This window comes from Pleuronectes platessa, chromosome 12 (genome assembly GCF_947347685.1).
Source record: "Pleuronectes platessa chromosome 12, fPlePla1.1, whole genome shotgun sequence".
Taxonomy (NCBI): domain Eukaryota; kingdom Metazoa; phylum Chordata; class Actinopteri; order Pleuronectiformes; family Pleuronectidae; genus Pleuronectes; species Pleuronectes platessa.
Window position 1 is genome coordinate 19,157,089 of NC_070637.1, and position 60,948 is coordinate 19,218,036.

The window sequence follows — 60,948 nt, forward strand, 5'->3', positions numbered from 1 at the left end:
TTGACAGTTTGACTCCATCCTTCCGCCTGACCAAACCTTTTCTCTTTAATCGTGCTCATATTGGACTTCCAATCAGGCCAATTTTGCCTCTAGCAATAGCTCAATCTGGCTAATTGGTTTGGGTATTTTTTTAAATTGTACTATATTGATTACGCGAGGTCATCTCTGTTTCACAAATAAGAGAGTCTGCGTTGCTTTTGTCTGGGAACTTGTATAGCTCGCACCCTTTCAGACTTGAGAGAGGGAGACGGTAGATCTGCTCATTAGGCCACGGAGCAGCTGGGTTGTGATTTGCAGCCACATGAGCAATGCTGACTTACACACACACACACACACACACACACACACACACACACACACACACACACACACACACACTCACACAAACCCACACACAAGATACTATCCCTAATGCTGTATGTGCTTATAGCAATCGTTTTTTTAATTAAACAGTCCAGTACAATGTACAACCTGGACGGGAAGAGCTGCACTTTTAACTTCCATTTATTTCAGGTCTGCGGATGTTATAGGGAGACCAACAGCAAATAAAGGGAGAATCAATGGGGCTTCATTAAAAGCAGCAGGCAGTCTTTTGCCTGGACACAGCTTAATTACAGTTTCACTGGCGTTTGCTTTAATTGGGGGAAAAGGGAGTGAAGTGGAGTGAATGGAGGGCATTAGCATATCTATCACTGGGAGAGGCCAGGAGGTCCTGTCGAACCTGCGGCTATGCATCTCACCCCTAACCCTTCAGATCCACACACACACACACACAGCCGCACAATATTTTGTCAGGTGGTGACTGTTTTTGTCTCTTTATCTGATATCTTACAGTAAATACACTCAGATGCAAAGTCATATTTACCTTTTTACTGGTGTCTGGTGCACAAATTAATGGAAAATGGTAGTGTTTCAGGAAACGGGGACACAAACACTGCATTTGAAAGGTATTTACAGGCAGCTGGTACAGTAGATCAGGGAAATAGAAGTATATGTTATCATACTTTTTAGCTGGACAGGGGTACAAATAGAAAAGAAAGGACAGGAACACATTTAGGGCTGGTAACACATGACAGTTACATTGAAAAGGTGCTGAATATCAACTGAACTGGCATCTTTTTCAATATTCTAAACTGTCTGGTTTTGATCAATTGCTTTACTGTAAAAACGTACAATCTCCTGCTGTCACACTATATTGTTGCCTGTTGTGTCGTAGTTAACCCATATCAGATTAGCATGTTATATCAGGTCCCCTGGGAGTTCAAAACCCACCGATACATACATTAAACTTAAACAGCATAACACCTTTTCCACTGCAGGGGGGCAGCCTCAGGGGTCAGACCAGCCAAGTCATTGTTAATTACCAGAACGCAAAGATTTAACAATTACATGTAAGAGAAATAAGAGGAAGATGATGAACGTGCAGATTATGCAACAAATTTGAGAGGTTACTGGTCAAGAAGGCTTTTTCAACAAGATACGATTAAGAAGTTTTCAAATGCCCCAAACATTGGGTCTGGACATTTTCCAGATTTAGCTTTTCACATATAAGGATTTGAAAACTATGAGAACATGTAGAGAAACAAGCAAAGATCCATGTTCTTGTTTACAGGTTTAGTTAACATGAACATGTCTTGGCTTTTGCAAAATGCCAAGTATCCATCTTTATATTATAGTTGTACACAAAATAGAATAACTGATCTCTTTTATACAGAAACATAGTAAGTTTTGTTGTGGACAAGCCACACTGTCCAAACAAGTCATAACATCACCTACCAGTATTTTGATAATGAGTGTTTTTTGTTGAGTGAAATACTTTTGCACAAACAAGGTTCAGTAAAACGGCTCCATCATGATTTTGTGGCTAGTGTGTGCCATAGCTGTGTCTTTGACAGTGACAGATAGCGAAGCGAGATCAGAGCGTCCTCAGCGGCGCTCTGGTGACAGGTGAGCGGAGACAGTTTGAGTCCCATTCTCTCCCGCAGCAGTTAATAACAATTTGAAAAAGGGTTCAGGGTTAATAACACAATCATTACCTGGATGAGGCCGGGAGACAGCTGTAAGCATGTATGCAGATGGACGGCCGTCATTAATCCTTGTCAAACAAGCTGAATGGGCGTGATCTGAGAGAAGAGGGCACTTCACGGTTTATTCATGAATGAATAACAGCTGAGAGAGGTCCTGCGTTTAGCCTGTTTTGGGATCAGTTGGATGACACCACGGACGACAATATTTTTGTTCCTATCTGCACAAAGTCAAAGCAGGATCTCTTTTTCATAATTACAAATTCGGGGGGTTATAATGCGTCAGTACAAACTGTATATGTTGTGTTGCCTCATGTAACAATGGACGTGACCGACTGAGCACACTGTGAGGTCCTTCATTATTGAACAGATTGATTTGTAATTTGTAATGTTCCCATCTGTCCTAGTTACACAAAATTATGGCTAAACCAGTTAGTAAACACTTTGCCCCATTGTCTGTTGTTTTGATAATCACCCATAATAGCATCCAGCATCAGTATGGTCTTTAAACCTGATTTAGGAGTTAATGGAATAAGAGGGAGAGGCAGTCAGTATATGCACTGGGCCTAATGTCATTAGAAATGTTTGCGGAGGCTAAATTAAATCAGTCGTAAATTGTGCTCTCAAGTAAGCCAGAAAAACCCTTCTCCGTCGAGGAGAGGAGGGGGCGGCGGGGATTCATATTTTAACCTTGCGTAGAAAATGCACTTAAACAGATTAAAATAAAATAGGGACTGTGTGGATGGATGGGAATGGTAATTGCTGGTGCTTTAATGGTTTCCTGTTAGCCAAGTCGGGCTGAAGGCAGAGCTATTTTAAAGTTGGAAACGGTGATTGAGGTCATAACTTTGCAAATCTGGTGATCAAGCCAAAGGGTGCGTGTCACCAAACAGTACATTACACATCTAATGGGGACTTCAGCTGAAAACAGATGTTTGTGTGAAGGGTTTTCGGTGCGTTTCATGCTTTGAGGAGCAGGTGTGTGTGAGTGTCTGTGAGTGTGTGTGTGTGTGTGTGAGTGTATGTGAGTGTGTGTGTATGTGTGTGTGAGTTAGTGTCTGTGTGTAGTTGAATTTGTTTGCGAGTTCATGTAAAGCCCACCCATGCGTGTGTCTCATTCAGTTTGCTTAATGCTGTCAGTGCAGGCATACTGTTTGTCTGGTTGCATCAGGTAGCTCATCACACAAAGCAGCCCAGACGGTAATGATAGCCGTAAACACTCTGGGAATTCCCAAAACAGGATTAAATTAAGACGGTGTCTTTCCCAAAATCTGACAAAAGGCTGGAAGGAGACTCAGGGTCCATATCATGCAGGATAATGTGGTTATATATCACACAGGATGACATTATAATGATAAAGTTCAGTGGATAACTGATGCACATTTCTGGTCACTGCGATGTGACGTCTCTGCCTTTTCTGTAACATTACCTGATAATTTATCTCGTGCTGCACCGATTGTGCACTTTGATGTCGCACAACACAACTGAGAAATTATAATGGCACAGGGTTAACACACATGCACACATGAACACGTTTCCTTCCTTGAACTCGCAGACCCTCGTGGTGTGGCTTTACCCTTCTATCCTGGGTTCACTTGTAACTCAGCACTGTTGGCTCCGGGTAAAACTGCGGCCCCATGCATGCTCATGTTCAGCTATTGTGTAAATTAACAAGGAAAGTCTGTGCGGATTGAATGGCAAACATGCAGGTGATGACACATCCCCGGCACATACAAAGTATGTGTCATTACTCAATGCCAGTTAAGTTGTCAGTTGAGCAACTGTCTGTGATATTGCTCTCTCAATCTGTGCGTTTCTTTCTTTCTTTCTTTCTTTGATTCACCCATACTTTTGAATGTGACACCCTCATTACACGCTTATAGGAAAAGAGCTATTAAAAGACACTGAAGCCATTAACGATGAATTTGTTAGGGTGTGGTGGATGAAAAAATGTGAATGTGAAGAGATTACTACACCTGTAACTCTAAGCACACGGGTTCAGTTACAGGTCCTGACCTCTAATCACCACATCTCTAGAGACCATTGTTTTGTCCATTGGTACAATTGAAACTAAATTCAGAGAAGAAGAAAGTGACACCGCCCTTTGAAAATCCCCTTGAATTGTAGAACATCTCTCTGTCATACGAAGGCCTTCACTTTGCACGGCCGCAACAGCGACAGTTTGTGACGTAAATACAAAGTCTGTGGAAGAGTGACTCTTTAAAGAACTGCTCTTGCATGCTCTCTGTCGCTGTGTAAATTGAAACCTGGACTGGGTTGTCAGAGAGCCAAAGGTTGATGTCACAAGTGTTGAAAAAGCAGGGCAGGAGCATGTGTAGAATCACCTGTGTTGTTCCCTTTGTGTTGCATGCTGCAGGGCACATAGCTCAGCGGGTCAAAAAGTGTGTCCGATGTCTGCGCCCTGAGGTTCCCGATCTCCTGGCAGGGAAAGAAATCCCGATATACTATTTTCTTATTTAACCTCTTTATTGCCTGTGGCTTGGTTTTAACACAGTGGACTAATCTCTGCAACACGTAATTGCTGAGATAAATATTTAAGGATGATTTTGGCAATACAATTTTTTTTCTCATGGTGAAACACCAACTCTCATATGCATCCAAGTAGTTGACACGTTAAACACCATCCTGCTGCTGCACATAATCACAAGTACCAAATCTGCAGATAATAAACACAGTATTTTCTCCCGTTTAATCAATAGAACACATACCTCCATTAAGGCTCTACAGTCCCTTTAAATCAAGCTGCACCAAATTTCGCACACTCATAGATATCAATTCCCTAAATGGGATTTTCTTCATCAAGCATAATGAACGATTCCCTGGGAAAACAGACAGAGGTGAAAACATACCCTCCTTGGTGGAGGTAATGATACTAACCCAGCTATTTAAGGGATTTTCTTTTTAATATGAATGTTTTAGGGTTTGGTTGACAATAACAAATATATAGATTATCACCATTCTTATCTTTTAAGTAGTAGTTTTACACAGTAGTTTAAAACAAGAAACTATGTCATCAAAAAATCCAACACATGACTGAACCAGGCACAACTCATTGGTGGGAAATGCGTTACAACAAGAACGATGGATGTTCCCTAAAGGCTGTGCCACTGAATAACCAAATTTAAAAGAAGGCTGTCTGCGCAAACTGTCTTAACGGATCCAACTGAAGAAATCTGACTTTGGAGTGTGCAAACATCTGTCCACATCTAGACCAATGCTTAGTGATAAAGAAGCAGATGTTTCTCTCTGAAGAATGCCTGTGTCATTAGTTAACTATCGCTACCGAAAGATTTTCTGCTTTCACCTTTTAACACATTGTTACACTTGATGTTTACGAGTCAAAAAAGAAACTCTCTCAGGTGAGTCATGCCTCACAAACACCTTGTTCAGTAACAACAAGCCTAGGTGTGATTGAAGGCATGGGGAAATCCACAGGTAAGAGAAGTCGGCCATGTAGTTCATGTCCCCTGGAAGCGACCCAGACAATGTTTAGGCCCACAGTCAACAACTCCTGTCCTTGCTTATCTTAAGAATGTAAACCTCTATAAGCAAGCGCTTCATCTGTAATTCTATTGTGAGTTGGCCGGTTGTCTCAAAGTGTCTGAATAATCTAATGTAATGCAAAACCAGCTTTGTCTGTGACACCGAATACTTGCGTTAACGCAGGCGTCTCGACTGTTGGCCTGCACTGTGCGGAATGCGCTGGCAGACAGGATGGCTAGACCACACCAGAACCTGCCAGTTACATTCTTTGCGTGATTCAGACGTATCTCTTTCCCCCATCGGGACCGACTTGAGAGGGTTTGATCAAAAGACCCGTCATGCTGAGGAGCTGAGATTTGGATGCGAGGCTGCGGAGAGGAGGGACAACGAACTGTTGGTTGTTGTGTTGTTGTGTGTTATTATTTCCATTTGTTGGGAAAAAGAGAGATGAATGGAGGGATAAATGGATGATGGGTGGGTGGGTGGTGGGGAGGAGGAGGAAATTCCCTCGTCTGGATGGAATTGGATGGCGAGCTCGGGGATGGGTGGAGGGAGGGACGGGGGGCACCTGATGTAGAGGGTGCTGTCAGGCCCGAGACAGCGGGGTCTTTGTCTTCTCAATAATCACTTGCTGTACCTCTTTTTTTTCATTCTTCCTCTCCACCGGTGCCATTCTACCTTTACTTTTCCAATTCTCACTGCAACTTTGGCACATTGGTCAATTGTCTACAGTCCACAAAAATAAAATAAAAGGTATCCCAAAAAGTCATCTTAACTTTGATCATACTGGTTTGGATCACTAAATGTTATAAAGTTGTAGTAATAACAATAAAACCCCAGTTGTAGATGCAACCAATGCTGTGGTTTGAGCTGAATGCTAATTATCATTCACAGGGACAATGCTAGGATGCTAATAATAAGCCGGTTTAATGTGTACTATATTTATCAACTTGGTTTAGCATGTTAGCATGCAAACTTTTGTTGATTAGCATTGAACACTAAGTACAGCTGAGGCTGGGAGGAAAGTAGGACTTGTACAACTTAGAGGGAGACTACTGCAGTTTGACCTGGCCTTGTTTGCTACCAACCGTCCAACAATCAACTAAGAAGCCGTCAGTATAGGATTCATCATCTGGGAATCATGAACATATGTGTAAGATTTCATCCACTAGTTGTTTCCGCATTTTAGTTTCAACCCAAAGTGGTGGATTGACATTACTGCTCGTTGCGTCATTCCAATAGCATAGCTGAACTCCTCCAACTCTGAATCATAGGTTGTTACTTTAGCATTTTGAAGGCAAAGAAATGCATCCTGTGTCAGGTCACTTTATCCAGGTGAGCTCATAGGGACCTGGAAGATGTTACCTTATACTTTCCATCCCAGGCACACTCTGTACCTCCAGACACAATATGACTGTATCTGTTCATTCACACATGCCACAGACATTACCAACGGATCTTTTTTTATTAAATAAAGAAACTACTAAAGTTATATGTTATGTTAATTAATGAATGAATGTATGTTTGTGGTTTTATAGAATTTGAACACCTTGTTCTCGTTCCTGCCAGAGAATAAATGGTTTTAAGCACCATTGAATATTCTGTGTCATGTAATATCACACTGGTTTTCAAGCTATTCAGAGAAGTTGTGGCACATCTGCAGACATTTCTGGAATGTGAGTTTATTCTTCCCAGGTGAGGTGGTCGGTGGACTGATGTAGTTAAAATAATCACACTGCCATTATCGCACAACCCACAGGAGCCCAGACATAATTCATAACCCACAAGAGCCAGGGACATGACAGGTGCTTCACTGTCATGAATGGGCAGACTTGTGTTTGATTGAAGAATTCGTTTGGGGTTTTGTTTCTGAGATTTTCCCCTCTTTAATGATAGGTGTGGTTAGAGGTTCTTGTAAAAGCATTGATATTAATGTTAAGTTGGTGTTTTTGATGTAATCTTGACTGTTGAGGATATATCTGTGATATTTACATGCATTTTTATTTAGTTCTTTGTTACTTTGACAATTTCCTCATATTTGCATGTAATGTATTCAAAGTTTAATCTATTATGCTATGTGTATTTCTAGTTCTTTCAAAAAGGAACTTCTGAGCTGCTTCCATACCACGACCAGTTCCTCTTTCTTAAATTCACCTGACTCAATCAATTCACCTCAAGCTTTTCCGAGCCAATCGTAAATCATGAAAAAAAAATGACTGAAAAAGTGACAACAGTGACGGTAAATAAATGTTTGTTGTTCCTTTCCTTTCCGTGTTTCCCACCCTCTTTCTTTCTCGACTCTCTGTAATGGATGGGTTATTGTTGGTGCTGCCCTCTGGGCAGGGAGAGTTGTTTACTTGGGTGTAAAGTCCCCCATCCACCAAGGGTCTCTGTAGGGGATGTTCCTGTAGCAGCCTCAGTCCTAACCTCCCTTTAGCTCCAAAAGTTAATAACATGGAGGAGACGTGATTTATATCAGCCTTGACACCACCACCAACGAGCCGACTTCTTTGTGCTTGTGGCCTGCTCAACCAGCTCCATTCATCAATAAAGATCACATTTAGAATTCACTCCAAACTCAGTAGATGGTGATTTAATTTCTGGAGAGTTTTTCTAAATAAAAAGTCGCCCACATTCCGGTAAGTGACCTTAGGCAATATGAGTGGATTTCTGCTGTTATAACCAGTGGAAAACTTTTGCAAGAGATGACGCCACTGGATGTAAAATATGAAAATGTCAAGATTAAATTAAAGTTTGTGTTCGGTATTTTGTGAAATCATACAATTCAGCCAAAACCGAGATTGAGAGGGATTAAACAGACTGTTACCATTCGTTTTACAGTTAAGCATTTCAACTGCCCATTCACACTGAAGGTCATCGTCATATGGACTCTCAGACGATGACATTCATGTTGAACTAAAGCCTGTTTGGTTGTGGAACTCGCCGTTAGAAAGCCTCTTAATTCAAAGCTTTGTGATCACGTCTAGACTTTACTCTTTCAGTTCCATTCAGACTTTATTGACCAGAATCAGACTCATGTTTATTGCCAAGTATGTTCACATGCAAGGAATATTTTTTTTGGGGGGGGGGGCGATATCAGGGAGGGGTCTCTGACCTTGTTGATAAGGAGAAGAAAAGAAACTGCAGCTGGCTTTATAATGTGTTACCTTTTTATATAGGTATCGGTAAGAAATATTCATACCAGTCATGCCGCATTCTCTAAGATGATGCACATCACTTTTATTCAGCATTGGATTTTCTCTCCATTGTCTTAAAGCCATTCATTTGAAGTAGTCATGTGAAAAATTACAAATTTTTCTCTTTAATTTCTCATGTAAACGGTACCTGAATAAACAAATTAGCACATCAGAGGCAATGTGATGAAGGACGTGTTCGTTCGCGTTGTTTGGATGTGCACTGTATTATGACCGTGTTGCACTTGTTCTAACAGGCCTTTTAACTGGATACCTGGAGTCCAGATTACACAGTGTCTCGTTCAGGAATGAAAAATGAGTTCATGCTTCTTGGCAGTAATAGTTTTGATATTAGGTTTTTTAGAAAAGAAAAGATCTCAGCCCTGACACTAATCCCTGTTGTGTCAGTCTGTGGTTGCCAAATGATAGTATATCGTGTGTGTGTGTGTGTGTGTGTGTGTGTGTGTGTGTGTGTGTGTGTGTGTGTGTGTGTGTGTGTGTGTGTGTGTGTGTGTGTGTGTGTGTGTGTGTGTGTGTGTGTGTGTGTGTGTGTGTGTGTGTGTGTGTGTGTGTGTGTGTGCGCGCTTTTGTGTGTGCGCATTCTTTTCATTTTGGAGTACATTTTGTCACTGTAACATAAGCTTTACAATAGAGACACATGGCAGGGCTGCTAGATTCAATTTAGCCACAACTGTTTACAGCTGTCAATATAGGGACCAACACCACAATAAATGCATTAAATTGCATCTGGCCTCGTGTCACAGTAAATAAGGTGAGTGGACAGGGTGTGTAGGTGAGGCCGGCTCTCACTATTATCACACGGCTGTGTCTTAAGGGTTGTCTGGGCTGCTGTCCATTGGATTTAATCAGCCTCTATTACCTGCTACCCTTTTCACAGTTAAAATAATCACCCACAATTACTGACATAAAGGGGAGAGCTGACATGAGAGTCCGAGGCAGAGAAATCACAGACAAAGTAATCTCTCTCCACCTTGGTTGCTTACACAGCTTTTGATGTTTTAGGGCTGTGTAATAGAAGGATTGAGGGGTATCTGGCGTGACCCCCCCCCCCCCCCTCCCCCCACACACACACACACAGCCCCCTCTCCTACAGTGCTAACGGTCGATATGGAAATGCCCTTTCAAACACACACACACACGCACAGAAAGAGTTAAATGAACAAGATAGACAGAATATGCATAGTGTCACAAATACAGCACATATTCTTGCATAAAAAAAAACATATTTACAGTTTACATATTTCAAGACACATTAAATCACGTGCACATGCACAGACACGCGTATGAATGCTCCCACACACGCATGCAGTGCACACACGTGCACATGAACACCCACTGCCACCATTAACTAAGAGGCACGTACATGTTGCAGATGAAAGAAGAAGTGGAAATAATTTAATAATTGACCACCTCTAAAATGAAGAAAACAGAACCATGAGAAAAGGGGGCATTGTGATCTACTTTAATCCCTTGCACGCTGCTGAAAAATAAGAGACACTATTAAATGTACCTTTGAAATAAATGGGCCCCAATTACCGAGATGGCGGCGACGCTCTAATGAAGCTTTTGTCAAGGCAGACAAACATGGTGGGGGGGGGGCACACTCAAAAGGCGGGTGAGGAGCAGGAGGCAGATATACAGGCAGAATCATTCAGAAATGATCTTTTTCATGAAAGTTAAATTCACATAAATGTTGATGGAGGTGATGGTGGTGCAGGTGGCGGTGTTGTGATGCAGAGTCCAGACAAAGCAGGAAAATTGAAATGTGCCTATTTTGAAACATAAATATCGAGTGATGACAGTCAGAGTGGTGAGCAGAGAGTGAAAAATGACCCTCACAATTAAAAAAAATATGCTGCACGTAGACAATATGAACATTAGCAGCAATCATTACCGGGAGGGTTGCTCAGTTACATTAGCTGTTATGTGTTTGGGAAATAAGTCATGTTAAATGGGTTTAGGAGAGTTGTTTTGATAATGGCATTTTGTTGAATCTCTCCTTTTTAATTACCGGGTCAGAAGGTAGCAGCTCAAACTCCTTCTCTTTCATCCCTCTTCACAACAGTGAGTGCTGCTGACCCTGCTCACAGCAATACAGAACGCTGTGCGCTGTAAAACATAGCCTCAATTACTTTTGTTGAAGCTCTTTTCCTGAGAGCAATTTGCAACAAAGAAATGCAGGGATAGCATGAAAAGCAGATGAAGCAGGTTTTACTAGCTGGGATTGTTTTTGGTGTAATCAAATCTCAAAATAAGAAAATAAGGTTGTGTCGGACTATGACTCGTGTTAGCTGATGATACCGATCTTACTTTGCAAAAGTTTGCTCCTCGTGTTTTATCGATCCAGGAGAGCACCAGACCTTGCACACGGAGCTCATGGAGGGTTTTGGACACAACAGCTTGTCAAAGGGTAAAGGTTAAGGCCATGATTGTCTGCCGTGGCCCAGACAGAGGTCAGCAGGTCTCAGTCAGGGTTAGGACCCCAGGTGACCCCAAGTCTGTGCTCACAGTTGCGTGTTGAATTCATGTTTTTGTAGACTTGGCACCGCTGTCACTGCTGCTTCCCTGCTTTGTCGCAGCAAGAGGACACAGTGAGTGAGACAGAGACATTTTAAGGTTTTGATTCATATTCTGTTTGGCCTGGGGATCTTCTAAAGCTAAAATATCCATATTTAACATTGTTGGATCACCTTGATGACATTGATAGTTTTATAAGTATCGCTCTAAAACATGATTTTGAAGGGATGATTTGATCAGTTTTACACATTACTACTCTGCACAAATCTCAGATAAGTCTATTTGGCCTTCTTTTATTGGAGTCTTTCAATCATTTGTTTATCAAGACTAATTATAGAGAGTTGCGTTCCCACTCAAAACATAAAACACGATTTTTATGTCTTAAAGAAATATTAAATATTTCCAGAATTTTCCCTCATCAGAAGTGGTGAGGGAATTTTCCCTCATCAGAAGTGGAAAATTCTGATGAGGGAAAGAGTACATACATATAGACAAAACTGAGAATGTAAAGTCAGTTTGAAAAAAACATGCAGATTAGTATAATCACATAAAATCCCAGAATTATCTTGACAACTCACTTGGAGCATATCTAACAGGTTAACAAGTGAAATGTAACCTGAACACATCATCTGCAAAGCAGCCATTTCAGTCTCAGCTGGTGCGTTAAACATAACAGAGTATAATGTGTACTGCCACCCTACTGTACTATTCATTCCTTCATTACTATTTTATATACGCGTATGATTAACACTCATTGCGTGGCTCAGCTCCCAGCCTCTCTGTCGGAGGCCTCCACTAAAGACAGCTCAAGCTTGAGAGACTTTTTTTTCTCAGTCATTTAAATTTTTACACTTCCATTTACCCGCCTTTTAATTTAGCGTATAATGATGCCATTAGAACAAAATCCATCTGGAAGTTCTGTTGGGAGCGGTTAATGTTCCATGGCTTTTTGCTGCTAATGCCATTGCGCCTGCATTGGCAACAGATGCTCTGAAAGCAACAGATACATTCTCGCCCAGCATCATTACAATCATGCCCACGTCCAGGATAAATGTTGCTGCCTGTTCAGGACTATCATACCTGCAATGGGACTGTAAAACACAAAGGATATACAGCAGACTGTAGCGCTGCCAGTGAATTGCAGTTTTTCAAGCCGTTTATTCACGAGCTCGGGTGTAAAAACGTGTCTCTTGTTCCAGACAACTGTGAAGGGCCGTAACTCTTGAAGAAGTAAAGCCGAGGGAAACGAATGGGAAAAGTTCAAGCTTTAACACCGAGCGTACTGTACAGTGTTTTGTATCAGTAAAAATCTGAACTTACATCGCTTCTCCGTGCTATTTCAGGAAAAATGTCCCACCCATCAACAAACACCCTCGGGCAGTTAATCTTCCGTGATCTAAAAGCTGGAGTGAAAAATTGTTTGCAGTTGTTTTTTAAGGTGATTAAGTACAACGGCTAATTAAGTGGAATAACAAACAATTTCCTCCGTGGAGTATTGCTGATTAGCGTTGCTCCCCAACGATGCCATGGCCTTTTTATCCTCTCTGCCTCAATTATGTTAATGCTAACTTTCTCTCCCAGAAATTATTGTGATTAATTTTCTCTTGTTTTGAATTACAATCGCGCTGGCTGCTAGCGCTTTAAAGCATTCATTAATTCCCAATTAGATTGGTGGGCTCATTTGCTCCAGTGCTGCTTGGTTCTGTAGCACTTTGTGTTTAATGTGCTTATTGGGCGAGATTAAAAACAACTAACCTCTTATGAGAAGAGAAAAGTTATTCAACGGTGACATTAACATAATTTATCCCAGGCTGCTTAATTAGACTTTCCCACAATAATCATGACAACTGGCTAACAACTGTTATCAACAGTTGGATACTAAAGCTGAAGTAAGTTCAGGATTTTAGTCGTAATGGATGCAGCACATGTTGGTTCTCTTCAGTTTTGAGCAGCTTGTTAATGTGTTGTCTGTGCTTATCTCCATCATCCAACATGTCTAAGACAGTGCGGTGTTTCTTCGATTTCTGTACTTGATGTCCCTCTTGTGCTTTGTTACAGCCACTCGAACAGCATTAACAGCTCACTACTCCATTTACCCGAGACTTGGACTGTCTCTAACTCATTTACCACCATCAGAGGATCGGCGCTTCAGGCAAACATGAGTAGGGTTGGATGTAAGGAAAAAAAGAATGCTTTCATGTCCCGATGTGATCTCCTCAAATGGGACCTGGAACCTGGGAGTGAAATATTGTTTAGCTGTGTGATATCGCACAAGCTTTTTCATCATAAGATGAGAGATGTGTGTAAGGCTGAGAACTGGTCCTGAGAGGTTTGGTAAAGAGCTGGGATTGTCCACATCAAAGAAATACAAACCTTGATCATTGCATCTACCAGAGCTCGGTGTGGGCTTCTGTGGTCGAAACTTTTTTCAGATTACAGAGTCCTTTTATCGATAACTCAGTTTGGGATTGGGGAAAATATCCTCATCCATATTTTAAGGTTTTTAGTTAAGTGCTCATTTAGTAGCAGTGCTTGCCACCTTGTGTTCTCCGGCTTCACGCTGCACAACATGTTCCGATAATGCGAGAAATCTGTACGTAATGTCAATAGTTGATAGATTCATCAACATATCGGATGTTATCGATCACGACTATGACACTGATTCTCCAGTTCAGGGTTCTGGGTACTGACTCGAGCTTCACCGAGCTTTGATTAAACAGGTGAACAGCTTTATGCAGCAGCGTGGGCGTGGAATCAGAATAAAATTCTCTAAAATAACTGAAATAACTTGTTAAGGATTAGGGAAAGAGCATAGGTTGAATTATAATTTTGAATGATACAGTTGACATTGAATCACGTAGGAACGAGATCAGGGTGGAGAGATGTCAATGAAAAGATTGGACTTCAATACATTAGACCTCTGTGCATTTGCTGTTTCTGACATGACATTGACCACATGTTTATTATTGTAACCATGATGACAACTTAACATAGGACTTGTTTTTAACCTGGACTACAATCTTCCACTAAAACAAGTATGGTTGTTTTTTTGCCAAAACATAATCAAATGTTTTAAATGAGAAGAACGATTTCATTATCAACAGGGACCTTGAAGTCTATCTGTGTCTTATGTACTGCTCCGATAGGTCACTCAGAGCATATAGAGACAAGCTACCTTTAAGGGTCGAGGACTTTGTTTCTTCTTGGCGTAAAATCTAGTTTCTAATTTCTGTTAATCAGGAGTGTGTAGTGGCTGCATATGAATCATGTCAGGTGTCCTTGTAACATTGCAACATTAGATGACTCAAAAGGAAGTGGAACATGGGCCCTACTGTGGGTTAGTACAATGACATCTGGCGTGAATAAAAACCATCATCTCAGTTCGCATATTGCTTTAACCTCTTGTATGTCTCAAGTGCTCGGACACTGGCAAAATTTATTACCAGCCTTTTAGAATTACAATGCAGTGAATATCATCCTATCTAGTGTTTTGTTCAGGTAATTTCGTGGAGCATTTCCAACAGTACTGAAGCATCAAGATGAACACCATTGTGTCTTCTGTACAAATGGACACTTACTTATTTCATTGCACACTTTTCATCTATATGGAAATGAATGATGTGCTCTCGAGCCTTGTTTGCTTGTTTGTGTCCAGCGCGGATAATGAAAGGAAAAATAAGAATTGCCTGTGTGCTGAGAACTTCTGTAGAGGCAGCTATTTCAGGGCAAGAGGATATGAGGACCGGATAAAAGAGATGTCCAGATGTCACAGGCAGTCTAAATTTCTCATTTTGGTGAAGATCACACGCTTTTTGGAGGGTATGATTGCAGTGTTTGTGCTCATATGTGCATGCTGCTGTAAAGATGCAATAATTTGGCTGTAGCGTTTTAATCAAACAGATGATTCACACTAGTGAGGCTCTGGGAGATTGAGGGATCAAACGTGTCACATGGATTCACGACGAACATAAACAGTGGCGTATTACGTGTGTTATTGTATTACAGGTGCACGTTGTAGACAGAGGAAGAGAAGCATCTTCAGACCGTCCAGCTCCATCTCCTCCATTTCCTGCCTCGAACAGGGGGACAAAGGGACCCTTGTCTGCTGGTCATGCCCAGTGCCACTGGGAAGTTAAGGCGGGGAGAATTAGGAAGGGGCAGGAACCGAGCTCCCAACTACAAGGTAACAAGGGAAAACCAATCCCTCCTGGAATTATCCTGATACTGGAGACACAGGGCTCAGCAGACAGCGGATCAATGTGTCTCTCCGGGGAGGAGAAGGAAGGAGGAGGGGACCAGAGCAGGATATTGCACCGAAGAAAGTGTGCCACACTGTGTCCAAATTACCCCCAAAGTTGTAGAGGATCCTGTTACCTGTTCAGATGTTTTAGTTTGAATGTTCACTTGCCTGCTTTGGCTGTGTGCCCATGCCACACCTAACAAGAACCGGCTTTGGAACCGGTACTACAGATTACAATGGCACGGAATTGTCCAATGGGCTTTGTTCTCTTGAGGTCTACCACAGAACATAAAGCACAAGTCAAGCTGAGGTAAATGAAAAGAAAATTCTCTTAAACATTAAAACATATTGGCAGGAATCTTGCTGTAGTTTAACTGCTTGTACTTTGGTTCAAATAAGAAGTATTTTACCTAACTGCAGTGTCTTTAATAGATGGCGACACTTCAAATACCAAACCGCAAATCCAGTCATGTGGTTGCATGGGTCGCTCATAAATGTGGGAGTTAAACATTTGGGAATGGGAACATTATGATTTCACATAGATTTAAAAGGTAATTTATTGTTCAATGACGGGAACACAAAAAATGCCTCATTGATATCATGCCCAAACCATCAGTAATATCTGCAAAGACCACAGACCTACTTATTTCTGTGAGATCACTCGAAAAAGTGCAGTCATCCATCCAAGACGTTTTTAACTTGTCATTTGGCGACATACTGTGTTGCTCAATCAAAAATCACTTTTGTTCAAGCACACATTCTTGGAAGATGACTTGCTTACTTACTAATGTGACGACTTACACTGCTTTCAAACATGCACTTAAGCACAGACATGTTCCTGAAATTTTCAGGATGGGTTCTGTATGTGAGAACGCGAATGTCAAAGTTTGTAGCTTTCCCGCTAGTCGCATTGTGAAATGTCAGAGTGAGCCCATGTGAGAATGCAGCTACAAAAGGTCAGAAGATGCACAGCGTACGAGTCGGCATGAAAAGGAGTGAAAACCTGTGGAAGTTGCAAACAAAGATGTGAACTTAGAAAGACTACAAGACGCGAGAACTTTTAACGATAAAATTAAAAAGAGTTAACCTGAAAGCACCTTGTGTGTTTTGGTTTTCAAGGATCTAACACTCAACCAACTATCCCTGTGTTTTATCATATCACTGATTTGTGTGAAGCCTGGTAAGAGGCATCTTGTGGTCCGCCACTGACCGCTCTAAGTAAGTTGTATTTATCCTAAGCAATTAGAAACACACTGGAGCTTCATGAAAAACGATAGTCCTGCTTCTAGCCCTACTCCTCGCTAACAAAGTTTTCTCTTCGACTATTTCTCCAGCACTTTCCTCGCCCGGAGACTACCTGTTAACCTTCCGGCACAAGCAGATTCAATGAGACCGCGCTTCTCTTGTTTTCCTTTATCCAGAAGCACACATTGCTCTTCCCCTCGCCTGTTGTCTGCCTTCATGAAAGCATTAGGTATCCTCTTTGAGCCAACGTGCATTGGAAATGAAAGAGTAAGACACTCTTGGTCCTCGTCCCTCCAGCTGCCCCCCCCCCCCCACACACACACACACACCGCCGTCCCACCCTTACAATGCACTCCGCTTTAGTGCCATGTTTTGAGCGAATGTCATCATCCAACATCCATGAATGAGCGGAGCGCGGCGCGTCACATATTGATCCACTCCCTTTGTGTGGCCTTCCAAGCTTGGGATAATTAGCATCGTCCATTAGAGACTTTTTTGAGCTAACGTGCCCATTAAGAGTCAAAGCTTCTGTTCTTTTTCTGTGAACATTCATTTGGCCCGGATTTTCTTCTGTAAAGAGCATAATAAGGGAGCGGTGAAATTATGTTGTGGACCGACGAAAAGTGGAAAATATAAAGTGGGTGTTTAAATGCATTAAAAGGCATGTAGCTTTGATTAACACCTTAGGTAGCTGGCAGCTTTGTCCTTGTGCTGTAAAGGATCATCTTAGCAAAGAGCAGAGCGTTCATTTTGAGTACGTTTTTAAAAATGTGCTTTGTGAAGGCCTTTTTTCTCCTCGTAGCTGAAATGCAAAACTTCTCTTTTGGTCACAATGATTCCAGAAGTAACCTATTAGCAGGTCTTCGTGATTTTTGAAATTTGCCTTCATAAGGTGAAGAATTCGAGGGATTTTTAAGCAACAAAGCTTCCATTTCCCTGGCTCCTGTTAGAGATATTAATTAAAACGTGCACGGTAACAAATCAAACAGGAGAAAGGGAAGTTTTTCCGATGACAAGGTGATAAGGTGTTAGGCGATGCAGCTATTCAGAGCACGAACAAGGAGCTTCAATCAGAATATGTTGATACTTGATGGAATTGTTCCTTTGGTGGTCCGGACCTGAGTATTGATTGCAACACAAGAGGTTCACATCTACTTGTTTACTTTCTCTGTTTACTGTTTGCATTCCAGTGGCAGACAAAGATATTATTTCTCAGTTGAGGACCCTAGAAAAGCGGCCGCACTGCGCTCAGTGTTCGACCCCGGCACCCGATGAAGCGCCGCTGATATAATGAGAAACTGTGAAGGGAAACTACCGCAGCCAGTAGAGGCTCTTGGCGAGGCATCCAAACAGCGGCTTTTCGCTCTCGCCCCGGCGGATGGCGTTCTGGGATGCGTGCGTGTCATGTTGACCTCACTGACCATCAGCTGGCTAAGAGGGGAAATGAGCGCGGTGCATGAGAAGGAGGGAGCACCAAAGTAAAGTGCTCACCCTGAGCCATTATGATTAACCATCAGCAGTTTTTGTGTAATCATCGGCAATGTGCGCACAACAGACTCCTGCACGGAAAGAGCTGCAGAGAAAAATCAATCACATTATATTACTGTAGACGTGCTTTATTGACCTCTGTTGGTGTTCACACATTTCATACTTGATTTGTATCTACTGGCGGACGTTTAGAACAATGTGGGCAATTTGGACAATGAGGAAAAACAGGGCAGCATTTTCAAGCCCGGAGCCCGTGCTTATGGATTGAGTGCTGCTTTACGAAAAAGAGCGACCTATTTCGATGCACTTCCTGCATACATTTCATGAAATATCCAGAAGCGGCGCATTGGAGCTGTGCCCCTCATTCGGGCCCATCGGGGATTACTTGTAGTTTGGACTGACTTTGCAGACAACAGTAAATAAGAGTTGGATGTCTCATTATCTGAGCACCAAGCCGTGACAGCTGCATTCATCCAAAATGCATTGTATCTAAAGGTTAAGAGAAGTTATGAGAAAAGTAATGTATTATTAAAATACCTTTCGGAGTGAAGTCGTCTCTGATATATTTTCCTTGGTAATGAAAGAAGGATTCGGTAGAAATGTAATAATTTGGAGGCCCATTTCGTCAGGTCTTTATTCTCCCCCTCTCTCTCTTCAACAATTTATCCGGGGAGAATGAAGAGCTCACAGCCAGCGAGCAGACAGTAAACATTTTGTTATAGTCAGAACCATCTCTTATTACTGGTTTTTCATTAAAAAGGAAGCCTTTCGAAGCATTCAAAGCATTTCGGCAGATGAAGATGCTTCACAATTTTCTCCCTCTCACCCTCTTTCTCTCCTCACTATACCTGAATCCTTTCTCCTTTTGATGCTGTTAAGGGAGTAATTGAGTGCAGAAAATGGCTTGGCTTATTTGGACTGAGTCTGATCCAGAAATGATTAAAGCTAAAGGGGCTTGAGGTATTCAAAGAGAGAGAATGACAGAAAGAATATGGTTAATGCTTTTTCTTTTTTTTTTCTCCTCTTTCTTTTCCCATTTTGTGAGGAGCGAGGGAGACAGGAGGGGTGGTCAGGCTGAGCATTGAGCAGCCAGACAGGTTGGTGTTCAAGGGGGATTCGAGGGGGGGGGGGGGGGGGGGGGGGGGGGGGATGCTCACAGAATAGCTCCTACTCATACCCCTATTAAAAGCATCAGGATTGTCAGAGACGGTAAAGACAGGAAATCACTGCAAGAAATGAAGCTTCTTTTACCAATTACTGAATACCGAGTGCACACCTTGGAGCTCTTTGTCCTCTGTAGCACCAGCTCCCTGTCTCTCGACCCCCTTTTCTCTCTCCCTCGTGTCTTTCTTCCCGCCTCTCGCTCGCTCTCTCCCTCTCGCTGGCTTACAGCCTTTGAGTCCGATGCATTAGCGCCGAGGCCCGGAGAAGAGGCAGCGTTTTTCAAAGCCCAGTCGGACTCACTTCTAGCCTGTCGTTGTGGCTCCTTTTCAGGCTTTTATTCACAGACAGCCGGGGCAGGTCTGAAAGAGACGCCCTCAACCTCACCACTCAAACATTTATCTCTTCCCTTTTTTCCCTTGCTACAGCAGAAATGATTAGCGGAGGGAGCCATTTACTGATCCGCGGCACCTTTTCACGCAGCGTGTTAAAAAATAAAAAGGGAGCACATTCAGCTCGTCAGATTAACACACACCTACACACTCACTCATCCGCACATGAACCTTCAGACACACACGGGGCGTACACGGCAGCGGTCTATCACATGAATCCCTAGCATTCAAATTGTGTGGTGGTTATAGGTGACAGCAGAATTTTTCAAAAATAAAGTCTCTGTTATCTTTTCAATAATTAATAGTGTGTGAGCCTGTAGTGGAGGAGGTGTCAGGTCATTGAGATTGGATAGATGGGCCCTGCCGTGCCCTCTCACCCCCCCACCGTGACTCCAGGGACCCATAAACACCTGGAAGACTGGCTCGCCATCCCATATTGACCATGTCAGTTAATTACTTCCCAGTTAAAACAATACCAGATAGCTAATGTGGCCAGTAGAGACCATTTAGTGCCTGTGGTCGTGTGGGGTTGTAGCGTGTTTGTGTGTGTGAAAAGCACAGCGGCGCTCCAATATGAGTCCACGGGAGCTATCTTAACCCATTTTCACATTATGGGTTCTGCGAGGATTGTTGCTGCAGATGCGGTTATGGTGATAGCCACTGGTAATGGTGTCGTTAAAGAAGATATAGCTGCCAAATTATAGGTTCACAGAGCATATCTGCCAGGGCTATAGCTGCCTTCAGGATCCATAACGTTGTTAGTGGGTTTTCATAGACCACGCTGACGGATGCTGTCGGCTTGTTCGGGGTTTGCTCTTATCAAGACACATGAGGATATTATTATGTAAGATTACTCATTTTGGAGGGATTTAAGTCAGGGTCTGTTCTATGGTATAGCCGCTCCCCCCCGCACCCCGGCCCCGCCCCTGCCCCTCACACCAATCCCTTTACATCGTCCTCCGCTCATCTGTCATCCACATCCACTGGCAGACAGCGGGGGGACACTTTTCAAATCACCCAGTGTTTTGCCACGAGCGTTATGTTGTGATGCTAATAAGATTTTCATTCATTTGGAAATGCATTACTTCATTTTAGCTCCATGCATGAGTACAGGTGTTTTTAATGGTTTGATATTTTTAGGTTGGTGTTAATGTCAACCATCAGGAAGTTGCCAGAGTTGTCAGCGAGGGTGTGTGTGTGTGTGTGTGTGTGTGTGTGTGTGTGTGTGTGTGTGTGTGTGTGTGTGTGTGTGTGTGTGTGTGTGTGTGTGTGTGTGTGTGTGGCATGAGGCATCGCTGCTCTCTGGCAGCCATTTGCAAGGTTAATGTTGTAGAAAACAACATCCATCTCGGAGCTCCCCCCCTCTCAAAACAGTTTCATTAGTCCTCGTGCTCTGACCCCTCTTCTTATAGTGTTGTCAAATGTGACATGCATCATATTATCGGTGAGCGATGCAATCAATAAAATGTCAAAGTCTGTGCTGCTGCCAAGTTGCCCGGCCCGGTGCTCGCAGCGTACATATTTTAAAACACAGGGTCAAATTGGCACCGTATATATGTGCCGCCTGGCCGTTTCCCATTCATCCCAAGTTGGCTGATAAATAAGACAGGCTGAAGGCACTGACTATCAATAATAATAACAGAGTGGGTTTAGTTCGGGACCCTGTGATGAACGAAGCTTGCTCGGTCCTTGCACAGCTTTGTTTGGTGCTGACACATCGGTGTTCATATAGCGAGTGAGCCTCAGACAAACACTCTGATTCACAGGATTGCATTAGTTAAACAAATATACAACTGAATCAAGGCTGTGGCGCTCTCCATCTTGCTCTGCACTTTTTAATATGCTCCTCATATTTAATCCTCATTGAACTGAAGTAATGTGCAGCCACATAATGTCGTATTACTCATCCTGTTTATTTAAAACAGCTCTTCCAAGCTCCTCATAATGTTGTATAAACAAAATGTCAGAACATTTAGTATATACCAAGAATTTTTACATAAAAGTAAAATGATAGATTAGATAGTAATCATCTGGAAACGAGAGAATACATGGACAGTCCTGGATTTAAGCTGGTTTCTTTGTTTTAGGATCAAGAGTATAGACTGATATGTGATAACATATCATCTTGCTGCACAACAAACCATGATAGCTTACATAAATCAACAGCTGTATAAAAAATACATGACAATCCAAACAGACTAAATTACCTTAATTATAATCACAAAAAGGATGAATATTCATGCTATCATGCATCATTATTATCATTATTATTTGCCTCCCACCAAAAATCCTAAAATCACATTAACAGATAAAAAAGACATAAATATAGACAAATGCAGTTTAGTGAGAACCTCCTGAATAAATCCAACAAATAAACAATTTCAGAAAATGGAAATTGGGCGAATTTTTTCTTTAGACTGTGACTGTTACCAAACTGTGACTGTGAAAGTTGTTGTGGTGTTGTGTGAAATGTTTTTTCATTTGTTAAACAAGAATGTGTTTTTTGCGAGAAAAATAATACAGTCATTTTAACATTGTTATTTCCTTTCTGGACTCTGTCGAAATATGATTCTTCTGTCTGTGCGTGTGTCAAATGTGTTTTTCCGACATGTACAAAACAGTGGAGTGCAGGTCTCATGTTTAACCAAAGTAAGAGTCCGACACGTTTGTGAAATGACCTGTGGGTAATCAGGAAGTAAAATAAGCTTAAGCCTGAGCCAACAGAAATGGACAAAAAAGCACTGATAAATTGCTGAGCTCATTGTGAATTCCATACTCAATTGGGGCATTTTCCGGGGTAAATTGAATTGTGCATTACAGTCTGAATATGCCTGACTTTGGGGGAGTGATACATTTTATTTTCCCTCTTTTTTCCCCCCCACAGATGTGGCCTGTGAAAGCCTCGGTATTGCGGTGCTTTCAGTGAAAAGGCCATCTTTAGGACCTCTTGATCAATCTGTGACCTTTAAGTACATAGCCATCTCGTAAATAGGAGGGTGCGCTTACAGAGACTTCAAAAGCAAGGGGACCCGATAATTTCAAAATGGAGCGGTGTGGAGTGGCGCTGGTGGGGAGTCCATAAAAGCCTGCCTTGTTCTCCACACACCTCCTCTTTGCTCCACAACAGCCAGTTAGGGTAATAGCTCAAGGGAGAAAGGGGACGAGAGGGAGCGGGAGGAGGAGGGATTGATGGAGGGAGAGAAAAACAGGTAATTACTGGTAATCATTGGTCGAGGAAGAGCTGATGATCACTACAGTATAACAGATTGTACTGTTCCAGGTTCAAAAAACACAGAGGAGACCGGATGCGATGCTGTCGGCAGGTAACGACTAAGAAATTAGTTGGTAACCTTAAACTCCCCCCTCAGTGCAATCACATAGAAATTCTCTTTCCCTCTTCCTCTCCGTTTCTCCCTTTCTCTGTCATCGAGAGGAGTTACATAAATCTCAATGTTCCACTCAATAAGTACTGTATAAGTAGGGACTATGGGTCCTTTATTATATTACAATCTTTTTTATTTAGATTGGACATCAAGTAGAGGCAAGTAGCTGCGGTTCAACAAGGAGACAGGGGGATACAAACAGAAATATTAGCGTGAGAGGCAGAAGCACTCGCAGTTTGTGGCTTGATTTAAAGCGGGAGATATATATTCATGAAATACTTCTGTCTATTGTCAGAAATGTCTGTTTAGTTAAGATAATTCACTCTGGCTTTGATTTAAACTGAAGCACCGAGTCAGATTCAGACTGTGTCCACCAGGCGATGAAAGCCCTGCAATAAAATGAGTTTTTTTTTTTTAAATCCATATCCTGCTCCGACACTCTGGTGTAATTCCCCTGCAAATAGCTTCAGTTTTCTGTCCGGCAACATTATCAATTTTCTGCTAAAACCATGTAAGTTAAACACAGACATACAACATTAATTAAATGAAAGTGCCTGTAACCATTTTGTAGAATGTGCCGCAACCTTTTCGAGAAATGACCGATTTGATTGCAACCTTGATTACATTTTTTTTCCTCAACCAAAGCATCACATTTTTGTCCTTTGCGGTGTAGATGAGAGAATTACAGTTCGGTGAAGTGAAGCCGAGTAGCAGATTTATTTTTACACAAATATGAATGTGGAATGCAAAACTTGTATCCTGATTTTTATTTTTATTTTTCAGAATAAAAGCCATTTTTACCTCTGACAAGGGAGTTATGTTTTCACCTCTGTCCTTTTGCCTGTTGGTTTTCTTGTTTGTAAGCAAGATTTCCTCAAAACTACAGGAATGATCAGCATAAAACTTGGGTCCAGGAAGAAGCCCAAAAAAAATTGGTGCAGATCCCGAATAGGGAGTGGATCATGGAAATGTTTATCAGTCTTGAAACATTGAGAGATATGGATTTTTGGGGTATAATTCATGGATCTTGATGGAAAAAATCTGTCTTATTTAGGGAACTGCTATCTATGAGTTTGTTCAATTTGGTGCAGCTTCGTTGAATTTAAGGGGACCACGAGGAACGGGTGTGCGCTCTACTGAATGTGATTCAAGTTCCAAATGGACTCAAAGTATATTTGCGGTTGGTTAGGTTTCAGAACTTGTGCAATTAAAAATCATCAATGCGGCTTTATTGTGGCAGAGAGTATCGCTTCTCTCTCCCAATGATTTCTTACACAGCCCTTCGATGAGTCTCCAAGAAGTGTAGACTTTAGCAGAAACAGTGTCACGGGGAGACTTATTGATTTCGAGCAGTGTCTTCCTTGGGCTCCGTGCGACTAGACGGTGGCCTCATCACGGTGGGAGTCTTTAGCGGATCAATCGGGAGCACTTGCACCACTTGTACCTGTTTGTAACTGATAAGACTACACGTCAGAGAAGTGATAATGATTAGCTGAGGATAAACACAGCAAATCAACATGCTGCAGAGGAGAAAAGGGAGGAAAATATGGATTAACCATTGTTTTTACAACACAAAATAAAGCGGCTGTGCGATTGTGTTTCAGTCACTTACTCACAAATATCAATCAAATTAGACTCTGAGATACTCAACGGCAGACAGAGATTCACAATCAACAGCAGAAACCTAAATCCTGCTGCTGAACAATGGGCTACGACCTTTTCTTGGGACTGCGTGACAGCGTTGACTAAGTGGCCGTGTTGTTGTGTCACTTAAGACCCATGAGATCATTGTAGTTTCCTCCACGTCCCATAATGGTGACATGGTGAGCCCATATCCTGATCCTGCCCCAGCTGAAAAGGCAGTCATGAGATCATTCAGTCTTGACCTAGATGCTACAGAACATACCGGAGATGACCCTGCCAGACACAAAACGGTTATATATCAAAAATGGAGGCACGGAGCATTTGAATGACGATGACCTTTTATTGGTTGTAATGGAGGGAGAGAAATTATATTTTTGCCCTGAAAGACGAGGCCATTAAAGACAAATGAAGTCAATAAGGGACCTGGAGTAGTGTTTGAGGGCAGAAGCCTCTCATGTTGACACGTGACAGGGCTAACTGTTAACACGTCAACTTAAAACAGGTCAGATCAAACTGTGCCGCTGGGAGTGATGCCGTTATCCGCCGGTGCTGCCAAACAAAGCCCCTTCAATGCAGGTGTAATTCTCACTCTGTTTGTTGTAGTATCACTAAACCCATTTACCCACACCCATGCAGTATCATGGGCTTTTTAGCCAATGCATCGTTTTTTGTCAGGGCCATTCAAAGGGAATTACCAATAACACAGCTAATAATAAAAGGCTTGTAACAGATACATGGGGGTTTGTCATACTGCTACAGTTTAATCTGGCCTGCAGGTACTCCGGCAGTGGAGGACAGGTAACGCGAGACTCAAAGATTTTGCTGCATTAGTTCTGCTTAGCTAACCGTGAATGCTAATTGCAGGAAGAGCAAACTGCTATACTCTCCCCTCCTTTTCCTCTCTCCTCCCCCGTCTGGCCGATGGTGGAGCCCGCTGAGAGGCACAGAGAGCGTCACACAGCTTCGCTCGGAGCGGTAACAAAGAAGGTTGTTCTGCAAGGGGGAGTCCATATGTAGAGGGTTGAACATACAACTGCTGATTTCCTCACAACCATTATGCGGTCCTAATGGACGCTATTAAAGTGTGCCAAGCTGAGGATTCACTCAACTGTACACTGGGTTTTTTAAGCTATGAAATTGGTTTTAAATTTAACATGTCATTTTAACTAATGTGCTTTCAGATATGCACTGAACTCCAGACACTTTCCTGAAATGTTCCTGAACTTTTCCTGCCAGCCCCTTGTTTGGAGAATGTCTGATTTAGCCCATGTGAGAATACAGCAGCCTCTAACCCCAACACATTCTAACATGAGATGGACCCAAAACTGACAAACAAAAAGAATACTATTATCTCAGGATGAAAAAGGTCTCCAACATGAACTCTGGAAAATATCCCCTTAAATTGGGTCAGGACATTTTGTGAAAAGCCTTTTGTCGCTTTTAACATAACCATGCCATGTAAAATACTGAATGTTGTGACCGTATTAGTCACCTTTTAAGCAGCAGCCTTTGAAACCAAAATTCTCTTAAGATGATGCAATTATATTAAATAGATCTGCTCAGCATTTGATTCTGTTATTTTTGTGCAGATGTCATTATCACAGATCTCAATTTTTAAAGATGTTAGCTGAAATGTCAATAGTGTCACATAATGCTAGTATTAGCAGAAGTAAGACATCTATTACAGTATAAAAAAAGAAATCAGAGACCAAAAATCCTCCTATTCTCAAAGGTTCACAGTGGAGGGCTTAAATCCTTATTTAAGGAGTGTGATCCTTTCAAAGGAGCCCAACCATGACACGCCTTTGTGAGGAAACAAGACAATAAAAGAAAGAGGGCTAAGAATGGGAGGGTTAAATCCAGTACTAATACTGATACTGATACTAATCTGTGGGCAAGGTCAAAGACCCGGTTACACACCAGAGGCTACAGAGGCTCAGAGGTGCTGGTCAGCCTGAGCCGCCAAAGCTGTGATCGCTCTCTGAGGTTCTGACCTGGGCAAACGAGAGGCCACTACCCTAGTGGCAACCACTATCTCCCATCAGTCTTCTTTGCAGACATCTATAGGCTACCTGCAGGCCCTTGGGCGAGAGCTATCATATAGCCACTGTACCAAGCACCGCTGTCTTTACCTTCCAGTGGAGATTTATTGTAATTAGAAGATTCCTTTACAAAAGCTTGGGATCAGCGTTTCTTCAAGGATCCCTGTGCGGTCCCATGGGGGACACCCTTTGATCCCGACCTTCGAACCCTGAGGGTTAAGCCTTCCCTTTGCAAATGAGTTTGACATGGTGCACCACTTCCTAATTGGCCAATTGCTCCACAGTGTTTCTGAGTCCCGCTGGTTTAACACGTGAACGTTTTCCTTCGCCCTCTCTAATGTCTTACCACATCAGAACTGATGGCTTTGAAGTGAGTCTTCATCCGCGGCTACATATTCAGACTGTAACGCTACATTCATACCCTTTTCTAAGGAGTTATTATGGTTCAAATGGCAAAGCATTGACAAGAAATGTAAGATGCAAATAAGAATATATCTTATTGGAAAACAGATAAATGTATTGGGTCTTACAACTCATTTAACTTAAATTAATTTAAAATCAGTGTTTGTGTTTTTCATAGGGAGTCCCACGTTTTCTCTTTTTTCCCCTTCTGTGTGTCTCACTCTACCTCCTGCTGTGTGTTAGTCCGATAGTGCTGAAGGCTACAGCAGCTCTTAAACCATCAGAGTAACTGGAAGAGAGGAGTGGTGGTGTCGAGTCCCACCCTGCAGCATGCGGCTTGTAAGGTTCTGCCCTTCCCCACCTCTGTCTTTTTCCCAATCAGATTAGTTTGTCTAATAGTGAGAGGAATGGTTGTTGCCAGTGGACCCTGCAGGCTTGGAAGGCACAGGTGGCCAAGTGCTGAAATGGTTTTCTCTGCATTGATCTGCAAAAAAAACCGCTGCATCCATGTTAGAGTCCTGAATGACAAACATCTGAAAGTTAGAACAGCTATACGTATGAGACTCTACAATTTGTAGCTAATTTTCATAAATACAATTTTTCTTAAATCAGTCATCAATCGCGTTAGAGTAAAGCATCTGGTAATTGATGAATAATACATCCTGTTCCTCCCATCTCAACTACAATTACCTTTATACTACCTTTATATATCTCAAATGTACCTGCGGACCGTTACCTCAGATGGATTACCAAGTAACCTTTCCCGATGACCTCTGTGGCGTTTGTTCACCTGCAGGACCATGGGAATCACCCCTGCCGAAGTACCTCCTCCCCACGACACCGAGAACGTGTCTCACCAGCCGCCCAGCACCAAGACAGATTGTTTAGGGGTGCAAAATTAGCCAGGTCGGGGAATCCTCGGCCTCAGGCCGGGCTAATTACTTTCTAATGTGACGACGATTCTTTTGAAGAGCTGTTTTCTCGCTGACCAAATCTCTTTAGAAGCATCTTGGGGGTGCAAAGGGTGCCGGGAGGGAGTGCGCTGTGGCAGGCCTCACCAGGGCCAGAGGGGGGGCTCAGGTTACACACTGCTTGCCATGATGCATTGTTGGTGGGACGCCTCGGCTCCAGTGGTCCCCCTCCCCCTACTCAGCCACCACCGCCACCTCCATCCTCCTCCTTCTCCCGCCACTGTGCTCCAAGAGAGGCTGCTGCAGAGCCCCGCAGAAACTCTGACACCAGTCCAGAGGAGGCACTTTGCACATGAAACCTTACACTCAACTAATGGTTACAAATGTGTTTTCAAAGAAATCCCAGGTCTCTTGGATAAACCATAGACTCATCATGTTGGGTGTGCATACATGTGCACCCACACACACACACACACTCACACTCACACAAACACACACTTATTGTGCACATATTGGGCTCAGTGACAGACAAAATTAGGGACAGTCGGTGTGAGATTTATAAATGACTACATGAGTGTTGAGATATTTTAGTTTACTCTTGTGGGACCTGTGGGACCAAACCAGTTTAAATTGAACTCTCTAAAGCCAGCTCACTTATTTTGCTATCATAGTGGTAGAGCATTAACAATGTACAAGTTGTAACCAGAAAGATCAGCAAATCCGCGGAGTTCTCTTCCCTTACAAATAGCAGGTGCCATGTGGCTTTGACTGACACTTCACATGGATTTCAGCAGCCTCTTGCTTTCTTTCTCTCACTCCCTCAAAGACAATGTGTTCCCTTCCAGGGGAGTGATCCCTAATTAGCTGTCAGGTGATAGTGTGCTGCTCTCATTGTGCTCCCTGCTGCTGTGCTGCAGGCTATGTGGTCAGCAGTCGGCCTCAGACTGAAGTGACAGATCATCTCTCTATACACCAGACCCCTGCAGCTGAAAGAGACCACTTGGTCTTTACAAAGAGAGCCCAAAGTCTCAATATTAAAAAGAGCTCAATATCAAATCTCATAACAAACAGATCACTGACCCAGCGAAGACAAGAGGATCACTTGAAAATCTCTGTGCTCTCAAAAATAAAAAACATTAGCGCGTGATGTGTTTTTCTCCCACCAACTGATGACTGGATTTAGTTATTTAGTGGCTATTTGTGTTTATCAGTTTGTTCAACGCAGGCAATTTTAATGGAGAAAAGATGTTTCTTATATCATGTTTAGAAACTCACTGAAACTGACAAGAGCCTTTTGGAAAATCACAATCACATTTTACTTATCAATGGGAAAAATAACTACCCTTTCCTGTATTTCCTAATGAAAGCCGTATCTTCTGACTTCTCAGGATATGGCAGGTCACTCCTGATACAAAAGATATGATTTCTTCCTGTCTGTCTGTTCATTTCACTGCAGGTCTCCTCCAGACAGTTCCAGTATCTGCCCAGGCAGCAGAGGGACCTTGTTTGAAGGTCATGTCAGCACTGGGGCGTAAACGTTAGACCTTTTTGTGGTCAGGGTAAATGTACAAGGCCGCCCTGCGGGAGCACTCCTTCCCTCTCTTTAATCGGCGTATAACAGGCCCTTGTAGAGCCAAACTGTCTGCGACACATCAGCACTTAGAAATAAAAAACCCTGAGCCAACCCCGCGACGGCTGCGGTCGGAGGACGGCAGCAGGATCATTTCAGAGGGACATCGCAGGCAGGTCTGCTACTGTACAGCAAACTGGAGAGGGAAATGCATTATAAAGCTGGGATGATAAATACTTTGTTTTTTACCTTTTCAATTTTAAATTTCTTGATATGCAAATGTATTTGTATAATCCCTGAGATAACAAAATTAAAAAAAGTTCCCTTGACGATATGGAAATCAGGCTCTGCTGACTTTGTTGACACAGCAGCCGTGCAGCTGTATTTTATGACTCTACCTGGCTCTGATAAATTAACTATATATTGGTTCCCATGTTGATTTCCTTGCAAATTAATTTATTATAAATCACATTTAACTACAGATTTTACTTTCAGATTTTTAAGCTTTTCTCTTTAGAAATGAATCATGTAAATTTGTTAAAAAAATAAATAGAATAAGAGTTGTTTTATGATTCTTTACGTATAACTGTTGCTCTGTGATCTGGAACACACAACTGAATTAGGAGGTAATCATTTCAAAAACTGCTCCCTTCACAAATGTTCCCTTCGTTCAGCTGCTGTAACATTCGCTGTCAACTATAAATAAACAGGATACTGTGTAAATAAACAGTCGACATTTAATGAGACAAAACCCAGAATATCTCCCCGTCAGTGTGGCCAATCATTTGAAGGAGCCAAGAAAGCAAACTTAACAGTTGTGATGCTCCAGCCGAGAAACTTAATTTACCAATTTGCGGGAAGAGAAGATGGCAGGAAACAAGCCAATTTGCCACATGTGCAGCGCACAACAAACCCCAGCCTCGCTCCCCGGCCTCATGAGAGGTAATTATTCCTAAAAGAGAATGCCATGCTGTATTAAGATGTAGCCATGTCAAAATGAGGGAGACAGCCTCATTACAAGTAATTATGAGGGAATTAGAAACATCATTTAACTAAACGAGCAAATAATGTCCAGGATATTGAAGAAGCTGCGTGCACTTCTGCCGACCGCTGCAAGTCCCATTACAAAAATTGTAGGTCTTTAATAGAATAATGACATGCTTTATCTTCCCGGCCTCTCTCTGGAGCAGAGGGAAGGGCTGGGGGAGCGAGGGGAGGATGTGAAAACAACTGTTGCAGAGCTCTCTGTCCTCCATGTGGTCTCCCTCTTGAGTGTGTAGCATAAGGCCTTCAAGATAATCCCCCTATTATCCTTACAAATACAAAATGGAGAGCAGAAAATTGTATCTCACATCCATTATTGCGTCAAAGGTAATGCTAATGGACTTATCTCCAGAGTAATAGCCGAGTTCTCCACACGCACTGCAGCCTGAAATAGTTTGATGCATATTGGACGCCGAATGGGGCTTCAAATCGGGCAGTTCAAGAAATGGTTGGTAATTTAACAATGGAGCATAATGCATTTTGCCATTAAAGCCCCATTTCAGATTTTTGGGGTTAAATATTGTTCTTGGGGAGTTAATGTTTGTGGATGCGAATGGTAGAATTTGATGATGAGTTACAAACATCTCTGGATATGTCATGTTGAACTCTGTTTGCCATGAGGTTAAGATAACTTGGTTTCCCCTTTTTAACAAACTTAGAAAACCTGTTTTCATTCAAAGCTTCTCAGAGTTTTTACGCCTTAAACCTTTTATCCAAATTCTGCATTCACCATTTCCCTTCTCCTCGTATACAGTAGCATGCTCCAGTCCTGATAAGGAGAAAGGGCGGAGGAGGAGGAGGGGGGCAAACACAATTTCCCTTCAGCTCCTTCATTTCCAGTTGATATAAAACAGAATCATGAAAAATCGCTTCTGGTCCAAGCTCTCCTTTTTAACCATTAACCCATAAATACAGAAGCTGGTTAAAGCCGGTGGATGACAGGGCCTGCCTCAAAAACCTTGTTACGCTCCCCTCAAATTCATTTAGGGAGCAAACAGGTCTTGAGAGTTGTCTGGCTTAATGCATCGCGATCGCTTTTAAAACTCTTGTCTGGGGGCAGATCCGCGGCTCTGCATCTGCTCGTTCGGTGTTAAACTTCATAACCTCCCACTCTAAAATGACGCCCGTGTACCCTCTTTAAATCAAATGGCTGTAAATATGTTTGGGAGGCAGTTGAAAAGCCCTCAGCCAAATAAGTGATGGAGGGATGGGACATGTAAAAAAAAAAAAACGAGATCTTCATAAAGTAGAGGGAGCATTATAAATTAAAAAAAAAGTAAAGTGATATATAATGTTGTTGCAGCCTGATTAAATGTAATGGCATCTCTATTAAGTTAGTTTTGATCTCCATCATTTTATCTCTAGATGTAAAAAGAGGGGATATCCGCAGGTTTTAGTATAATTCATTATGATCCTGTAAATATGCTCTAAAAACTGTCCCGAGAATCAATTGGCCCAGTGCTCTCCGTCTGTGCGGCTCCCTCTCCACACTGTGTGTAGCCCACAGTTTCCATTACTCCCATCATAAATTACGGCGTGGAGTGAATTACACTTGCTTTTCACCTTACCAGGCAGGTTTGATGAATCCTAAGGCACAACACATCATCTCAACAAATCTTCATCACCGTGCCAGTCGCTGTCTCTTTGCAGTTTAAACCACTTCAAATCATTTTCATTGCCCGGCTATTAAAATTTGTAATTCACACCTGCCATTGCAGTGACACATAGTTACATGGAACTCCTATCCCCCTATATACCTCCCGCCTACTGTATTCCTCCTTTCACTTTCTCCCTCTCTCTCTCTCTTATTCTCTTATTTGCTCATCTCCGCACCTTCCTCTGTCTCTCCCTCTGTCTCTCTCGCCCTGTCTTGTAAATCAAACAACCTCAGGTGACAGGTCATGCAGATTTTCCCACAAGTCAGCGGGGTGTAAACATCCATCCAAAAGAGTGTCGGATTGCCGTCACACCTGATGACATAATGACCACTTGGAAACTAATAAACAGCTTCATTCTACCAAAGCTATTGCTCCTTTTCATAAGCACCATGGTCCCCAATCCCTCTGCCTATCTGTCTCTCTCTCCCTCTACCTATCTGTCACATATTCATCCCCCTGCACCTCACCTCTTCGCTGGTGCTGCCGGAGTTACCCATAAATCACCGCTGTTGTCTAACGCTATCCATTTTCCCAGAAACACAGGGCGGCTGTTGCAGAAATTGGGTCAGGCATAATCTGCAGGGCAGCGGAGCCTAGCTAGTCATGATTCTGCTAGGTAATGTAGCCATTAGCACACAGTGAGAGATTGGTGGGATGCGTTGAAGGGGTTGGGTGGGTGCTGCATGGGGTTGCTGCTGCTGGTGGTGGTGGTGGTGGTGGGGGTCCCTTGTAGATAATGTGACACCCAAGAAAAGCTGCCACATGACACAGTTTTATCGCTCCCCATCAACCACAGATGCGTGTGTGTGTGTGTGTGTGTGTGTATGTGTGTGTCTGTGTGTGTGTGTGTGCTCGGCAGTGAGTGCTTGAGTCTATAGTTGGCTGTTTTGTATTTGCGCGGGTTTGAATTGTCATGAGCTGGTGAATTAAACTTTCACAGTGTGAATTGATTCGGCGCGCTGGACCCTCACGGAAATCTCAACCGGCTTCTGAATTAGCAGGACAGTCACAAGTGTAACTGATACAGTCACTCGTTACGCGGATGGAGAAGAGAGAACGGCTTCGATTAATGACGGCAAGAGTCTTGAACTTTGACAATATGCCTCTTTATTAGGTTTCCTCTTACAAGGCCCGATGCTGGAGAGCCGCGGGAGGCAGACTTCAAATGAGAGAAGATCCCGCCCAAAGGCACGATTGGCTTGTGACAGTATGTGCCTGACTTTCCCCTCCTTCATCTATCTCTCAGATACCTTTATTTGTAAATGTGTTAAGGAAAAAAATGCTCATATTATCAACCTCTTGACTTAGAGAGGGCCGTGTTCAGTTGAGATGAATTTAGATTCTAAATCTATCTGGAAGCAGGACTTTAAAGGTCTCTGTACAATGAAAGATCTGCAGGGTTCAGACGCATTTTACATATTTGATTCTGCTTGCAGGCTCCTTTGCTCAGGAGTCAAACAAATATGGAGGCTACAGTACGAGTCTCGCAGAGGGACAACTGTGTTCCACCTCACATTACATCCCTTTAAAAACGTCAAGAGGAGAAATTGAAATACATCTGTCAAAAACCAGATAAGAGGTAAAATTAATGTAAAATGCAATATTTATATAATTTCACACCAGCTCTTTTTCCTCGTTCTATTAATTTGTACTTATTGAAAGGTGCAGCTAATAAACGTTTAGTAGTCCTTTAATATAGCAGATATATATATATATTATCATGGGTCATTAATGTCTCATATTAGAATGTGTTTGTATGATTCTTTATGGGACAAATAAATTGTGACATAACTGAATAATAAAATAACATTTGCCTTTTTCACAAAATGTTTACCTTCCGTGTGAAAATAGCAGTTGTGTTAACAGTAAAGTTATAGCACACAAAAATGAACAGTGCATAAAATAAAACCAAGCCAGCCCAATTTTCACTGAAATAGAAAATTTATTGAATGAGAAGGTTATTATTGAAGATCTAAATTACAATAGAAACAATTATATTTTCCCCTTTGAATGGAAGAAGTGTTCTCTTCCTGTCAGCAGTTTTAGTTCCTGTCAGGTGGAATAAAATGACTCACTGGTCTTTTGCAATTTGTTTGACAAACCAGTGATGAATAATAAAAACATTTCCTCGAACGCGATATGAATGCTAAACTCCAGTGTTTTACCAGTTAAAGAAGAAAAAATAAAATAAAGGTACAAAATTATTATAATTAATTATACACATGGTGTATTTTTATACATATAGGGAAGCTTGGTGGCTTTTCTCGTGAGACGCACAGCTGCTGCATAATAATTTTTCTTTTAACAAATAAAGTGGTACAATTGATATACAGGGGTTAATGTGGAGACACTTATATGAATGTATTGTAGTAATGTGTGTATTTTTTTACGTGGACTGCAGTGGTGCACATACAGCAGAGTCAATCAATACTCGATCTTGTTGTACAGGTTGTATAAAGGTAACGCGGACAGGCTGCTCCCCGGGTAGTACAGGGGCGTCGGGAAGGCGATAGACCGCGGGACTGGGACGCGCAGTAAGGAGTTATCTCTGAAAACCAGCGGCATCCCCACCAGTGTCTGTGCGGAGGCGTGGGCCATGTTGGCCGCCTCCAGCTCGGCGGAGAGCTGCCGTTTCCATTTGTTCCTCCGGTTCTGAAACCACGTCTTGACCTGAGTCTCCGTCAGCTGCAGGCTGGAGGCCAAGCAGGCCCGCTCCGAGCTGCTCAGGTAGCGCTTCATGTCGAAGGTGGACTCAAGCTGGTACACCTGACTCCGGGAGAAAACCGTGCGCGTCTTCTTCTTTGACGAGTTGCCCTGTTTGTCCGCGCCGTCCGAGTGTCTCTCCTCCGACAGCGGGGACATCTGGCGGCACGGCCGCTCCTGCTCCTCCTTATAGTCCTTCAGCAGAGGCTGGTGCGCAAGGTGTGGCCGCCGTGCCAGCGCGCCGCTCCCGGGCATGAGTCCTTTAGCGGAACCTGAACGCACCACGAGGAGAGAGGCACAATAAATATATTTCCACCATGTTTTTTTTACTGAGAGGTGGGAGGGAATAATCATATTACATTGTTTAAACATACTCAGTTTGAGAGTTCGTCAAGTGTGAACTCTGACTTGTTAAATCGACTGCTGCTGCGAGCCGGTGACTTTTTTAAATAAACAATCCTGAGTGTACAGTATAAGCTATTAATTAAACCCCCGCTCCGTGGATTTAACGCTCAATTGACGACGTGTAGTGCAGCCATTTTGGAAACAGCTTTCATCAATTAGCGGGCTCAATTAAATTTGAAACGAGAGGAAAGACAGGGGGAGGTAATTATTCGACCTTCCACTCCTCTGCCGCTGGGATGACGAAGAGGAGGATGATAGTGTCTGCGCATAACAAACAAGTGGAAGTGCATGAGCCGCGTGTGAGTGTCACCAACACAAGCTGATGAAATGTGAGCTCAAGTGCAAACAAAAACAATAAACAGGCCTGGTTGTTTATTTATATATATATATATATATTTATAAAATAGGCAGCTAATTGGGCCTGATTTCATGACATTTATAGTGTAAATAAATAACTGTAAAGTGTCAACAAATGTGTGCTAGAAATATTTGTAATTATTTATGTAGCAGTTCAACCATTTGTTTAATTCCCTAATAATAATATTATTCAAGAAATTAGGCAGTGACAGTAACAACAATAACAGTCCAATAGAAAAGAATAGTTATCCTCACCTAAACATGAGAAGTTGTGCGCCCGGCTGCAGGGCTCGCTGTGACCCGTGTCGGAGCAGAAGCAGTCCGCCGAGTCCTCCCCGCCGCTGCACTCCTCCTCGGAGGACACCGACAGCGAGCGCCTCCGCTGCAGCGGCAGAGGCAGCGGAGGCGGAGGCGGCGGACCCTTGGAGAGAGCCTTGGTCCCGGAGCGCGGCGCATCGGACGACGTGCCCAGGATAGACTGGATGGTGAAGCTGGAGATCGGGCCCGACGAGCACTTGCTCCCGCTGTCTTCTGCGTTGCTCATTCTCGCTTCATAACAGTATTGAAGTATCGACTGAATCGGTCTGTCCCCCTTGTATTCCGTTATTGCTTTCTGGTGCGTAAAAATTACGAAAGCGCCTTTTTGTCCCCCCTCTCGCCCCTTTTCCCCCTTCGCCTGTTTAATTGTGGAGTTTTAACATTGAGCTTGTTTTTTCTAGAGCTCGGGGAACGGGAGTGTATTCCTGGTCCTCCTCCTCACGCTCTGGATCGCAGGCAGCAAGGTTGCGTCGCTTCATTTGCATGTAGGTAACCTCCTCCATGGGCCAATGGCTGCCTCCGACACAAGCCCGGAAATTTCAAACTCCTGTCACTGTTTTCGGATGGGAAGGGGAGAGCGAGGGGACTGGGGAAAGGGGGGGGGGGGGGGGGGGGGGGGACCAGTACTGCTCAGCCCTGCATTTGGAACAGTTACAGGAATATTTATAATTTGAACAAAGCATAGCATGGCCATAATATTTACTTCTTTCTAACTTCTACAACATTAAATCCTTACAACTGTCTATCCCAAATGCTAGTATGATTTGAATGAATTAAAACGTGGCTGTAAAATTTTAAGTGTCACATTTTTTTTGAGATTATGTATAATAATATTAGATTTTTACTCAATATGCCTTTTAGAATATTGCAGCCCATGTGGCACAGATTTTTCAGTCGGTTTTAGTTTGTTTAATCTAATATAACTCATGTGCAACATGTCACCTGTACAACCAGAGAAAGCTTCAGTCAACCGATGGTGACTTCATGCAGACCAATATCCTAGATTGAGTGACGGTGACACGCGCACAGCTTTGGAACTAACACAGAGACCCGACTACTTTTTTCCTGGAAATAATAAACTCGTTCCGCGTCCATTATCTGCGATTAAGAATTAATTTGATCATTACTGAGCTAATCTGCCTCGTGATGGCCGCGCGTGGAGTGCAGGCCGGCTAATTGATTGACTAATTGATTGGAGATGGTGGGGGCTGCCTGCGCGTGTTGTGAGAGGTGGGGGCGCGCATCCCACCTCCTCCCACCACACCACCCATGTTCTATCTCTCTCTCTGTGTGTGTGTGTGTGTGTGTGTGTGTGTGTGTGTGTGTGTGTGTGTGTGTGTGTGTGTGTGTGTGTGTGTGTGTGTCTGTCTGCGGGACAGCTGCGGGGCTTGATCTGGCGGTTCGGGCACATTATCCCTCTTTTACTGCTTTGTGCGGGAGCCCCAGACACATTACAAATGGTCAGCTTTAATCATCATGTCAGCTCTTCCCCCGGTAGCCACACAACCGGCATTCGGTGTGGAATCAGGCTGGAAGAGGGAGAAGAAGCCGCCGCCGATGATGATGACGGTGGTGGTGGTAGTACTGACAGTGGATTCTGTCGTCATCATCCCCGTAACACCCAAAGAGACGCATCTGGATCCGTGCGTAAATATCGCGCACTGGCAGCGGGGCCAAGCAGCTGCTAAACGATCTTAACAAAACGCCCACGCGGGGGAGGCTTTACTGAAAGGGGGGCAAATATATGAGGGCAGTCGGTGCGGGTTGCTGGATTTATGGTGGTTACACATAAGGCGTGAAATCTGCAATGACAGTTAAATGGGTTTATTTTATATGCCGCTCTTTTCAAACAAAGACCTTTGTCAGCGCCGCCGCCTTCATCACTTTCAGACGACTTTTGCAAAGTGAGATTGCTTCATCGCAGAGAGACGGTGGACACCACATGGCTGCAGAGCGTGATTTACACGCGTTGTTGTTTTTTATGTCAGGGGCTCACATTCGGCGTTTTTATAGGCCGAGCAGTGGCGTCCCGTGTTCTATGGAAATGTCCCTGCCCGCAGTCTCACCGGGGCCCGGCTGCACGGTGAGGCCCAGACGAGCGAGGCCCTAAGTCCGTGCTCTATCACAGTGATAGGTGGTGTATGGGCCGCCCTACCGCAATAACAGAACAAGATCTTTAGCAGCAGAGAAAGCTCTGAGAAAGACAGATGAAGTTATGAGGCGCTCTGATCTGGGAATCAAGCTTCGATAAATATTAAACAAAGAGCCTTTACACGCGTGTATTATGATATATGGCGTGTCCAGGTCTAGAATAAGGAAATTACCAGAGAAAATGATATCAATAAATTTTCTAAGTATAAACGTTGATTATGTTTCGATTTTCATTCAAGAAAGCGAGGCCTGCTCTTTTTTCACGGGGCATTTGTGTGCGTCCGTGCGCGCATGTGTGTGAGAGAGGGAGGGGGAGAGAGAGGGGATGAGAGAGAGAGAGAGAGTTGTAAACGCAAGCAAAGCGCCCGAGCCCTGGAGGTGTACAATTTATGTAATCTAAGTGTGGAAATGAACTGGGTAATTTATTGGAAAACACAAAGTCAGGAAGATTGGATCAGCACAGCCTATCCAAGGGCTCCTATCCATCAAGTTCCAATTAACAACCTAACCATTGAGTTTTAATGGCTTTCCAATCTACTGCCCTGATAGACTCATCAATTCCTCGGGGAGAAATTAAGAAAATCGACCGCCCCTCGGCGTTTCGGTGTCATTCTTCACAGCAACTATATGTCAAATTAAAAACACAATTAAAATTTAAACTGTTCCAATCAGACGGTGCCCCGCAACCTATGTTTCACTTAATAGAACTTTGATGAAAATCTGATGCTCGCATTCAATCAGGAAAGCAAATGGGATGGGTTTAAAGCGAGATTTCCTTCTTTCGAGATGTGTCAAAAAGAGTTGTTCCAACACTTTGGGCTTTGGGGGACACACGAGGTGCTCGGATCGCTCCTGTGTGGCCCCCGGTCCCCAGGAGTCACCAACAAAATACCCCATCCAATGCAGGGGGGGTGTGGGCAGGCTAAGGACCAAAGGGAAGGAGGGTGAAAGGTGATTTAAATGAACTTTCACGCACATGTCACCGTTTTGCCTGGGGGAGTCTTCAGAGGATTTATGTTTTTGGATTTGATTTGGTAAAAGTTAAATATGTGCTATTGGATTTATGCTTATCAATCTCTTGATAACACTGGACTCACGTGGTTTCAGTCTCGGTACAGGGGAACCCTCTGTCAACCCCCAGGGACTTCAGAAAACCTCTTTCCATGACACAGAGCCAGAATCAGTTTTTCAGGCTTCTGTCATAACACAAACGTTTTAATATGTGTACACAGCCTTTAATATTCTCTGTAGCAAACGTATCGCCCAACACTCATGTGAGCAGAGCCCATCAGTGACAGAGAAGAGACCAGCTTTGCGCAGGGTGGTCAGGGCCACTTATGTGTTTCTAAACTGGCATTTCAGCCACGATAGGGATGCTCAACAGTACCTATTCAGCTCTCCATTTTAATGCAACACACTGAGCGAAGTCCTCGGTCACGTCCGTTTGCCCCCTTCCCCTGCAAATGTGCTTTATCTGATTTCGGCCCCCGCTCCCCTTTTTCTCCTTTACATAAAGATGTCGCACAAATGGAAATTATCGAGTGGTAATTTTTTCAATTTATGCGCGCAAATCAAGGTCATGAGCTGATCCGAAAGCGGCGACCATGCGAGCGTTGCTCTTACTTGACGCAATGCGCTGCAGACGTGTGCGGATCGATATGTGCCAGAGGAATAATGCCATACTAATCTATTAATTTGCAGTAATGGGGCCGTGTTGAGTGTGAATGGTAGGTGCGCGTCAATACTCGGGTGATCTGACGATATTTGGATGAACCCTTTGTCTCTTGATGAGGTCATCATATGGAGTTTAGAGCTGACTGATTCATTTTCGATAACTGTATTAGCCCACTCGTGAAAATAGAAAATTGCCCGTGAACCAAAGGTTGTTCTGACTGAGAAATTCAGGTTCGTCCGTTATAGTTGATTTCAACTCAAAATCTCATTTGTTAAATTTGTTATTTTGCTTTGTTGAAATGGTGTAAATAGTTTTATCACGTGTTTTTTTAGCCCATATCTCTGGAGACAGGTTGAACCTCTAAAACACACGATGAATAAACGAGTGAATCAGGCCTCGTGGAGCTCTGCTGTTTTATTTAAAAGGGATCACGGTTGTAGTTTCTCTGCAACCTGCATAGACCCTGTCACCTGATGACAGTGTGAAGGTGGAGTCTCCCCACAACCTCTGATGTTAAATCCTTTATGTAAAATAAAAAAAAAATGCATCATAGTGATTATTTATAACTTCAAATATTAATTTATTTTTTAAGAATTATTACTGATCAGTGTTGTTTTCTTTTGGCTGCGTCAAACTGAACAGAAGCTGAGAGGAGTGTCCCCTCCCTCTCCCCACTGCAGCCTCCTCCCCGTGGGTCTGCACTGCTCCCTTGTAACTTTACCTCAACTAAATAAATGAAATTAAATAAGTTGAATCAAATGAAATAACCGACCAACTGTAAAATGTCAGCCTTAGTTTCATCCTGGACATAATGTCTCGCCTGGACCCTGTAAAAAAAAACACCTGGATGGATTGATTTCTGAACAATTTTATGGCATCAAAAAGCAAAACCATCGTGATGGAGTGATGGGAGTGTGCAGATATGGAATTTACTTTGTTAGCTTTTATTATTTTCCAGGGCTGTGAAGGCTTCAAAATAAAATCTGCCCACATTGTGAGTCCTGATTTGAGAGAAGTATTGAAGTATGAAAGAACGAGCAGGATCTTCTCATCCTATTTATTTTGATCTAGTTTTTCTTTATAAATGTGTTTGTTTCATCAAATGGAATAAAAACGAATGCATGAGTTCGCTGAGTTAGTCGCAGAAAGTGAGCGGGGACACCTGTAGGCTCGTGTTTGTTACAAAGTGCCAGTTTAATAATTTATTTCTAAAGTTTACAGAATTTTTTCTTACCTAACTTTTGTAAAGGTTTAATATAGACTAAGTGCTTCCCTGTGGAGACACTAGATGTTATGTAAAGAAATTACAATGTAGGGATGGTTTTCAAATTGTTTCAAAGTGTTTTTTAATATGTTAACAAAAATTGAACAATTAGCCAAACTGAATGAGCGAAGGCACCAGAGGTGGTACGTTTCCTTAAAAATTTGGTATAATGAAATTACAAAAATTACAAAAAATAAATGAATAAATAGAGAAGAAAAATAAAATAAAGCTGTGAAATATTATATTCGAAATGTGTTTTAAACTAAAATTAAAAAACAAAGATAAAATAAGATCAAGACAGTCACATTGACAGCTTGTTGCAGCGCCAAAAAGGGTGAATTATCTATAGTTCACCTGTAACCAAGCACACACACAAACACACGGACGTGAGAGAGATGTTCAAAGACAGCAGCTCATGCTCAGGGAGTAATGTCCTCTTCTGAATACATTACCCATAATTTTGGCAAGATGGTGGTAATTACGCATCTAATTGACCGAGCCACTTTTTATGTAAAACAACGTTTTTTAAAGTGCATAATACTAAGATGATTACAGAAACCCACCTGCCCGTGCAAGTGTGGCTGTGTCTATTATCAGATTAAGCGTTGACTCGCTCATCACTGTCATTACCTTTCATAATGTTTACGTTTCTTGGTGCGTGAAAATGTCTGAAATGCTTGAACTCAGTGTATAAAATATGCAACCCAGCTCAATTTACCTCCTCGGGTCATTTATAAAAATTATAATCCACCACCACAGGAACCACAGGAAATAAATCGTACAAAAATGTCTTAAAATGTAAGGAATATGTATTCTCCATTTATTTCACAACATGGTTCAGCAATACAATATCAAAACTTTTTTTTTTTACTGTACAAAGGGGAAGCAGCACGTGGCAGCTCCTCTCCACATACATTTACATATTTTATACAACAAAACACCCACAACGCTGCAGTGTGTGTGTGTGTGGGGGGGGGGGGGGGGGGTTCTTTACCTCCTTGTTCAAAAACACAAAGTGGATGAAGCAGACGCTGGAGCTCATGACGCTTGTGCTTGAAGGACGTGTCCATTGTGGAGAGAGTCACTAAAACTAAACATGAAGCTACAGGAGCAGTTTACAGCTGAGAGTCTTGATTGTCCCCGTCAAACGCTTCAAACGGCAAATAAAATAGAACATTTAAAAGGGGAAATATTACAATAACAGCATCATCGGTTCTCCACCGGGAACAGGTGACCAACAACAAAAAGAAAATCCTAGCACACCGTCAGTGTATTGCACATCATCGTCTTATCAAGTTCTGGAAATGCGAAGAAAAATCAAACAAGTGTGTTTATTTTTAAGCAGGACTGCGACTTTAGGCCGCCATGTTTGTGTGTTTGTTTTTTTTGTAAACAAGGTACATTGTTTTGTGGAGCTGTAAATTTGGCCTGTCCAGCAACAGTCATGGTGTAGAGACCAAGGGAACATTTTAAAAGACACACATCAGGCAGTGTGAGCAGGTGGACCCAAGAAGTGACCATTTCATTTAATAATAATGTTAATAATAATAATAATATAAAGAATCAGATTTGAATGTTCAAATCACGTGTAAACGGCACCCTCATGGAAAATGACACAATTTATATTTGCCAAAATAGCTCCATGGTTTGACAGTGTTTATGTCTGTTTTCTTTTTTTTATATTGTTTTTTTTTTTTATATTGTCAGTTGTACAAAAATATGAAGTCTCTTCTCTTTTTTTTAACTTGATTTTGGACTCAGAACCCAGCGGTTCTCAGACCGGTCTGAGCATCGGCACGGAGGTGACGATGGGATGGGAGTAGTAGACGCCGGGGTGCGGGAAGGTGAGCAGCGGCTGGCTCACGGGCACGTTGCCCCCGGCGCCTATGCTCTCCCCGGCCGAGTTCTCGTGGTAGAGGATGGGCACACGCACTATCCTCTGCGCCGCGGCGTGGCTCAGGTTGGCGGCCTCCAACTCCGCGGCCAGCTGCCGCTTCCACTTGTTCCTCCGGTTCTGGAACCAGATCTTTACCTGCGTCTCCGTCAGGTGCAGGGACGCGGCGAGGCCCGCGCGCTCCGAGCTGCTCAGGTAGCGCTTCATGTCGAAGGTGGACTCCAGCTGGAACACCTGGCTGCGGGAGAACACCGTGCGCGTCTTCTTCTTGCGGCACGGCTTCTTGTCGTCGTCCCTCTTCTTCCACTCCTCCAGCTCGTCCTTCTTGGCCTCCTCCGTGTCGCTCTCCTCCAGGATGATCTCATCGCCGCTTTTGCTGTGGTTGTGCTCGTCGTCCTCCTCGTCGTCTTTGGCGTCCGGCTCGGATTTGAGCACCAGGTCCGGGGAGTCTCTGTCCGTGCCCGAGGCTGGAGAGGAGTCTCTGGCGCTTAGTTTGTGGGTGACTGAAATGGGGACACAGGGGGATGTGGTCATTAGCTGACGGACTGATGCTGTGGGTTTTTTATTAGGCTGCACACACAGACTGGGAGCTTGGGAAACTGTGCTGGTTATAAACAGTGCCACGGAAAGACTTAAACATATACTATTTATAGTTACACATTACTGACAACACCATAATTAAATATGGACAAATTTAGCCACTGTTTTGCTCTTAATGTAACAGCCTTAAATAATAAAACATCAGCCTGCTTTACTTCGTATAGTCTCATTTGAACAGACCACAGTTTTACAACCAACTTTCAGAGAGCCCTCTTTGTTTCTCTGCATGAATGATGGTGTCATTCACATCAGCGTGTTTTAAATCGCGCACGGATAAATCACCCAGGGACAGGCTGTCAGTGACCCAGCCTCGGGGGTAAGATGTTCACGCTGAGCTCCAACAGACAAATCAAAAGCACGCTGCGCATCGTCACCCGTATCCGATGATTTCACGATGTCTGCTTCATTTTATGCACAGTGTGTCACTTTATTGATCTATTATCCCGTGTCGTGGCATAACAAAATGGGCCTTCGTGGAGGACCAGGCGTCACCTCACTGTGTAGCCCCATGCACTGTGTGGCGAGGACAGGGTGCATCACCAAAACGCGCTAAATCCACGTTTACCGAGGATATTACGCACAGAGGAAATGGCACCAGAGAGGTCCTGGTTTTTAAAAACAAATATAGTCCCCCACCCTTTCATCCAAATTTGAAAACATCAACATCGGTGCCCATAATTAAACATTTTCACTTCATGACTCAGCCTTACCTTCAGCTCTGTGTAGGTGGGCGGCCGAGCCCAGGGTGTACGGGTACCACCACGCCGAGGTGCGCTCCAAGTAGTGAGCCGGTAGACTGAACCTCTGCGCGGGCAGGTCAAAGCGTGGGAAGTGCAAGTCCCCGACCTGGGAGAAGGAGAATCCTCCCTCCAGGGCCGCCTTGGTGGCAGCGAGCATCGGCCTGGGTTTGGACGATTTGCTGTCACAGCTCAGCAGGTTCTTGATGGAGAAAGGCGAGTCCTTGGCCGGAGCGCACGTTTCTGGCGTTGTCTCTGGCATCGCTGTGGCTGCGGTGTGAACAGCGGAGCACCACGAAAGCACGAACACGCACACACGCACACAAAAAAAAAAGAAAAACAGGCAACGCTCGCGTATCCGGACTGCGAGGAGCTCCTGGTTTGCTTCTATTACTGTTATTCGTATTCTAAACGCGGATACTGGACTCACACCCGGGCGAGCGCGTTACAGCCCGCGTCCTTCTCGGCTAGAAAAATCTAATTAAAAAATGTTTGCGAGGTAGAAATAAATAAATAAAGCGTGCGGACGTGGAGATGTCTCATTCCGCGCTCTCCCCGTCAAAAAACACGCAAAAGTGTGTCCGCCGTGTCAGTCAGTCTGGCGCCTGATGCTAATGATGAAATAAAAATGTCATCCAAGTTAAATGCGGAAAGTATAGGCGATTGGGCATGTACAATGGCAAATGGGATTAAGGGAGAGACGGTGAGGGGAGAGAGAGAGAAAGAGAGAGAGTGTGTATGAGAGAGAGAGAGAGTGTGTGTGTGTGTGAGAGAGGGAGAGAGAGAGAGAGAAACCATCCTCCCTCTTTGTGGCTCGTGGCCGCGCTGTTCTCGCCTGTTATTGGTCTCATAGAGTCCAATTAGGCAGCAAATGAACACAGGGCTGTTATTGCGCCAAAAAGGAAGGTTTGGGATGAGCGCCTCAACACACAACTAACACAACAGTCGATCACTCACGAGCTTACTCAGAATCCAGATTGCTTTATTTTATTTTTTAATCTCTTTATAAACTCGGTGACACATTTTTGAACTACTTTCACTCGGGCTGCAGGTGTGGGTTGTGGATAAAGGGTGTTTTGGGATTTTAGGAGATGTAAGACTTTATTTCACTTCTAAAAACTCACCAAAACATATATTCAATTTAATATAGACTGTATTCAAAGCTTGCACTGATCATCTGAGGCCTTGTGATGATGCTTTCCAACAATGGGTAAGTTTAAAATAGTTAAGATAAATAAGGAGAAAAATAAAATCCAACCATGAGTGTGTATTATAACCAAGCCAGTGTTCAACAGCAGCTAATTCTAAATAATAATAAAAACAACAACAATAATAATACTACGCTAACAGTCAATTTAAATATAGCAAAAAATAATGTCACATTCACACGCTGTTTTGTTTTTCCTCCAATAAATATGTCTCAATTGTGTGATAATTTGAATTCACATATGACTAGTAGAGTAAAATATATCTATAAGAGTCACGAGGCCAGCTGTGGAAATGTCAAATAGCTGCTCCTCAAATATTCGCTCCTCAAACACAATAAGAAAAAGGCCTGAGATCAGGCTGCAGCTTCTCCACGTGTCACCAATGGGCGATTAGATTCATATTTCTAATCCATCGATTTCCAGCGAGGGACACCTCCACAATGTCTGCGGGTCACACGGTCATTTATTCCCCCCCCCCCCCCCCCCCCCCCCCCCCGAAATCGATGTGGTTAATTCATCCCTCAGATTGCACTCTTTGTAAATGTGCTATGTATATTCACTCATTGATATTAATTGACTTGTTTAAAAAAGAAGAAGAAGAGGAAGCAGTGGGAAAGCTTGCGTAGGAGGAGGTAGAACGGGGAGGCAGCGTCCTCTGTGGGCCATGTGGGGGAAATGCAAGTGTGTGGACAGAGTGTGTTGGTGTGTATTGGGGGTGAGGGGGTGAAAAGCAGAGTGTAGGTGTCAAGGTTAAGGTTTCACTGGTGCTGTTTTTCATCCCCTGTCATATGTGGAGTTCTTACATGCACCAGCTTTTCCATGCAATTAACACATGTTGTTCATTTAGTGAGCTGCTCGAGCGGTGATATCCTGTTACTGTGATGTAATTATTGACTCTGCTTACGTTGCTCATCACAACAGCGAGTTCATGGTGCTCTCACACGCAGGTGCAAATGTGTATCTTTGGCTAGGAGCTTCGACAAAATCCAGAGAATGAACATTAGCCTGATAAATGGGAAAATCCTAATGGGAATATGGCAAACTGGTCTGTGTCTAAAAACAGTTCGGGACCCATTGTATTCCTCATAGTAAATGTGACTACTTTCTGGCAAGCAAATAAAACCCTTCGAAGATGAGGCTGGGCATGCCTGATCCGATCTGACCCCAAAATGTACAGTTTACAATCGTAATTCACAATTTTTAAAAAGTAAACACAGTGAGCTCAGGATGCAGCCAATTAAACCCAGAGAAGCTGATGACTGATGAATATAGAAATGGAATCAAATGTTTAAAATTAAATTAAAAGTCGTTTGTTATTTGTCTGCTGTTCAGTATGCAGAGGTCATTAATCTCCTTTCTATTATTTTAAACATTGAGTAAAAGTAACCGTATTTATCATGTTAGCCTGTTTGGTTTAGAATAGTGAAATATAGATTGTTGAGGAGCTCAGTCATATTTACATCACAAATATTAGCAGTCCAACATGATGTAATGGGAACATAACAGACGCTAACCCTGAAAATAAACAAATAATGATCCTGTGCTTTGATAAAAAAAAAAACATTTAATATTATGCATTGATAAGAAACATGCAGCAGACGCTGCCCACGGGCTACAATGGCCTTCTGAATGCTCCATAAGTCTATTTTTGTTGCTCCTCGGGTAGGTTACTATGACTTTTATATTATTTATTTCAAAGCGCCCAGATATTGATTATTTCACAAGGAAAAATGACAAATGGCAGGAGGGAATGACACGGTCAGCAGGTTCTATTAGAGAAATGATAGTGTTGCTCGTGGTTTGTTAAAAGGTCCAGTTTAGATACTTTATAGGTTTACATCCATCATCGTCTAATGACCTATTTGATGAAAAACACGCGCTGTGGTGACAACGGCCCTGTGCAGCCAACTTCACTTTGTAATTGCTCCCATATTAAATATAGATTTTTGTTTTGATATCTTGTGAGAATTCCTTTCTGTGGGTCAAAATTGTGATAAAAGACGTGGATGCAGTGGCGAGAGCTCGGAGGGAGAGAACTGGGAGGAGAATGGGAGGGTTCAGAGATGTTGATGTTGGAACGGTGAGTCTGTTGTTTTGAGTTCTGCACAGTGGTGGAAGGGAATATTCAGATTCTTCGGTTAAAGCAGCAACATTGCAATTCAAATATAATCCACTGCAAGCAGAGGTCATGTAGGGAAAATGTTATTTACCTAAAAATAGTTCAATATTAATATTTACAGTATGTAATACCTTGAGAGATTCTGTATAGCCTATGCGTATGCATCAGATGTATGTGTACGTTAATCCATACATCTGATGCATTAACGTCTTGTATTTTGTTGTCATAGATTCATTTAATTTTGACTTTTGTAATGTTATCAACAAAAAAAATCCTATTCTGATCATAAAGTGTTTTTAATCTCTAACTGGTATCTAATGCTGTCTGATCAATTTATGAGTAAAAATTCTCTATTACTAGACGAGCTTGATGGATTGGGCATTTTAGGACCCGATTCCAATACTGATATATACAACGATAGATTTGAAAAAAAATCTGCAATGATTCTTGAGAATCTCAGAAGTACTTCTAGTGTTATTATTAAATCATATAATCCATAACATTGCATTGTATGATACAAACATGATATGTAGATATTTTGTATGTGAAATCTTCATGTGCATGAAACATGTTAAATATACCACATTTAAAATATGTTTAATCTAAAAGTAGCGTAGTAAGTATGAAGTTCAGGTGAATGACGATGATTAACACATTACATCCGCCTCTAAAATCTAGTAGAGCAGAGGGATAACGCAGTATGGAAAGAAAATACTCAAGTCAAGTACAAGTACTTCAAAATAGTGGTTCAGTACACTTAGTACCGTCAATTTTCATAAACATACAGATCACATTCTGCTGTGCTACAGTCTATAGCTACGAGAGACTAAACATTATCTATAGCTGTACACAATAACTGTGGCTGAGGTAAAGATGGATGTAATTTGATGAATCCTTGCACGTTACCTCTCTGAACGTGTTGTTTGTTGTTGGTGAGAGGAATTGAAGTTGAGAGTTTCCACAACCAGCTCCCTGTGTCAAACTGCCTTCACACGGACGCTACATTTATCTCTGAAACCTGTCCACCCTGTGTCCTTCTCGCACTTTTAAGTGGCCACTCTGTGTTTGGGAACGAGACATTAAACCAATGAAGGCCACGGCAGAGATCACTTGGATTTAAGCATTGCTTTTTAAAGTATAGGAAAGGAATTGGTGGCCCTCCAGTGACCCGGCAAACTTTAATTGGGATTGTGCCGGTATTGATTGTAAGTGGCCTGGCGAGTCTTGAATTACGGCCTGATTAGCTTTTACTCGGCCCCGTGCACCAACCAGTCGGAAGGAGCTCAATGTCATTCAGGTTGGAACACTTCAGAGGCCACTTGACTGGAGGGAATCTTGTTACTTTCTGTGCAAACGGGAAACAGCATGTATTTAAGATGAGGATGACAGCTCTCCTGGCAAATCTACCTCGGTCGCATGAGGCTGTGATATTCCCTCGGTGCATGATCAATCACTTTTAGAAATAATTTGAAAACATGTCACTTAGCATGTACCGTATGGGCACAGAGAAGATGTATCCTCCCTTTTTATCTCCCCTGCTCTCATTTTATCTACATTTTATCACTCTCTTCTCTGGCTTTATTGTTTCTCAGCAGAGATGATGACCTCTGTGAGGTTTGGACGGAAGCAGTCACAGGAGCGATGTAGCCCTTTTTCTATATTATGAGCAGCTTCATCCGAGCCCCCTCAGGCACCCAGCCTCGATATCTACCCTCTGTACCTCTAAAAACTCTGCCCTGGATCGTCAGCTTCTGCCCAGCCCGCCTGGATGTGTCATTACAACTGGGTAATCAGGAGAGGGCAACAGAAAAAGTTCTCATCAGTGTCAGGCTGAGATATAGACATGGGCCGGGTAACAAATGGCCGAATGCACAGGCAGCAGAGCAGACCATCAATAAAGCAATTTCTTGTGTCATAACAGCCGCGTTTTTCCTAAAGCCAGCCTTTCAAAACTTTTCCCCCTGCAAATCGCTGCAGCCCGGCCATTAGAGTCCTGCCTTGTGAATTTAATGGATTCCGTACAAATAATATTCCACCATAATGGAAAAGGTTGAAGTCACTGAAGACAGATGAAGTCATAAACACATATAATTGAGAATCAAAGACCGATAAATTTTAAACTGCTATCCATTCTCTCCTCTTAGATGATGATCTATGTCGGCGCGGCTGCAGGAAAATGGAAGAGATTATGGTGGGAAATTATAACAATAAATTTTCTAAACACACACCTTGATTATGCTTCGATTTTTTTGTTGGAGGGGCAGCGGGCGAGGGAGGGAGGGGGATGGGGGGGTTTAGAAAGAAGGCTGGAATTGCTGAAAGCTTGCTGGCTAAATGGCACCATAAAATAGGTTCCCTGCTCTTTTGCCTGCAGAGCGGAGGCATGCCTGGAGGTGCGATCCCCCCCACCAGCCCCGCTCTAAATGGGGGAAATGAATTGTGTAATTTATTGCAAACGCGCACACAGTGAGATTAGATCAGCATATCCCATCAAAGGAACAACAATCAATCAGCCTCTAGTTAACAGCTTGAAACACATAAACCAGGGCACCTAATGGCTTTCCAATTTAACAGATTGATAGACTTATCCGGTCCTAAGGGATGAATTAAGAAAACTGGGTACTTTCACACAGGCACTGGCACTTTTGACAGGACCTTTTCCCCCTCCCTCTGGCTTACTTACTATCTTTGCTCCCAAATATAGAGATAAGTTTAACCTGAAAATAAAGAGAAAACCGGCCCCCCCCCCCACCCAGCTCTCCCTCCCCCACCCCCTCTTTCTGTTTGAGAAAGCCCTCCAGAGCTGATTTGTTATTCAGATGAGACGGCAGTGGAAGTGTGTCAGATGTGGAGAATGGGCTCATTTTAATGACCTGATTATCGCGGGTCATTTGGAACTGTGAAATCAAGGGAGCTATTCAAAGACACTTAACAATATCTAAATGTGACCCGAGCGACCCGTGCAAGAATGTAGTCTGAAAAATAAAAGAGGAGCTTGTTTGTTTCATATCTCATTAATCCCGCCGCTGATTCATGGAAACTCATCAGCAGAAATATCTGAGGATCACTCGACACTTTGATTTGGGAAGTATTTGCTTTCCTCGGACTTGAGGAGTAGCGGCAGCCAGCAAGCAGTCGGTTAGCTTAGCTTAGCATAAAGAGTAGGAACGGGCTAATATCTGGTGTGACTTTAGCCATGCTCTCTACCTCACGCTCAAATCCAACAGATTAACACATTGTGGGCCCTGGTACTCCCGGCCTCCTCCATGTTAGAGGATGGGACATAGGCCTAACAACAAAGTCAAACATAAACATCAAATAATTTTTCTCAAGGATGATTTCTGTCTTTTTTAGGTAGTTCTTATCACTCTGATACATGTTGAAGTGTTTGTTTTTCCAGTAGTTTAGTTTGAACTGGTAATCTCATGCTGTAAAAACGGGGTGAAACGTCAGAATTGGCAGCTGAGACTCACTCCGGATTGGTCGAGTGCTTTTATCAGCGGGATCTCGATACCGTGGATCCATCTCCCGATCACTGCTGCACTTAATCTGTCTTCAAAAGGGCCTCATCTGCACAAGATGGCTCATTCACAACACATTCAAACAAGGTTAACTGGCTGTACTGTCCTGTTAAGAGCTTGGCTACGAACCCAGAGCCTTGACCCAGAGAACTGGTGTAATGCACACTCAGTGTCACCGCATTATTTTGTCCACAACCAAGGAGACAGCTGATCCCTCTGTGCCGCTGCATAATAGAGGAGCCGGTGGTATCAAAGATGGGATCTTGAGAGGGATGAGAAAGTGCTGCCCTCGACCCCCGTGAGCAGAGCCGAGGAGGCGACTTTAGCGTACAGAGAGCGTCCACAGGCCGGAGACAGCAGACCTCCTCTCCACAGCCTCGGTCCTCTGAGGCCAACAGGCTGGGACATACAAATGTGACTGATGTGTGCGCTCCACTGTAATGTGACAGAACTCCACATTAACCAGAGGATCCACATCTTCTCCTCAGAATGAAGTATGTGAAGGGCTGGGGTCAATTTTCATTGTGACTCAGACACTTGGAGGAAATGGATTGAGATTCAGCTCACGGGTTTGGGGATGAGCCAAAATTGATTGCGGATGGATCAATAAATTGGCTAATGAATAAGAGCCCATTACTAACCAATCAAAACTAATAGCACTTTAACTGCCTCTTTGTTCCTGCTCTTCTATCAGGTTTGCAGAGAACCTGCACTTATCTGAGACGAGGGAAGGAGGAAATACCCGCACACAAAACTGGAGCAAGACTATTAAACTCAACAAGCTTCACACTTTCCAAGTCAGAGAGCAAAATTGGTGTTTTCCTACTTGACACTAATATTCATCTCCTCTCTGTGGACACAACTCCACTGACCCGATTGTTTGGCCTGTGAGCTCAGTAAAGGAGCGGATGATTACAGAGAGCGGCCAAACATGATTGTGCCCCCTCCTTGTGACGGACAGTAATTGGAGTTTGTTTGCTCTCTTTTCTCCCTCTCTTGTGTCGCGGGGTGGTAAAGAGTGTTATTACTGTCAGCTGATTAGTATGGCTCCTCTGCCTCTTCCTTCAGCTGTCAGGACGCACTAATGAGAGGAAACCTGAGCAGAGACAAGTGAGGCCGGCGCACACACACCGACACTGAATGAGTGGATGAATTTGAACATCCGCAGAGTGAGTGTGAGATAGAGGGAATCATTTGACCCTAAATGCACCTATTTTTTTATTTAGTGGATTTCGGTGTTGTGATACCAACCAATGTTTATGCAGCTGTTTGAATAAAACACTCGATTGTTTCGACATAACAATGATTCCATGCACAAAGTGAGTTTACTTCACTGACCTGTAAACATACGACCCATACGCTCTAAGATGGACGAGGCATTTGGAGCCAATGATTGTGATCTAGAGCCACTGGATCGAGGTCCTGCTGATACACCTGCTCCGGTTCAACCTGTTTTTACAGAATCAGATTGCTAAATAAAACTTACCAAAAAAACCCAACATTTAAAAGAGGCATCAATGTGGTAAAGTATGCCTAAATTCATAGAAACCATCTTTGCGTAAAATATATTAGACATATACTTTGACTCTGCAACGTGGTACATATTGTGACATTACTCTTTTTGTTCATCATCAAGTTAATTCAATATCATGTGCAATATTACCTCTCATGTGCATTCTTAGCCAGGTGTACCCAATAAATAACCTACTGGGTATAGACAAAGATACATCGAGAAAAATATGGATATGCAAAGACTCAAGCGCTTTATAAATACAGACCACTCACATGTTACATGTGATATTAAAACAACCTATAGAGGATATGTCAAATACTACCCAAACATACATTTTAATAAATGTCGTCATTTTCCGTCTTTTTAAGTAAGAATGGGACACATGTGAGGGACCCTAATGGATCCCTCACAGTTACTCCCTTAATATATCAAGCATTCACAGCAGCCACTGACAACTCTATCTCCCTTACATCTGAACGCACCCCCTGAAGGGCACCCAGGAAAATTAACCATTTAATGGCAATAAATAACAGTCTGACTGAGAGGGACTTCAAATCAGCCTCTCTCTCCCTCACACACACACACTCACACACACTCACTCACTCACACACACACACACACACACACACACGCACACACACACACGATTGTAGGTCAAATCCTTGTTTTCACATACACACCATGGGTAGTGTGTACATGAACACAAAGATGTTTTCGGCCGTACTGGATTGTAACTGTCAAAAATTTGAGGTACTTTTACTTCAATTGAAAACGTTTGTGTCATTCTACTTTATACTCTGCTTTAGCCAGTTACTTTCATATTTATATATGATTTCTTTGATTCTGTTTAGAAAGATATGATGAGATGAAACTGTATAAACTGTAAATATAAGTATTAGCTTGATGCGGCTCTACTTCAACCACCTAGAGCAGAAACGTCTCCTGAATAAAAATGTATACTTCTACTTTTGAAAAACATCTTTAATGTAGTGGGTGTTTAAGCCTTGCTTTATCTTCAGTGACGGTTCAGAATACTTCTTTACCGCCGTTTACCTTGAGTGATCTGAAGAACTACTGAGATGATCTGTGCTATTTTGGAGTCTGTTACACCCACACAGAATCGTTACATCTATCTTAATGGCATTCCCATTAAAACCTCCTACTTCTTTCTTTGTTTCCCTCCTTTTTTCCATCTCTGACGAGGTGTATTGTTACCGGCCCCTGTATTATTCAAAATGGAGCATTGATTATTTGTAAAAACACAAGTGCAAATCAAATCAACATTGCTCAGGGACAGATGAGAGCTGCCTACCTGTGCACACACAGGAAAGGGGGCCAGTTATTGACCAATTGATTTGATGTGAAGGAGGGGCATTTGTTTTCTCGCAGCGAGAAGACCTCGACTGTAAGGCTAGCAATCACTCCACCTCCTTACCCCCAACTACAACTACCTCTAACACCCAAATGTGTCCTCAATCTCCACTGCTACGGGCCCAGGTATGCAACTTTTCCGTCAGCACCGTTATGTATTTGGCTTTCTATTTCACTTTAATAGGGGAGAAATTGGCAACATATTCTTTTACAGCCCCCTGGCACCATTAGAAAGCCTGCTGTCATTTGGATTATTTATGAAAAACTATTTCATGCTTACTTACATTTGCCACTTATTTCCCCCCAGTGTGACCTGCTGCAGATTTAGTTCCATTTCGAAAGCCTTAAAGCCAATTCTTTATGTCTCCAGGTCAGCCTCCTCGATTGAGTCAAGATTGAAATACCAGCGTGTAGTGGGGAAAGGTATGGCAAGAGGAAACCAATAGTCTTTTATTGTGTGGAGGGCTATAGTAAAGAGAACAGGAAGGGGAATACTGAAAAAGGAGAAGCGATGGAGGGTTGAAGGCGGTTGGGGGGGGACTTGGGGGTGATTTTTAGACGGATATATAAAATCGGAGACACCTGCAGAAATAAGAGGGAATGCAAAGGCAGCAACAAAAGTTGGAGGAATGAATGGGCCACAAACATCCAACTGCTTGTGAGCGTCAAAGACAACAAAGAGCGGCCAAGAACTGAGTCAGCGAATTGGCACAGAAAGTAAAAACACAAAGGACATAAAAGGAAAAGTGCCCTTAAATCCTCAAGATTTTATATTTCATCCAAAAACATGTCAAACTCCTTTCCCTGCGTGTTGTTTTACAGGGACTACAATGATCAACTTTGCTGGTTTCCCCTGTATTTCCAGAATCTATACTCATATTCTCGTCTGTAGAAGGAAATTGGCAATCTTTGTCTTTCCACATATTAAATAAATCAAAATAAATTTCCCCACTAAGGAGCCTGACGGCCCAGGACAAAACAGTCACACTCCCCCTCTGGAGACCGCATCTATACTCCCAAACTGTATGAGATGGGGTCTTTTACTCTCCATTGCACACAAACACATACACACACACACTCACACACTCTTGATCTGGGTTTGGCCCGGTCTTTATACAGTGACCCTAATAAACTGCGGCGTGGCCGGGCAGGTTTGTCACTGTCACAGGTAAATGATGTAATTAATGAGTGTGTAGCAGAGTGGATGGGAACTATGGTGGTTAGCTTTTAAACACCTCTCCAGCTGACTGAGTTTGGGGAGGCCCAGCTGGACACAGGCGGGGGATCGATACGAGGTCAGGGGTCAGTCAACCCTCCCATTATGGTCGAGGCTGGCTCCCATCATCGTCTGGCTAACGATGCCTGCAGGAGGGCCAGCGACGGAGCCGCTGTGGTGAGAGGACGCAGATTCTGGAGCTTTAAACTGGGGCTGCTGTTCTGGGGATGCAGCCTAAATATGTCTTTGTATCTATGGTGGAGCATCCCCCCATTTTACTGAGACATTTTGGAAGTTGATTTGACATTTTTTGCAAGTAAAGTCCATAGACCCAACACAGCCCACAGCTCTCCATGGAGGTGTTTACATTTTCACACGTTGAAAGAGGCATAAACACAGCAGCACAGGCAGTGTGAGAGCTGCAGAGTACGTTACATGACAGTGTGTATGTTATTCCTCTGTTATCATCAGTGAAAAGCATAGTTTCAAAAGAATTGTTTTAGTTTAAAAAATAAAACTCATAATGTTACGGTATATTTAAAATAAATAATTTTGCTTACCTAAAATGCGAGCACAGAAATTAATATTTTTTTCAAATTACAGTTCACATGTTATATAAACACAATTGATCATTTTAATTTGAATTTTTTTGTGTTATCAATTTTCAAATGGTTTTAAAGATGAGCAATTTTTTCAGTGTACAGAAAAGCAAGGATTTATGTAAAATTGTAAAGTTTGATCATTTATTTTGAGTTACTATATTTTTTATAAATTTTAAACGGCTATTCACCCTAAATAATTTGATATTATAATGTGGTTTAAAATTAAATGAATTTTGTAAATGAATCTAAAACTTTCCTCGTCATCCATTTCAGTCCCATCAGACTCACCAGTCACTCCACTAGATCCATACAGAGATCAGCACTCAACCGCTAATCTAAAGTGGGCCTCACGTTTCTTGGAGCTTTGAGTATTTTTTTTATCCTGTATGTGCCCCCCAGAAATGTTGAGCCCAGTTCTGTTCATGATGTTGATACATTATTAATACTAGAGCAGGGCAGCATGGGAAATCGTTCATGGCCAGATTGGCTTTGATCAATATCCTCAAAGGGCAGAAGCCTCATTAATCTAAAACTTCCCTCACATTAGCAGGACTGTCCGATGTAGACCACTCTTTACTGTGACTCAATAGCCACTCCAGGAGATCCATACAGAGATCAAAACTCAACAGCTAATTTAGAGAGCACTGGACTTTTTAATGCCGCCAGCTCCTCTATGAATTTGTGACTAGTTTTGTTCTTATTGATGAATTGTAAGATAGGGATCTTTATTTGTTAAGAGGTGAGGGGAATGTTTTATTACCTTTTGAGACCTTTTATCCTATGATTCAAAATAAAAGTCAACCAATAAATCAGACAAATTCATTCAGCACATGTGAACCTCTCTCAGACTATCTTTGCCGATATGAAAAGTTTTATTTTACTGCTTAAATTATTTGCCTTTATATTTACATTTTAGGATAAACGTGGCTGGATAAAAAGAGTAGAGCTGAAATGATTAGATGATTAATCGATTTGAAAATTGGCAGAAAATTAATTAGATCATACTTTGGTTATTGATTAATCACTTTTCAAGAAAAAAATCAAGAAACTCTACTCGTCTCATGTGATGGTTGACTACATATTGTTTGTATTTAATTTGGAGAAAACAAGCACTTTGAAAACCTGCTATTTTAGACATTGCATGAACCAAACCTATATATATATGGAGAAAAGAGAAAGGAGACAATAATTAGCAATTGATGAAAATACGTGTTAGCTTAAAAAAACAAAACAGATCTTAGTTTAGTTTCAGTCAGCTGCAGTAAGATCATAGCAAACGTGTGCAGTGTGGCAGACATGTTGAGAGTCAATGCTCTACATGAGTGTCCCACTGGAGTTTAAGGATGTTCCAGTGGATGCACTATATTATCTTGCTATTGACAGGCTAATCCATTGCCAGGCTTCTTGCCGCACGAGTGAAATGCTCGTATTAGGGCAACTGTGCGTTCAGAGGCATCATTCAGGACAATGAGCTATAGCCAGAGAGTGACAGGCTAGAAAAATGTCCCCACTTTTCAGGCTGTACAAATGACGTTTGGCCACGATAACTCACAACTGGACACTTCATTTCAAGTCGGGAGCTCGCTGGCCAGTCAAAAGCTATTATACCATCTTCTTTATTTGTGACCCTTGGTTTTGGTAGTGGGACCATGAAATAAATACTGCTAAAATGCCACTTCAGTCAAAAATATTGGCCAATTCTTTCTCTGTCGTGACTGGGCGCGGATGGCAAGCTGTTTCTGATGGTATAAACCTTTAAGAGTCAGGTGGTCGGGGCAGCTGGCATCCATCAGGCCCAACAGGACCACGGGTGAGTGCCGGACATACAGTGCCTTGCATAAGTATTCACCCCCCTTGGACTTTTTCCCATTATGTACTGTTACTAACTGGAATTCAAATAGACTTAAATAAACTTTTTCCCGTTTGATCAAAAAAACATGCATAGTACTTTGGAGGTGCAAAATAAATTTTATTGTGACACAAACAATAATGAGAACAAAAAAGTTGACATCTGTTGGGTGCATAAGTATTCACCCCCCTGTGTCAATACTTGGTAGAACCCCCTTTCGCTGCAATTACAGCTGCAAGTCTTTTGGGGTATGTCTCTACCAGCTTTGCACATCTAGAGATGGAAAGGTTTGTCCATTCTTCTTGGCAAAAAAGATGAAGCTCATTCAGATTGGATGGAGACCGTCTGTGAACCGCAATCTTCAAGTCTTGCCATAGATTCTCTATTGGATTGAGGTCTGGGCTTTGACTGGGCCATTTTAAGACATTAACATTCTTTAATCCAAACCATTCCTTTGTAGCTCTGGCTGTATGTTTAGGGTCATTGTCCTGCTGGAAGATGAACCTCCGCCCCAGTCTCAAGTCTTTTGCAGACTGCATCAGATTTTCTTCAAGGATTTCCCTGTATTTGGCTCCATCCATCTTTCCCTCTATTCTGACCAGTTTCCCTGTACCTGCTGAAGAGAAGCATCCCCACAGCATGATGCTACCACCACCATGTTTCACTGTTGGGATGGTGTGCTCAGGGTCATGGGCAGTGTTGGGTTTTCGCCACACATAGCGTTTTGCATTGAGGCCAACAAGTTCAATTTTGGTCTCATCTGACCAGAGCACCTTCTTCCACATGTTTGCTGTGTCTCCCACATGGCTTCTGGCAAACTCCAAACGGGATTTTTTATGGATCCCTTTCAACAATGGCTTTCTTCTTGCCACTCTTCCATAAAGGCCAGATTTGTGGAGTAGACGACTAATAGTTGTCCTGTGGACAGATTCTCCCACCTCAGCTGTGGATCTCTGCAACTCCTCCAGAGTAACCATGGGCCTCCTGGTTGCTTCTCTGATTAATTTTCTCCTTGTCCGACTCTTCAGTTTGGGTGGACGACATCCTCTTGGTAGGTTTGCGGTTGTGCCATATTCTTTCCATTTTCTTATGATGGATTTTATGGTGCTCAGAGAGATGTTCAAAGCTCTGGATATTTTTTTATAACCTAACCCTGCTTCATATTTCTCCACAACTTTATCCCTGACCTGTTTGGTGAGCTCCTTGGTCTTCATGATGCTGTTTGTTCAGTAATGATCTCCAACAAACTCTGAGTCCGTCACAGAACAGGTGTATTTATACTGAGATTAAATTGCAGACAGGTGGACCCTATTTACTAATTATGTGACTTGCAAATGTGACTTGTGAGTGCAATTGGTCGCACCAGATCTTTGTTAGGGGTTTCACAGTAAAGGGGGTGAATACATATGCACTCAACACTTTTCAGATTTTTATTTGTAAATAATTGTGAAATCCATGTAATATTTCCCCCCACTTCCAAATGATGCACTATTTTGTGTTGGTCCATTACATAAACTCACGATGAAATAAATTTTAATCTGTGGTTATACCATGACAAAATGTAGAAAAGTCCAAAGGGGGTGAATACTTATGCAAGGCACTGTATATGCAAGTGGATGAGAGTGACCAATGCGGCCGATTCCTCGCAGCCATTCTCAAAGCATAACAGTCAAATGAATTGATTACCAATTCATCACAGGAGAATTGCTTGGTTGGAGGAATAATCACTCACCGATAAAGAAGAAATGGCTATGAATACATTTCAAGGATGACAATCTTTGAGGAGTAATAGTATAATTTGTCACTTGTGACAGTCGATTTGATTGTTCTCAATATTTCAGCCTGGTGGAATATTAGAGAGAATCACGGCACGTTGCCAGAGCCAGGCTGAGGTGTGTGTGTGTGTGTGTGTGTGTGTGTGTGTGTGTGTCTGTGTGTGTGTGTGTGTGTGTGAATTTGTCGAGTCGTGCTTTAATACGGTAATAAGGCAGTCAGAAGAACACTTGAACTTCCTGAGGTGACAGCAGTTTTATCGCGTGTCGCCTCATAAACTACCATCATATCTGTTCGCCACTATTATCAAATGGGTGTTTAGCGTGCTTCAGTGTGTCTGTGCGTGGGTGTGTGAAAGAGACAGAGAATGAGCGAGCTGTGTGTTTGTTTGTGTGTGTGTGTGTTTGTGTGTGTGCAGAGAGTGCAAACAGATCAGCACAAAAAGTAAGTTGATCCAGGCCGAGGGCAGAAAAATGAAGGACCACAACGATGTTGAACGTTTTATAAGAAAAATAATCCCGTCCTCCCACGTGGACGTGGAACATTTCTCTTTTCGCTCCTAATCTCTCTTGCGATCCGGGCAGCTGTGGTCAAACTTGGGTCAATAAAATGTCCGTCTGTCCATTGAGGTGCCACACCTATCAAAAGATGAAAGTTTGCCTTTTAAGGAGAGATAGAATTCAGTGGGGAGAGAGTGGGCCCTTTCTGTGAGGCATGCAGGAAATTAATCAAGGAAATGGGGTTTTTGGTGTGCCTATATCACATCTAATCTATCCTTTGTCCACATGTAGCCGGCTCCCAGCCTCACCAATCAAGAGCGACACGCTGGCTTTATGAAAAGCCACTTGTTCCCTGCATAATTGGGGGGTCTCATTGCTGAGTTAAATGGGAGGTGGAGGTGGAAGGAGGGGCAGTCTTGTTTGCCCATGTAAAGTGTGATCCAGATAATAGCATTCTCATCAAAGGCGGCAATTACATTCATTACAACGGCGCAAGGCGCGCCTGCAAGGAAATTAAGTGGTGAGAGGAAAGAAAAGCTTAATATATACCTCCTTTATCCTATCCCCCACCTCTCAGTTCTTTTTCAAATGCTCCACGTGGAGCCGGAGACCTCAAGAAAGAAACAGTCTCAGCTGAAGAAGAATAAATCTCGTCGAAGTCCCCCTTCACCTTTCTGCCTCCGAGAGGCTCCTGTGTGCCGTTACTATGGCTGCACTTGTCTGGGATTAAAA

At 42.8% G+C, this 60,948-nt stretch overlaps 2 protein-coding genes across 3 annotated transcripts; both read right to left on the minus strand.

Annotated features, from left to right (window-relative positions):
* Nucleotides 1–34,363: 34,363 nt before the first annotated feature.
* hmx2 (H6 family homeobox 2) lies at nucleotides 34,364–36,625 on the minus strand. The gene is made up of 2 exons (XM_053436394.1): nucleotides 36,161–36,625; nucleotides 34,364–35,415 (listed from the first exon to the last, which is right to left on the minus strand). Exons 1-2 carry the CDS (start codon nucleotides 36,447–36,449, stop codon nucleotides 34,865–34,867), a joined length of 840 nt encoding a protein of 279 aa, XP_053292369.1. The 5' UTR covers nucleotides 36,450–36,625; the 3' UTR covers nucleotides 34,364–34,864.
* Nucleotides 36,626–42,257: 5,632 nt separating this feature from the next.
* Nucleotides 42,258–45,269, minus strand: hmx3a (H6 family homeobox 3a). 2 transcript variants are annotated; one of them, XM_053436395.1, is made up of 2 exons: nucleotides 44,518–45,269; nucleotides 42,258–43,710 (listed from the first exon to the last, which is right to left on the minus strand). In XM_053436395.1, exons 1-2 carry the CDS (start codon nucleotides 44,804–44,806, stop codon nucleotides 43,088–43,090), a joined length of 912 nt encoding a protein of 303 aa, XP_053292370.1. In that variant the 5' UTR covers nucleotides 44,807–45,269; the 3' UTR covers nucleotides 42,258–43,087. The 2 variants fall into 2 exon arrangements, with proteins under 2 accessions (XP_053292370.1, XP_053292371.1); XM_053436396.1 differs by having other exon boundaries at nucleotides 42,258–43,694; nucleotides 44,508–45,269.
* Nucleotides 45,270–60,948: the final 15,679 nt, after the last annotated feature.

Excerpts from the sequence above, each read along its gene's own strand:
- hmx3a (XM_053436395.1), bottom strand. The coding sequence starts at position 44,806 with ATGCCAGAGACAACGCCAGAAACGTGCGCTCCGGCCAAGGACTCGCCT. Across the intron at positions 43,711-44,517 it reads CCACCTACACAGAGCTGAAG|TCACCCACAAACTAAGCGCC; the intron begins GTAAGGCTGAGT and ends TCCCCATTTCAG.
- hmx2 (XM_053436394.1), bottom strand. The coding sequence starts at position 36,449 with ATGAGCAACGCAGAAGACAGCGGGAGCAAGTGCTCGTCGGGCCCGATC. Across the intron at positions 35,416-36,160 it reads GCACAACTTCTCATGTTTAG|GTTCCGCTAAAGGACTCATG; the intron begins GTGAGGATAACT and ends TGGTGCGTTCAG.